The following is a 72089-nucleotide window of genomic DNA, read 5'->3' as shown; positions in this document are numbered from 1 at the left end:
AAAAACAAGGCTTTCCCCCAAAGCATCATATCTTTAAATAATTAACTACACTCATGTTTGATCTTGATACCTAATTCAAATTCAGAATAGACTCCAGACCCAAACTGAAAGAAAATGCTGATATTTTTCCTCCCTCATTTGCAAGATCTCTGCTCAATGCCATATTGCTTGTTTACTTCTCTATGATGCTCCATTTATCTAGTTATGTTCCATAACACATATGCGTTAATATTTGATCATGGAAGCTGGGCTCCTGGGCAAAGAAGAGGCTTGATCTCTTGCGACTGCCTAGATCATAGGCCAAAAAACTAAGCCATAGATGTGCTTTCCTCTGACCTGAATGGGAATTAATACTTCAGATTTAATTTCGCTATCAAATACACACTCCACACTAGCTGCATGCTTTTTCTCTTACATTTTAGTTTGATCTACAATCTTGTTTCAACCTTCCCTCAAGAAATCATTCACCTAACTTATTCTTTAGCAAACCGTGCCCTCTGTCTCCACCGCTCCATTCCCTCGTTGCAGCCATCACATTGTCTTCTCTAGCGCTGCTCATCAGGTACATCTCCCTTGCTCGCTCTCTGACTGTTGGTCTATCAGTGTTGATTTCAGGTGTTGGATTTTCCCTCACATCCTCACTTTCACTTCCTCAAGAACACTGGAAGTCATATCTGTTATTGTTTTTGCTTTTCTTTTCCAATTCTGCGCTGGGCCATTTTCTATTCTGTTTCTTTCCCTTGTGCTCCCTGCAAGCAACTCTCACGAGCTCCTGATGATTTCTTTCTAGTTCTTGGCAGTGATAATACTGGCTTTGGCTACATGTCATTTGGAAATCCAGTCTGGTTTTAGCTTTTATTCCTCTGTTCCTTCTCTTTCTTTCTCTCTCTCTTTTTTTTTTTTTTAAATGAGTGGTGTCTTAGTTGAATTGTATTTGTCAGAGATTACTATTATTTATGCACTTGCAAACTTACTGTCTGTTGTCAAACTACCTTCTCCTCCCCACTCAAACCACCCCATCATTCCATCTTTGCCATGTCTCTTCATGAATGTCCAATCATTAACTCAAGTCCCCAAAGGGTCTATATTTATAGCCTTTATATTTGTATACATAAAAACATGTTTTATTTTATACCTACACACACACATATATATAAAGCATACATATAACATATAAAAAGAAGACAAACTTGCCTTTCTGTTATATATTCACACATCCACTTCCCATTTTTATCTCTGAAGGCAACTTTGCTTTCTTACTTCATTCAGACCTATAAAGGAAGGCATATTTTTGGGTATCATCTTTGCCTCTCTTGCATATTGCAGCTGATGCAGATTTTTCTGGTATTTCTGAGAGAGATGGTCTTTTCAATCCAATTACACAGGTAAAATTTTTCTAATTTTCTGTGTCAGTTGTTATAACATCTACCTGGGCATGGGAATTGCAGCCTTACTCTATTCAAATGTGCAGGACACATCTGAAAATATATATTTTTTTTTTGTCAGGCCATTGCTTAGACTTTATCACTTCTTTAGCGCATCACACACAAGCTTCATTTCACAGTTCCTTCCCAGCCTACCCACCTTCTTTCTTCCACTATGAATATGCCAAATTCTTCCTCTGAAATAGCCGAAGATGCCAATTTCTTTCTGTCCTTTAATTTTTCATATAAATACCATCATTCTTTTTCATGCTACCAACTTATCTCTGTACCCTCCTTCAAAATCTTCATCTTCTCTGTGCCTTTATAAGGGATTGTTAGGTGACATGACCAGAAAGGCTGACGCTGACCAGCAGCATCTCTTCTCCTTGTACTTTCCCCACCATGAGCTGAGGTTCATCTGGCTTTTATACAACTGCCTAGTTTAAAGTAGTTATCTGTACGTAGTGTCTGCTGTCCATGGCAAGGCATGAGCATGACTTGCTGCGTTCTGTGATGTGAACCCAAAGCAGCTCAGAGAAACTTCTTGCCATTGCTACCGGGATGATTCACTGGCCAACTGACAGATGGAATCCACCATTTGTGACTTCATTGTATTTCTTCTTCTGTTACCTTAGAAACCCTGCATGGTAAGGCAAGGATGCTTTTTTTTTTTTTTTTTCCCCTCTCCTTCTCTGTATGTTTCTATATTGTCCTACTGCTAAAAGGAGTCCTGGTCCATGACCAAGTCTCCTAGATTCTGTCATAATATAAATAATGTAGATGTGTCAATTTATAGATTAAAGCTTTGGGGTTGTTGTTTGTTTCCTAAGGCACGATCTTGTTCTATTGAAAAATCCTGAAGACTTACTAAAATTGCAAAATCTACATTCTTTCCCAAAAGAGAGTCCCAGAGTTGGCCTTAAATTGTTTAATAATTATTATTTTTCTATCCTATCTAAAAGTTCATTTTTTTTTAATTGAAAAATTTTAACCATTTCTAGAGCTGTGAAGGATGCTCTGATTTTGGGGCTGATAACTGGGTTTTCAGAACTGAATGTTTTTCTGTCTTGTGAGTTAATCCCAAAGAAATGTACGGAAAAGCTCACTGCTGGTGGTCCAATCTGTATTGATCAGCTGACCCACCCTTTGGCCAGGGCAAATCATAAAGCACTTGGACAGTAAATGTTTTGTATAAGTTCTGTAGCACTCAAAAAGCTACCAGGAAAGTCTGTTGAGGTCGCTGTCATGTATGACTGTGCCTGTTACCAGCAGAGACTCTGCATTGCATGATGAACCTGAATTGAATAGCAAGAAGAAGAAAATGTTCTGGTGTATTGACTTTGCATTGAACTTTGTCTTTTTGTGTCTTCTTTTGATTACATATCTTAACAGTTAAAAAAAAAATATTATCCAACAGGTCAGTGTTTTTTAAATATCACTTGTAGCTCCTGTAATAGTCAATAGGAGCTTTGTCATTGTCTTTGATGAAGGAACATTTAAGACTTGATTTTTCTTGTGGGAAGGAGAATACTTTTAAAGAGGGAGCAGTAATATTTCTCAGCGCTGCTGATGCCGCTGGCAGAAGGTGATGTGCTTTTCAAGCTTGGGGTGTCTCCAGTGGAGTGGTGAAGGCAGGTGCCATGCTGCAGCCCTGGACCATGCAATGCCTTACTTCCAGCCATGCTTCCTTTTCCAGACCTATGATATCAGGGTTAAACACTACTGATTTTTTTATTACCTTTTTAAAAGCAAAAACTTGTATTTTCTGTTTGCCAGCAGATGGCAGTGGTGTAGGAGTGTTTGAACATAACCATCAAAAAAAAAAAAAGGGGGGGGGGGATTGCTATAACTGTTTGCAGACTACTGTGTACTCAGCCTCTTCTAGCTGGAGGGGTTTATGAACATATTTCTCCTTGGTCTGCATAAGTTGATTTGTCTCATTAGCACTTTCTGATCAATTGATATGTTTTTGAAAGCGTGATTTTGGCAATTATTTTTTTAGTGTGTAAAATACCATCTTGGGTACTAATGAAAATGGATGCTAATTCAGTAAACACAAGTACTTTTACACAGCCTTTCCCTAGTGACATAGGAGCATTGAGCATCTCCAAGCATTTTTTCTTTTAGAAATGGCCAGGTGAACATTTTCTGATTTGTAAATTTATCTTTTAAAAAATCATTTGTATCATGATGCAGGATTTGAAATCGACTTGTTTTGGTAACTTTTTATTTCTCAGGATGCATCACTCTGCGTTTATCGGGAGTGGCTTTATTGGATGGGACATAATGATCTTTAACCCCATGTTTGCATGAGCAGATATGCGCCTTGCTTCTGTCCTGACTCCACAGCCTCCTCCCACTCAGGTCAGGGCTGGAGGGGGGTGTCTCTTTCTATAACATGCTCTGCTGATGAGTCACGCCTGTCAACATACAGATGCCAGAAAGTATTTGAGCCTCACATGGGAACCCCCTACTCAGCTGCGCTCTAAACCTGAATATACCTGCATTCTAAAAATTTATTGATTTTTGGATAGTAATTAAAAATGATAAAATTGCATTCAGTGGAAGGACAGAATTTATTTAATTTTGGAAGTGCCAAGCATCCCAGTACCTTATTTGTGCTTGAGCCTTTTCAGGATTTAGAAAACCGAGTGTTTCTCTGCTTACGCTCCCAACACAGTAGGCGAGATGCGAGACTGACTAACATAGACTGACAGAATAGGGTGCCTCATAAATTCAGTTGTTGCTTCTGCTCTTCTTTTTAGTGCAACTGAAGTCTGATATCATGATGACTCTCTTTTATATAACACCTTATTTCTTAAGTGTACCAAGCATTTCTCAAAAGCTCTTGAAGTCACCTTTGTCAGGATCTTGCTTCCTAGTTGATGGAGGGAAAGAGGCAGGTTGTCTCCAGTCATGACTCAGGTCTTATGAATATGGAAGCAACTCCCAGAAGCTCTTTCATTTTTGTTATGTAAAGAAGTTTTAAACTACTAAGCTCTAGCCTACTGCATCTAGACTTTCAATGTAGGCTTTTTGGTCAGTTGGCTAAACTTAGGTGACATGATTCTCTATCGCAGCTAGGAGTTTGAGGGAAGGAAACCGACGTGTGTAGCTAATTTGGAATAAAAAACTTATTTGAGAAGGAATTTGAAAGACAGGCAGTAGCGTAAGCAATTGGCTCAAGTGGGAGGTCTTGCACAGAATTATCAGTAGGGATGAAAACATGAAAATAGCTGAGAAATTGCCACATGTAGATCAACTTTGGAATTTATTACCAGGATTGCAGGAGGAGGCAAAAGAAAAGAATAAATCAACAGGAGAGGGGAAAGTCGGGAAGGCATTTAAATGAGGGGACAAGAGGTTCAGCAGAGGGCCAGTGAGGTAAGGGGTGAATGAGTGTGGTCAAAAAAGTTTGCAAGAAAATTTTAGGAACTGGAAGAACGGTTGGCTGTATAGGGAAGAAAGCAGTGAGGGATGTTATCAAGGAAGTCAAGTAGGAGGTGGGTGAGATGGCTAGTATTCTTTTTCCCTTCTGTAGAAGATGACATAGGTGATATCTTCTTCCTTCACATGCCAAAAAAGCACCTTGACTATCTGCAAGGAAAAGTTGCTTGAAAATTTCATGCCACATATTGCAAGTGCATGTTTCTCCATAATAAATCCTACCCTACCCCTGTTTTCTGACCAAATTCCAGTAAGTATATAAATATAATATACTTTTAAGTGTAATTACCTACGAGACAAAATACTTCTGTGAGACTCCACATTAGACACGATAGCCTTCATTTTACTGTCTTTTCTTTATTTCCCGGGTTTGCTTCTCGTGGCAATACAAATTATGGCCCCGCTGTGTGGCCACAAGATTTAAGCTGAGGGCAACCCACAGAAGGGACATAATGAATCACTGGTCCTACTGCTTACTGGCATCTGAAACTTAAGAAGCTGTGGTTACTTCTGTTGTTTTTAAGCTTCTGTCATGTTTAGAGAGGCAGTGATAAGTACCAGCTGCTACAAAAAAATACTTTGGTCTTAAATTCAGAATCTTTTTTGGGGAAAAGATTTTTCCGTTACATTTTCATACTCATTTTCCTGGGGATCAAGAAGCAGTCCTGTTGCCAAGTATCTCTTATCTGCTAAAGAGAAGCATGTAATTGTGAAATTTATGTAGGATACTGGCCTTTCTGAAATATGTAATAGTTAGGTTCTTCAACTTATTTCAGTGTTTCACGCAGGAAACATTCCTCCTGTGTGGAGGAATTCTGACTTCCACTTGGTAGCCTGTAGGTTATTTTCTGCTTCAAAATAATTGAAAACATGTAGAAAAATGAGGAGTTGTCAAAGATGAAATCAGTTCTTAAAGGAAAAAAAAAGAAATTATGCTCAAATGCAGATCATGATTTGATGGTTGTTTGTACAGCACTGAGCACACCAGGGTTCTGGGCTGGGGATACAGAATATTATTGCAATACAAATAAAGACTGCTCACACTTAAATGATTTAACATAGTGCTCACGGGGCCAGCGAACTGTATCAGTCAATGCTTTCTGTAAATACTGAAAACTGTTCATGTGAATTATCAGCATGATTATGTAGCTCCAATATTGTTTGCTTTGTACTACGCCTTTTAATTTTTGATGGTACTGCCATTTTGAGAGAAAATTTATGTAGTGTATTATAGAGAAGGAGGTATATTGTATTTAAGGTCAAAATGGGTTCACTGCATCCAAGGTGAAATGAGAATTTGAGCATCATTTCTCTAGTCACCATTAAAACCTCTCTATGAATAAGAAAGGATGTACAAGTTTGCCCATAAGAAGCATATGTGTGTCTCACAAATATGCAGGTATCCGTAGCCCCCGCTCCAATTAACAGAATGATGGGGGGGAGAGGGGGAAATGTGCTTTTTAATCCTTGTTGGATGAAAATAATACACAAGGTTCAAATCTAAAGGAAGACAAGGGGTAACAGGTAGGAGAGGAGGAGTAACAAAGTGTCTGTCCGGGTTTGTGATGATTTCACCTCCTGCCTGCGAGGAGTGGTGAGGTCTTGCACCATCCAACGCGGCGAAGGGACTTACAGGGCCGGAGGGGCTGCGACAGGGAAGCGGGGAGAGGGAAAAATCTTCGCAGTTGATGGAAGCATTAGCAGCCAGCCTGTCAAAAACACTGTAAAAAGAAATGAGTGACATTGCAAATGAAGACAGATGTGCTTATAATGGCAGGCAACGATTTCAGTGATAAGAAATGCCCTTGCACCAGCAGGATAGGGGTAACATGCTCTGTGATCTGCACAGGGACAGGGCAGGGTGCAGTGACCATCACAGAGAGATGCTGATTTCCTCTCAAGGTATTGTGTAAACACACACTGTCTGCAGATACCTGTTGAAATTGTGCTCACAATTCTGTTACAGTCGCATCGGTCACCTACCCTTTCGCTCGTGATTTGTGAAGGAGAGGGAAGTTACGCAGACAAGTAATGTTGCTGTGTACTTTGTGTCCTGTTGATGGAAACCAGATTTTTATGAATCCAGTGATGCAGTAAACTCTACTAGAATATGCTTTTTATGATTACCAGAAATGCCATAACATTTCAAGGTACTAGCTTCTGAGGATAGATTTATATGATTGAAAAATCTTTGAGGAGAACAGATGTGAACACTGGAACCAAATGAGAGCATGTATTTCTCACATCTGTCCCTTTAATTTGCTGCATCTTTGTGACTCTGTCTGGAATTGTGGGATGCTATATCTGTCATATGCCAACAGATGGCAACATTATAAGTCCATTTTTAAAGATAGTTAGAAATAACCAACCTCTCAGCTGCTCCAAATTTAGTCAGAAAAAAATGAGGAAAATTAATTACGTCTTTCCTTGGATGTAAAATGATTTTGTTTGCCAGTTAAAAAACCAACAAGCTATCCAAACCCCCCCAATCACAGACACAGTTATTTGTTCCTTCTCTTTTAATAACTCTTCCAACACCTCCTGTATTTCTTTCTTTTACATACTTTACATTAAATTTAATATTCCATGTTGTTTGACCTGGTTTTATTATGTTACCCTTTCATGAGTATGTATGAAACAACGTTCAGTCATGTTTCCTAAGCCTTTTGAGATCCCAGAAGTAATAAAACTTTAACATAGATAGACATCTCAGGTGTTTTCTATTGGTTTCCTTGATATGTTTGTATAATATTTTATCAGGAGCAGCGACAGCAACACAGAAGTCACAGGGTGAATTCCCATTGTTTCACATTATACAGAAATCAGATGAGATGAGCCGTTGATCCTGCTAGCTTAAACTATGACGCTTTATAATAATACTGAATGAAATTCAGACCGAGTCTTTACAATTTATGAATAAAGCAATTTGCTTGGCTTGCTGCAGCCAGCTCACCCGTATCCCTGGGCCATGCGTGGTGCGTCAATGGGTTGGGAGGCTCATGGCAGCTTCTCCAGCCTGCTCAGCAATTCAGCGAGTGACTCCAGGGGGTAGCACAGCAGTGCCGGGTGAGGAAATGGGGTGGAAAGTGAAGATATCACCGGAGGGAGACCTACAAGTATTGTGGTAGAGGTGCAACCTAATTGGGCAAAATCTCTAGGGGATCACGATCTTGCTTGAAATCGCGTCTCTGCTTCAGAGTTTACTGATATTTTTTTTGTTCCCCTGTGTGTGTATAGTTTTAAAATGTATATTGTACACTTGACAGATCTGCTTTTTAGTTTAGATAACATACTTTAAATTAGAATTTTCATTGAAACAAAATATTTGTCACATATGCAGCCTTCACCTGTCTTTAGGGATAATCTGCACAAAATCAGAGGAAAGGACATTCAGAGATGGGGACAATACTGAGAGCAGGAATAGGCTGGGGGAGGTTAGGCGTAGGAGCGTTGCAGGTGGATAGGCAGCTTCCAGGCTAAACTTTATGTATTAGCTTAGGTGAGGTCCCTTCGTCTTCAGGTGGGTAGATGCACAGTAGAGGCTTGTTGGTTTGAGGTCACATTTTTACAAAGGGATTCTGAATATTTTAAGATGAAAAATCCTCTACAAATATGGGATGATTATTGCTATCATTGTGCCTACTATTATGATGTGCATCTAAGTGTCAGCACCTACTTGGGAGTCCTGCAGCACAGTACCATTGAACTGAAGAGTTCAGAGAATGTAATCCAGGCAGAAGTCTTGATTTTGTTACAAAGCAGAGACTAATGACACCACTGTAATTTGGCTTTAGGCCAAAGCCTGTTGCCTTTCATAATTAATTGGCTTGTTAGCTTGCAAAGAAGAATGTGCATAGGTTGTACTAAATGGTGTCAAGCCAATCTTAGAAGCGGGCAATACAGCGTACCTCAAGGGTCTGTTCTTAAACTTTTTATTCATCACTAGCAGGCAGGTTAGCAGAAAAAGTGGATAGGGCATCTGTGAGAGCAGCTGCTTTTCTTCCCACTGAATCTTAAATCCAGTTTGCTTCAAATATGAACCATTGACAGAGATACTGCCCAAACCGTGTAGCTGGCTTTGTAACTTTACTGCACTTAGTAAATAGCTGTTTCACCCGCAATACCTGAGTATGAGCTATGGGAAGAAGCTCTCTGTGGTGTGTCCCAGACTACTTCTGGGATCTACATTTCTACCACATCCCAGCGATGAAGGCTGAAGTGATCCTTTCCCGTTTCCCTCCTGCAGTCCAGGTCATCCCCATTATGGGACCAACTTGATCACACTGTACTTCCCTTCCTGCAGCTGGATTATTATTATTATTAAAAAAACAATTAATACCTGGAAGTGAGAAGAGATGGTGTCTTGTCTGATCTATTCTGACTGCATATTTGAGGACCAAGATGAGGAGAACACCCAGGTTCCCCAACTACATAAAAATTGTCCTGCAAGTGCCCATTTCTGGGCATTGGCTTATGTTTCTAGCAGCTGGAGAAAAGTCGCTGAGTTTCACCAAAGCATTCTCTTCTTCCATTGTGTTTCTGATGAGCTAAGTCCTGGTTTTTGTTTGAAAGTGTCAAATCAGAAGACAGGCTGTGCTATTACCAAGGCTTAATGCTGCTATGCTCCATGAGGGATCTATCCATGGCTATTGAGCATCAACAGAGCAACTTCTGCTGAGCAGCCTGAGAACTGTCGGCCTTGGGGAAACAGCCAGCCCCTTGAAAAGCCCTTAGAAGCTGCAGCTGCTCACACACGTATTGACCTCAACCTTGTGGAAGTCGTTGTACAGCTTCATAAAAAGCTTGCTTCTGAATTATTTCAGGTGCAGTGCGTGATTATTTTTGTCTATGAAACCCCATACAGTGTGGGATTTGGCCTTTTTAGAAAATATCTTGAGCTACTTGCTCTCATATGGGATTGAACTTGGGTAAGTTTGCAATCTGTGACATAGGACAGAAGGGCATTGGTTTATGCTGACAGGTGTCAACTATGAGATCTGATATCTGTGCTGCCCTTCAAAAGACAGAGACTCGCTGGGAGACTGTGGGGAAAAGTTGCCTGGGAGGGAGCAAATTGGGGCTGAGAGCTGAGCTCTGTGGCATTTCATTTAGAAATCGCAATGCCTAGTAATCCACTCTGCTCTGCGTATTAGAGGGTGTTTTACTAATATATTTTGCCTGGTCGTTTTGGTGGCTTTCTGGGGCCAAGTGCTGCGTGAGCTGGAAGAGAGAGGGATGCAGCCCAATGCCTGCTGCTGTGACACGGTACTTGTACATGTGCCGTGCTATGGAGGAGCTGCTGGTAAATCCTTGATGAAACTGCACCTGGATATCTGAGTTGTACCAAACAGACTTTTTGAGTCTGTATCTGGAACAGCCCAAGTCAATTAGCTGACCTTTGATCAAGGCCCTTTTTCTCACTAGCTTTCTCAGTTGCTACTGCCTAACCCTTCACCCTTGACAGAAGGAAGGTGTGTTATCTCACCAAGGTATCCTGATGAAATATATAAATAATACTGAAGAGCACCAATAGTCACATGAAAAGACCTGTAAGCCATGATAGCAATGTCACCTCAACTTGCAGGATACAGACTGTAGATTTATGCAAGTATTTAATAGTGGCTTGCCAAGAGAATCGGTACTCTTTTCAAAAGGAATCTTTCTTTGTGTCTTTTGATATTTAAAGAGCTGTAATTACAATGGCAAAGCTTTGAATTCTTTTTTTTTTCTGTCCTCTTTTACACATTAATTTATGGACCAATCCAACATTACAGACAAGCTAATGAAAGAACCACACACTCCCTTTATAATTTTTTCTTCTTTTTACAGTTTCACTTGTGTGGATGAATGCAAAGTAGTTAATGCTATAAATAAGTTTAATGATGTATCTCTTCTCTCAATTGCTGGTTGTTGATGCTGCAGTCCTGCATAATAGGAAAAGAATTGAATTTAAATCTTTGTCTCTCGCTTTCTCTCTCATGCTCCGAAAGGTTCCTCTAGCTACTAAATACAAGTATTGCTCTCGTAGTTCTATTCTATATATTTAAAACTCTCAACATGATTCCCTCATCACCTCCCTTCCACTCCCTTTTTTTGTATTTTTAGCTTTGTGAAAAGAACAAAATTACATAAGCCAATTCAGCAAAATCAGCAAAATTTGGCAACCTCCAATGAAACGATCTCTTTTCAGCTGGTCAGGGTTGGTGGTGAACAGCAGCAGGTATAAAGAAGAAGGAAATTCCCACTGAGAGATTTTTACTACTGCCTCATGCAGCATCCACAGGTTGTCAGACATATTGCTGGGGAAACCTGGGACTTGCACTCTTCAGGACTGAGAGTGACATTCAGCCCCAAACAGCAGATTGTGCTACATCCAGGTCAAGGAGCTTAATAACAATCTGGTTGTAACCTAAATTGGGGAGTACCTGGGTTGTCTTTTGCAGGTTGTTACAGAGCTTATTAGTCTGAGTGCAATCCCCTGCTGACAGGTCTATACAGCTTCCAGGTTTTTGATTTGGTTAGTCTGGAGCACAGGCAGAACAAACCTAAATTTGCCTTGAAACAAGACAAGGAGGGCTTCTACAGTTCCAAAGTGGTAATGTGGAAAGCTCTGAATAACTTCCATAAAACTTGTTAGCAACATTAACTGTAATGGCATTGATGGGACATGTTGTTCTCTCTACACAGGGAAAGAAGTACCTCGATCAGAAAGCCTACAAGGCTAACAAAGCAGTTGATCTCATCCATCTCACATTTTTGCAGCAGGTTTGGGAATGATCTGCCTCTGATGGCCACAACTATCTTGAGAGCTGGAGGGTATTTTCCACGTAAGGGATGTCTGCAGAATGAAAGGTCTAATTGTGCCCTTTTATCTAAGGAGGCAACAATACTGTAAAATATATTCCAGGATATCCTTGAAAGCAACAAGCTCTTTTCACAAAGGACTGTAAAAGATACAGATTGCCCAGGGACTCATCTGTCTGTCTGTCATGCTGATGCAATGGCGTGACAATCTCTATCTTGAAGGATTCAGGAAGAATATGAGCTTTAGGACTGGGGTTGCAAGATGCTATGGGACCAGTGCTTTGCATCATGGCAAGTGCAATGCAACACAGTCCTTCACCATTGCATCAAGGACCTGGGCCTGACAGAAATGATCTGTGTCCCTTTAGACAGGGATCGCAAACAGTTTCTTGAGATGGAAGCAGAGAGTTTGTGCTAATCTCAGAAGAGAGACTGAAAAACCCGAGGGTGCTTTGATTAAATAAGATTTTCCTTCAGAAGACTGAATAAAATGCTTAAAAGGGACCAGTCAGTGAAACTTAAAATTCTGTCCCTTGGAGAGGTGCAGGTGTGTCCTGGAGACTATTCCATGTCGTTGTTTCCACTCCCTCTTTCCCTAGTCCCATTGTTAATTAATTCTTCTTTTGTAGTGTAGGATAGCTTCCATGGCAAGGGTGGAAGGTGCCTCGGCCCCTGTTGGCTGGGAGGTTGACTCTCTGAATTTAACACCTAAACCTGAGAAATGAATACAAGTAAGCATTGTTAAGCTGTGAACAGTGTATTTAACCACTGAGCTGTTCCACAGAAGATGGAATATCTTCTTTCCTGCTTTTTCACACTACGATGCTTTAGAAATAGAGGAGAGGTCTCCTCTGTAAGGAAAGAAAGCAGATGTCTGCTCCCAGAAGTGTATCCTGGACTGTTGATCTTAAGTGAAGCATGGTATCAAAGGCCAAACAATGGGTGGAGTTAAGGAAGACCTAGTGGGATACCCTTCTGGGACCTTGCGTATGCATGTAAGGATATTTAATTCAGGGTTCATGAACAAAGCAGCTAAATACTGCTCGCCTTTTATGGGTCTGCCTGGAAAGGATGATGCATGAAACAGAAAAATGAGAAGCCTGCCAAAAAAGCTGCTTGGATTTTGAACCAATGCCAGAAGAAATCCCAGAGTTCCTGACTTTCTTTGCATTTTGCTCAGGCCCGGGATACTAAATGTCCTTGGCCAAAAAAATCCAACTATGTTGTCTAAGTCCTTCTGACATTGATGAAACTCTAACAGAAAAGAGTTAGAAAGATTTCAAGAAGGGCAAGAAGGAAGACCCAGGGAATTACAGGCTAGACAGCCTCACCTTGGTCTCTGGGAAGGTGATGGAGCAGCTAATCCTGGAAACCATTTCCAGGCACATTAAGGATAAGAAAATTGTCAGGAGTAGTCAGCATCACTGATTTCCAACTTGACCAACTTGGTAAATTTTTATGATGTGGTGACTGGCCTGGTAGATGAAGAGAGGACAGTGGATATTGTCTGCCTGGGCTTCAGTAAGGCCTCTGACTCTGTCTGCTGTAAGATCCTCATAGAGAAGCTGTTGATGTATGGGCTGGGTAAGCAGACAGTGAGGTGGATTGAAAACTGGCTGAATGGCTGTGCCTAGAGGGTGGTGATCAGCGGTGCAAAGTCTAGTTGGAGGCCAGTGACTAGTGGTGTACCCCTGGGACCAGTACTGGGTCCAGTCCTGTGTAACATTTTCATTAATGACCTGGATGATGGGGCAGAGTGCACCTTCAGCAAGTGTGCTGATAACACCAAACTGGCTGATATGCCAGAGGGTCATGCTGCCGTCCAGAGGAACCTTGACAGGCTGGAGAAATGAGCTGACAGGAGCCTTGTGGAGTTCAACAAGGGAAAGTGCAAAGTCTTGCACCTGGGGAGGAACACCCCCAGGCACCAGTACAGGCTGGGGCCACCCAGCTGGAAAGCAGCGTGGCAGAGAAGTACCTGAAGGTCCTGGTGGATACCAGGCTGAAGATGAGTCAGCAACGTGCCCTTGCTGCAAAGACAGCGAATGGTACCCTGGGCTGCATTAGGCAAAGGACTGCCAGTGTGTCAAGGGAGGTGATCCTGCCCCTCTGCTCAGTGCTGGTAAGACCACACCTGGAGTGGTGGGTCGAGTTCTGGTACAAGACAGACATGGACATACTGGAGAGAGTCCAGAAAAGGGCCACAAGGATGATTAAGGGATTGGAGCATCTGTCTCATGAGGAAAGGCTGAGAGCTGGGACTGTTCAACCTGGAGAAGAGAAAGCTCACGTGGGATGTCACCTGAAGGAAAGATGCAAAGAGGACAGAGCCAGGGTCTCTGCAGTGGTGCCCAAAGACAGGACCAGACAACAGGCACGCACTGAAGCACAGGAGGTTCCCTCTGAACATCCGGAAACACTTTTTCCCTGTGAGGGTGATCGAGCACTGGCACAAGTTGCCCAGAGAGGTTGTGGAGTCTCCCTTCTTGCAGGTGTTCAAAAGCCATCTGGACACGGTCCTGGGCAACCGGCTCTGGGTAGCTCAGCTTGAGCAGAGGGTTGGACCAGATGCCCTCCAGAGGTCATTTCCGACTTCAACCATGCTTTGATTCTGTGAAAATTTGAATAACCTCCTGAAATAAGACTTTATTGAACAGTCTCCTTCTTTTTGGGAAAAAGAGCATGTATTTAAACTGTTTTCATGAGATGTAATGTTTCTTAGTATTTTTCCAGATATTTTATGGTCTTATGTTGATTATTGCAATAGCGATACTTAACTCTTTTTATAAGTCAGAAATGTTTTGAAATGAATGAAAATATTTAAACAACTCTTTCTGGTGAAAAGCAACTTATGGTTTATTTGTGTGAGACTTTTCATACAAAATAGAAACTAGGGAAAGTTTTAATTTCATCTACATAACCGTTATGTTAAATTGCACATTAATTTTTACACGGTAGTGTTCAAACTACTCCTGCTGCAGCCAGGGAACAATGGGAGAGCAGGTAATTAAACACCTGCAGATTTTCATAGATCTTAATGGAAAAGTGTGTAGTCTGGCAGATAATGTGTCTCTTAAGTTGCGTAAGTAGAATATTTGAAGTACTGTTAAAGCAGCACTTTTATTGACATTTTGAACACTTTTTCCATCAATGCCATTACAGATTAATTATTTTCAATTTTCTTAAGTGCCAAAAAACTCCACATTAATCTGCATCAGCTCACATGGTAGAAAAGGAAAGCTCTGAAACATCTACAGACCTGGAAAGGTATATTATGATAATAATTAAATATTTAATCTTACCTTTAAATTCATTTAAGACAAGGTATCTGTTAATTTTTCATTAGCAGGTCAGAATTTTTAATCAAAAAATGTGAAAATTGACAGCCTATATATATTCCGCTAAACAAATCTTTCATGAATCATATTCAATAAAAACTTTCTCTGGTTCCTTAGGATTTTCTTTTTTTAATTTCATCTTTTTTATGTGATGAAAAATGATGTAAATTTGAGAGAACTCTCTGAAGTGAAATGGAGAGTAGTTTGGAAATGTTTTGTAGCAATCTTTTTTTTTTTAAGCAGCTTTAATATTTACTGTTAAGGTCTGGAATCTTCTACATATTGAAAGGAACTAAGTGCCACAATTCTATTGAAATTCAATTACATTCAGGAGCCTAGTCCCTCAATAATCACTTTAACATATCAGTCAAAATTAAATTGATCAGTTGCGATAGCTGGTATGATAATTCAGGAGAATTTACTACCAGCATATGCTATTTCAGGAACTGTCATCAAGTTTAATAGAAAAGAAAGGAATATTCAGTAACTGAAGAAAATCTAGAGGATGTGAAAATGCGTCCATTTAGCCCAGATCTTGTTGCATATCAAGAGCTAAATTTGAACATTTTGTCCTGAATGGCATTTCATTTGTGATATTTAAGAGCTCTTATTAGAATAAACTTTTCTGTGCTATTTTTCTCTGTAGCAGTGGCAAACCAAGTGGTTAGTAAGGCAAAGCTGCTTGGGCTGGAGAGTGGAATAATGCTATTAAACTTTGCATATTTAGTGGCCAAGCTGAAATGTGAAACTTGAAATATCTACCTACTTTTAAAACCCCAGCCAAGCCTAAAGCAATGCTTTGAAGACAGAAGTGCTTCCTGTGAAGCCACAAGGCTTCCTACTCTCCCTCGCTTATCATTCTGTGCTTCTGTGCTTGCACTGGTAATGTCAGCTGGGAGGTTTCACCAGCCCTGCAGAGGGTTTTGTGTTGAACAGTGCCAGACTACTGCAAGTGGTGTTGCAGTGAGCAATGCATGATGCAGTGAACTGCTCCCAGCCAGCTGGACAGACTTGCTGCCTTTGGATGATGTCCTGAGAATGGGCAGCTCTTGGGCCCTTTGCTGACTCAAGTCAGACATGAACCATTTCTTGTGTCTCATGAATGTCCACATGACAAACTTCCCACCGCTCATCAACATCCCTTTCTGTACCCACCCAAGTTTTAAGGAGAGTCGAGCTTGGCTGTAGCTTTGAATGCTCATCTTGTACCTCCACTCCCCCACCTCTAATCCTCTCGCCACCAGCTTGTGGCAAGCTGCGGGATAGCTATCACCTTTCTGAGCCTGGCGTGAAAGTGCTCTGGTTTGAGGTTATGCAAAACCTACATGCTGCTGCTCAAGCTCCGCAGGGTCTGCAGAGAGATGGGAAAACTTTCCAGCTCCAGGCTTTGGGATGGCACATTGCACTAAAAATAAACCTGAGGTAGTCTGTGCCTGCTTGAGGTCTTAGAAATGCAAGAGATTTGATCAGAACAAAATGCTTTTTTTTGTGAAGAGAAATGCCAGAAGTTGGGAAGAGAGTCAACAAATGTTGCTGTAGTGCTGGTTTTCTTCTCTCTCTTTCAGATGTGATATGCCACTGGAGCCTGAACCTGTCAGCATGGGAAGCATGGGTAGCGACTCACAAACTGGTGTCAGCTGCTGGCTTCAAGAGGCCCTGGGACCCCGCAGCCTCTGCCACATTTATAGCTGCTTGCTCTGTGCGGTGGGCATATGGCACCGCTACCCACCCGCTCTCCTCCGGGCTCCCCTCTCCATCCTGCCAGTGCTTGGCAATGTCCAGACTAGCGAGAACTCATCTCTGCTGCTCAGCTCTCTTTACGTTTCTTCTTGAACTCTGTGCATTTGGGTTTTTCTGTCCCTGTTTCATTAGTAAAAGTGCTGAGAAAGAGTTAAAAAAAAAATTGGGCAGCGCGCGTGTGGTGTGTGACCGCGGAATTACGAAAAGCCCTGGCTCCTCCAGCTCGGCAGCTGACAGGGGATTCGGGGGGTGTGGGGCTGCAGATGGCAGCGCGTTATTACAGCCGCAGGATTGACGAACGTTTGCTGCGGAAATCTCTTGCCCTTGCCACGGAGACTGACCTTGAAATGCTGCAGAATTTCTGAGGTGGATTTCTGTGCGCCTGTACCAAAAGCCTGAGTTGGTTGGAGGTGTTTGCTTGCTCTGCCCGGTAGCTGTAGGGATGATGCTGTGAAAGGGACTGAGCGCTCCCTGTGTTCCTGAGTTGTCTAAGGGAACGTATTTGATCGCGTGAGTCCATTTTTAGCTGAGGCTGTTCATGTGATATCTTTTCCTTGCTATGGTTAAAGATGCTTTTATGCCTCTCAGTATCTGTTCCTTAGTCTTCTAAAAATGCAGGATGTCTGGGAAGGTGGGCAAAGAAAGAGAGTGAGCGAGTGTATTTGTTTCTGCCTACCAAAACGATCCCTTATTCTGCTGTTTCCCTGCTCATAACCATTTCTGTAACACAATGATTGAAAACATTAAACTTAGTTTTTATACAGCATAAAAACGAGCCTTTTTAAAAAAAAAAAAAAACAAAAAACAGGAAGCACTTATTTTTTTTGTCCATTGGTAATGTTCCAAACAAAAAAAGCCACATTTATCACTGGCAAAACATTATAACAAAGCCTTAAAAAAATCCTAAGTCAATACTTCTTGGTGATTTATGATGCACTCCTGTACAAACAACCTGAAGCAACTTACAGAGGTAAGGCAAGGAGAACATTGTCACCTCAGAAAACTGACTGATAAGATTTCATAGAAAATAAGTCTCAGGAAAATGTTGCTCAGTAGAGACAGCAGACCTTTAAAGATGTTACTCTGAGGCCACAAGTGAAAACTGCCCAGTGTAGGGGGGGACTAGGCGTAGAGTGAAAAAGCAAGCGTGGCCAGCTCATGACTACTCCTATGACCTCAAGCAAAAGAAGAACCTATGCAGAAATGGAAAACAGATCAAGTTGCTAGACATAAGTATAAAACAATAAGATTTGTCTGTAAGGAAAAAGTCAAAAGGGCAAGGCTAATAAATCAAGATGCATATTACATAAGATGTAAAGGATAACAAGGAATTATCTTATGTTGTTAGTAACAAGACAATCAAGGAAAAATTTTCCCACGGCTCAAAACAGAGGGAAAGCATCAAATGTGATGGAGTCTGAAAATCTGGAGTTTCTCGGTTTAGTTCTCACCGAAAAAAGACCATGCTCAAATTATTAATACAATTGACAAAAAAGGATGATAAACCAGAAGCACTTCTCAGACATAAAGAAAGTACAGGTTAGAGAGAATTCAGAAGACTTAGATCCATCCAATTTGAAAATATCTAACATCTATCCAAAGCTCCTTAAAAATCAAGATGAAACAATTTCCAAAATGTGAAAGGCTACCTTTGAAATCTCATGAACAGTAGTTGAGGTTTTAGTAGAAGTGATGAAAAGGACAAATAAGATTTCTGTTTTCAAAAGGGGTAAAGGAGCAGCTTGTGAATTACAAACCAATGTAATTTTAATTCCTAGTAAAACAAACAAACAAATGAACAGAAAATTATTATAATAGCTGTTCGCAAGTACCTCAAAATTAATGAGATGCAATGCAGTCATCATGGAGGGTCGTTGGGAACAAAGCACATCAAATCAATCTAATATCTTTCTATTAAAGTGACAAACATTCTGGGGAGAGAGAAAACAACAGATATTCTAAGTTTTAACTTTCAGATCTCGGGCTTCTGATGTTGCCTTGCATGATATTTAAAAGTAAGCTATGGATTCACATTCTGGACAAAACTACTATAATGCAGTTGTAAACACTGAAAAATTGTGCTGAGAGTAGTTTGTTTTCAAGTTAGAACATTGTGTTTTGCATTGGTTTGGGAGGTTGTTTTGTTCTTGTCCTCGGTTTCAACTTGCTGAATGTTTTGATTCGTTATGTGGTTAATGGAATGAAAAGTATGTTTATTAAATCTATGGATGACATCGAGGTGGGAAGACCTGGAAATGTCCTGGAGGAGACAATTAGAATTTGAAATGAGCTAGGGGAAAAAGTAAGATACAATTCAATTCTTCAAATTCTACTTTTAGGCATGTATAATCAGGCGCATAAATACAAGGGGAAGAACAAGCTGATCTATAGAAAAGGATCCACGGGATATAGCGGATGCAAATTGCATGAGTCAACAAGATACCTGCCATTGCAAAAAAATGCAAATGTGTTGGGATGTATAAATCTTGTCTGCTGGATGTGGTCTTGCAAGATGAATAGTGTGTTGTTAGTTTTGGTCACTGTGTTTGAAAACAGTGTTGACTGACAAGATACAGTTTAAAGGAGAGTGGGGAAAGTGTTGTCTAGAAAATGCCCATACTGATGTCAAGAAAATATGCTCTCCAGAGAATAATTTGGGTTTCATTTGTGTCTTCAAATGAAAAAAAAAAAAAAAAAAAAAGCTTCGTGAGCGGGTTTAGGGTTCCGATTGGCTTTTCCTGTATGGGTAAAGCAAGAAGTAATGATTGTAAGTTACAACAAGGGAGACTTCACTTAGGACTCAAGGAAAAAAAGTGAGGATAGCCAAGCCTGGGAAGCAGCTTTCCTGAAAACCTGTAAGAACTTGTCATAAGAAGTCTGTAGGAGATTGGGAAGCCATCTGTCAGAAGCAGTGCAGGCGTAGTAGGCTAAGGGATGAACCAGATGAAGCCTGGAGGCCTCTTCCAGGCTTTCCTTTCGCTAAGTTTTCACATTTGCTGTTTGAAGGATGATGTGTTTAGAGACAAATGGCAGTCTTAGGGGCAGGTCTTTCCTCCCACAATGTAGTGCTGCATCCAGGCTGTTTCCAGGAACTGTCTTATAGTCCTCTTATTTGGTCAGACTCCAAGGAATTGGCTCACTTTCTTCCTGTTAATAAAAATTAAGTTTTGATAAACCCTCTTAACCTTGGGTATTTATTGAGCAGGATATGTTAGAATGGGCCTAAACTTAGGCTAATATCAATGACAAAACCCTTTAGGATCGTGTCTTTGGTGCTGATAAGAATTATAGCTTTCTACTTTTTTTTTTTTTTCTTCCTATAAAGCAGGAATGAAGTTCCCCTCTCCTCACTATGAGGCACATATTGATTGTTGCCTCTTGTATATGTATTATATTGTAGCAGGAGTCAATAAATACCAGACCTTCTCCTCTGTCATGCTACAGTAAGAATTTGGGAGAGGGAGGCAATGAACTACGCCTTAATCCCACACCAGACATTTTGGTGGGGCTTACGAGTAGGGGAATTTTCACTTACACGTCTAACATTTTCTCATGAACAGTTTGGATTTGTGATTTTATTAAAACAGTTTAACATCTACCATTGTTGTTTCTGTGCTATCTTTACATATTTTTTTATAGAATGAGCCCATTAACTTGCCTCTGTTTACAGCCTAACAGTTAAGCTGTAAGATTTTCTAAAGATGTTGTGCGTTAGATGTTTCTTTGCCTTTTAGTTATAAATAATAGATGATTTCTTTGAGAAGTACATTGCTTCTAATTTAATAGAAAATACTTCAGTAATTGAACTGGCTCTTTGAATGTTATATTGGCAGGCTTGAGGAAACCGTAGTAGGCTATTCAGATGAAATAAAGGTACACATATCCTGTATGATGACTGCCATTATTATTCTTATTAATAATGCCACTGCTCCCAGGAAATAGTACAAGAAAGGCATTTTTTGCCACAGTCTGATATGACTCCTTTCCACAGCCTTTTTCATATCTGGAAGAAATGTCATACAGAATAGCAGCCACACACCTTAAATTAGAGTCCAGTGAAAGCGATTACGTTGAAGAGTTCTGAGAGACAGAAGTAGTAATTTGTAGAAAGATAATTAAAGAAAATCTGCATGCTGCATGTCATCACATATGTTTGGCTTTTGTGGTAGGGCATACACCTGGGTATAGGAGCCCAGGCTCTGCTTTTGTGACTAATTTGGGGTTTTAGATACCTGTAAGAATAGGTATCTCACCTAGGTGAGAAATAGGTATCTTCCCTTAAGAATAGGGAAAGATTGTGCCAATTGTTATTTTTAGGGATGATACTAAAAGTCAGTATTCTCCCTTCAATCCATTCCTATGTAGATAGGCTTTTTTCCAGCACACAAAAAAGTTTGGGCTGGCGATGTTAAATGTGCTCTGCTTTCACTTTTGTAAATATTTAGTAAGCATTTGGCTTTTGCATGTGCCTCTCCTGTCCTCATCTGCATTTGATCGCCTCAGAGACTGGGAAGGGAAGGTGGGATGAGAATGATTTCTTGTTTCTGCTTTTGCAAAATGCCAAACTTGCTGCAGCAGTACTGAGATGGTCACTAGAAGTGTCCCCCATAGTCACTGCTCAGCAAATCAAATAATCATTTGTTTCTCAGTACCAGTAGGAAGTATTAATATATATTTAAATTGTGCATTTCTTGCCTTCACATTCATCTGCTGCTATGACAGAGATCTTCTGCTTAACTTCTATGGTAAGCAATTTGGAGAAAATAGGAAGAGGCATATACATCTGGAATGGTTATTGCCTTTCCTCTATTTAATAGTATGGCCAGGAAATGCTGCAGAGAGATACTTTGATACTCAGGTTTTAAATCACGATCAGAAAGCAAGTTACTGAGAGGTCAGATACCGCATGGTCTCCCTGTAGGTCAGCTCCTGTGTGGTTAACACCTGTCTGTGAGCTGTTAGTGCCTCTTTCACTGTTACCCCACATGGACCACGTAGTAAAAGACACACATTCTCAGTCAGTGACTGAGAAATAATTGGCAAAGGGTGAAGTTACATAGTACTACTAACTTGTTCATAGTGTAGCGATACGCACAAGGTAGGCATTTTTTATCAGCAGAGCAACCACTGCATATTAAAGGCTCAATAAAGTCAGAAATAAAGTCTGCATGCCATAGAAACACTTAGGGTATGTTCATTGTCTTTCATTTTATTTGCAGTCCTAATAAGATGTTAGAACCGGAGATGGTTTTACTGTATTTCTCTGTCTATTGGCACCAAAAAGGCAAATATTAATTTCTTTACTGAACCTAGTCCAACACTGCTGACCTTCTCCACTATTTAAGCAGGACAGATACAAAATGCGAGGCCATAGGCTCCTCATATTTAGTGCTTGAACAAGAGCCAGGCGATGTCACTTAATTTCTCTAAGTGGTTGGATCCTTTACGGCCTTTTAAGAACAATGTCACCCACTGCATGTGCTGTGTTAATACAGCTGAAGTATGAGAACCTACTTCTTCAAGAGCATCTTTGTTGCCATATACTTAAGTCAGCAATTCAGATAACTCAAGGAAAAGCATATGCAAAGTTGTTGTGAGCCTTTCCTCATAACCTGTTGATTACTAAAATCAGGATTGCCTTCGCTGCGTGTGGGGATGGTCATAAGGCATATACAGTAGCCTCCTGGTCAAAGTAGGAGGCATGTGTACAAGTTGCTCCATGGTTTAAGGCAGAGTTTTTCCAAGGAAATACCTTAAACTGAACTATTGACTGGTCTAGGTTGGGATATTTCTCCACTCTTTTTATTGACAGCAGGCCACTGCACAACCAAGGAAGCCAAAACTATGGGACTGACAGATGAAGGAGGTATCTCCACACATCAACAGGCAAGAGGCAGCCTGACTTGTCAGCCTGAGGCCTCAGATGCAGGTCATCTTTATGGAGATGGTTTCTCAGGGCACGTTGACATGGAGAGCATCCTCCACCAGATGCAATACCTGCAGACAGGAGCTGTGGGCTGGGCATCCATGCCTCACACAAGTGCTTATCTCAGGGCTGCAGGAAAGCTCCTGGGTGGGAAGGAGGCAGGATTCACCCCTTCCCCGCCCCGCGGCATTTTCTATTGCCTGTTCAGGTGTTCCTCTGCTCTGCATGCCGACTTTGGTCAATGCCAATCCTAGAGTTGTGGCCATAATTTCTAGGCAATGTAGCTGTTAACCATGTTGATGCTTACGTCCATGTGTGACTATGAATTTTGTACACAAGAGTATATAGACTCCTTGAAAAAAATTAGCATTTTTTGTTACTGTGTAGTAATAACATGTATTTGAAAGCATTAATTTTAAACCCCTATGTAATTCTGAAAAAGGAAAAATAATGTCCCCATGATGATTTTAATTTCACTACCATTGTCACAAACTCCTCATTTAAAAATGAGTTATCAAGTAAGAAATATAAAAAATATCAAAATGAAGCACAACTCAATCCTTTCTCTCCTCCATCCTTAGAATCTGAAATAAAAAAGTGTTTTAAGGAAAGCTGTCAAGGTAAAAAAGCAGTGTCATTTACTTTCTTCTGGGAAAATAGGAATTTCTATAATAAACCTGCAAGGATCAGAGAAAATAATTGATTTTTCTTCTTTTCTTGCAGCATTTTTAGTTGCACACATCTGTCTTCATTATGTATATAATGTGATTTCATGTTTTATATCCATATAGGCAGTTTGGCCCTGGTCCTGCAAAGTCATATCTTTTATATCTTTCATGACTTTCTTGAAACAATAGGATCTCAGCATTACTGACACAAGGACATTTAGTTAGGAGCAGAACATTGCATATCTCCTGAAAATCTTGGTATTGATTCAAAGTGGAAAAGGAATGTGTCTGCATTAAGAAGATTTAGTGGACTGGGATTGCATTCTGTGACCTGTTTTCCTACACAGAATTTGGCTTGTATATTTTACTTCAGCGTTTTGAAGTAGCTAGCTTTTTCGTTTGGTTAAGGTAACTGAATACTAGAGAGTGGGAAGTGAAATGTCAGGAAGACTGAGAATAAGCACTGTATATCATTCATTCTTCCCGTATGGAATTTAATAATAAAGTATTATTTTATTTACATTTGGATTTTTTCCTAATTTTTTTCATTACACTGTTATCAGGACATGAATGATAATACAGCTTTTGAAATTTAATATCAAATCTAATATCCTAGTAAGACAACTGCTGAATCTAGTAATTTTCCATTTAGCTTTGAACAAACCTTACTTGCTGCTGTTGTGGGGTTTGTTTTTTTTTTCCTTTTCATTTTCCTCAGGCTTTCTGATGTTTTGAATGGTTGTTACTGAAACTCTTTTGTGCTCAAGCAATTCAATGTTATGCCTCTCTTTTGGGGATCCAATTATTGACAGTCCTTTCTCGCTGGGCTATCAGGCAACTTGACACCAGCTATATGGTGGGACTGTCCCAAGGCGTCACCTTAGGATGTAAATCTCTAGTGACACTTTAGTGACTCAAAGGAGAGAGAGGATTAATCTGGCTGCAGTCTGGCCTGAGGTTTTGCAATTACTGCAGACCTGCCTTAGGTAAAACATACAGGCTATGTCACTGCAATGCTTAAAACAATTCAATCCTTTCTACAGAAAGTGGATTTCTTTTCTATTTCCAGTTTTGGTGGGTTTTTTCCCAAAATTAATTATTGTTCTTTTACATCTTTTATAAATATTGTTAATGTTAATGGTAATGTTAATGTTAATGTTAACAGGACTTGACTCTGTTTTAATATTGCTTTCCTGCCATTAAAGAACTACAGTAAACAGCCGGACTCTCTCTCATACTGGCATGGTTTATATTTATCAGAAGACAACCCTTTGTGGTAAATCCTCGACCAGTTAATCACTGATTAACTTGAATGGAATTAGTCTTCACCCATTTATCACTCTTTATATTAATTAGTACCTCGAGGCCTTCTCTGAGATGGCACCGCTTGAACTAACCAACCTACGAACCGCTTGCGAGGAGGGTCCTTGCCTCTGGGAACGTCCAGGCTGGAGACACCAGCCAGACGGTGGGAGAGGCAGCAGAGGGGTGACCTGACGTACCCCCAGAAGCTCATTGCTGCCAATAGGGACAGACCCCCATCTCCTCCTCTTTACCCCAAACTCCACTCTCTTTGCTGTGCTAGTGCAGTAGTTTTCCAAACTGCAGGAGGGCCGTAAGCAGGGAACTGGGTGTCCGAACGACTCTGGAGAGCTTCAGCGTGCCTACAGTCTTCACTTTTGCCAAAACCACGAGTTAAAATTACTTCTTCAGAGGATTTCTAAAGATCTCTGGTTATAATCAACATCTTTAATATTAAGTCATCTCTCCTTTATGCCTTCTAGATGCTGCCTACAGTCCTGGAACCCCCATTTTTGATCTTAAACTTTTCCCTTGAAAAAATATTTCCTTGTGCTATTCTTTACCAGGTCTTAGATCTGGGGGCTTTAAATACTATTCAGCATTGGAGCAGAGCGGAAGTTATCAATATCTACGTCCAAACATGACTGTGCTACTTTTGTTACTCTTTGTCATTATTTTGCCTAGTAAAGAAGGCAACTTCAGAATTTCAAGGGCAAAGAGGTAAAATTAGGCCATGAAACGTAGAGCAGAGATTGTGCTGCATGAAAGACAAAAGGAGAAAAAAAATAAATCACAAAGCCCTGGTTTTGTGAAAACTGCTCTCAATATATGTGGAAACAGTAACAAAATCTGTGATAAAATAGAGCTGACAGAAATGTGATTTTCTTTTTCCAGGTGGCCACGTGAATTTTTCTGTGCAGCTTTGTCATGTATTTTATCTGGTACCACCAGACTTCTTAACACTCTCAGTTCACTTGTGAGACTAAACAGTTCCTTCAGTAGACAATGCTGTACTTTTCGTAAGAATCACATCATTCTCATTAATTTTAATGAGCATTTAATGCATCTCAAGTGTGTTATTTTTACATCCTGAAATTTGTGACTGTTGAAGGATTAGAAGCGTGAATTTTTATTATTATTATTATTTGGCCTGCACTGCACTGTAGGACTGGCTGTTCCCGGCAAAGTGATGGAGCAGCACTGCGTAAGGTATATCTTTATTCCTTCTGAGTGAAGAATTAAAGGTCTGGCACATCTGTGCCCTAACACAGATTAATGAAACAGACAGTTTTAAGGCAGTCACAAGGCTTTTACAGTGGTGTCTTCTCTGGTTTAACTGAACATTAGAAATTCACAGGGAAACTTAGAAACAAGAAACTGAGATTGTCAGAAGAGTATCATTGTCCTGTCAAAGCATCCAGTTCCACTGACATTTGTCTTTCCATTATGCAATATTTGCCTGTGTTTAGTTATTGTTATTTATTTACATTTCAGAAAGATGGGCATCTTCCTCTTATCTCATGTCAAAGAGTCTTACTGACAATGTCAGTCTTTTTCCAGGTAGTTGACCACTTAATCAGAGAAAGCCACTTCCTTGAATTATACAGTTGGACCTGGGACCTGTATATTAGATTATATCAACTTTATTAAATTTTGCTTTTATGTATTTTCATTGGCAGAACTTTCTGCAAATAGAATAAAGACCTTTTGAATTTTCCTCTTGCTTGATCAGAACGTGCTGTTCTCCCTTTGCATTCCCCATCCTTCCTATTCTTGATCAAACTCTAGTCGACCAAATTAGGAGTAGTAACAAGCCAGCCAAAACCTAAATCCAATCAGCAATGCAGATATTAAAAGTAGTGACTAATATCTGGGAGGGGGAGGTGGAAATCTTCCCTTATTGCCATTTACAGCTTAGGTCTGAGGCTGAGTAATTACTACTGCAGGGTAATTTAATCCTGTTTTATTAACACTGACTTACATCTCAGAGAGGAGTTCAGGGATCCAGGAGGACATCCATTTTCTGTGAAATACTGTCCCATTTAAAGAAATTAAATAGTAATCTGCAGTTTAATTGCAACAACATAAAAGAATAAAGAAGGACTAGCATTTGAGCATGGATTAATTATTGGGTTTGCGGTTTTTTTGGTCTTGTGACCACGCTAATTAAGTTGTCCAGCACTTTGGTTGCACATATCCTTGCTTTTCTGGCATTCTTCATTAGCCTACGTACTTTGCAGTTTCAAGGTTAGTGACACAGGTGGAGAAGAAAGTTTCTTTAATGCTTTGTTGCCACCAGGGTCCCTCTCTACCGGCGGAACTGACTATGGAAGGCCTCGGTAACAAAAGCCCAACACTGCAGCCTGTGACTACAGCATCCAGCAAGGTCAGAGTTCTCTTAATGTGTATGTTGAGTCTTGTATCCAGGCAGCTATGCTGCTGGCAAAGCAGAGCATATTAAATGGTTCCAAAGCAGTGAAACATACGGAATTTTTTGTACGTGAATTTTCATTTTCCCCTAACAATAATGCAACGCTGGCATGACGGTTATCTCAAGGTGGTAATGTTTCCCAGCTACTACACCCTGCATAACTCTGTCATTGCCAAGGTTCAAGGCTGGGTTTAAATAGTTGTTTGGATAAAATTAGTGGTCACAGGTGATTTCAAGGATATGTTTTTTTAGGTAATTGAAAAGTATGGATTTGTCTCTCTAACATTTTTCTGTGCATGTTCCAATAACCAATACACCCTTGTTTGCAAGGCTGACACTCAGATGCAAATGAGTACAGGAAAAAAGAATTCTCCCTGTACTGAAAGCATCAGTCACAAGCAAAGATTATAAACAATCAATTGGCTGAATTACAGCTGCAGAAAACATTTGTTGAATAGTTTCAATTAACGAGCATCTCGTGAGAATCAACATCGCTCAGCATTTGATCAGTGGCTATATTAATTCAGCTAGGTCCAAGTGGCTACCCCCAAGTCCAGAGTATTTTTCCGTACGTCTGAAACTTGTTGTCTCCCCTGACCCCAGCTGTGATGTGTTTTATGGGTCTGAAGGAAGTTTCTAGGGCTCACGTGAGCTCTGTTACTGCAGGGAAAGAGGAACATCTCCATGGCACAGCGACAAGCTCTAGGGCCCGTGCTGGTGCTGCAGAAAACAGGGAGTTGCACTTTGCAAAGGAGTGACCTGTGCTTACCAGGGCAGGACTGCTGCTGGGAGCGGGGTTCACGTGTGCCCCCACCAGCAGACCTGCCCCGATGCTGCTGGTGAGAGTGCAGGGCCAGAGGTGGAAGGGTCTGTTGGGGAACAGGGGGACTTGCAATACCTTCATTTCCCAGCATGGACCAGCATAAATTAGCTGCAAATTCTGGTAGGAAAACTGTACTGTGAATTTAAACTGTGATTAAAATCACAAGATGGAGGTGGAGCTATGGGTCTTTCTAGCCTAATATTCTGTCTCTAGCAGTGGGTCAGAGCAGATGCTTAGGGAAGTGTGTAGGAACATAAAGAGTGATCCTTCCCCTGCTAAACCTGCTCAGCAGTCAGCAATTTAGGGATTACGCAGTTCAGCGCTCTACTCAGCAAAAGGATAAAATATCGAGGAAGATCACATGTTCTGGATATCTGTATAGTCTTTGTGGAAACAGAGTGATTAATTTTGTTCCATCAGAGGTCAGTTCAGGCAAAGCAGTACAGTTTGTCATGTTCAGGAGCGAGAGGACTTGACTGGGCAATAATAACTCACTGCTGGTTAATATTCGCAATACAGCAATGCGTAAGTACTTCAAGGGAAAAGGGGCTGCTCTTTTGGGCTGTATGTACACAGCTAATAGAAAAATCTGTCCCCATTTCTGGTGTGACATAGTTTAACATTCACAGTGCGTATGTATCAACAACTGATCGGTTTTCAGTCAATCGCAACAGAAGATGCAGAAAATCAGAGGATGATCATTCAAGTAAGGACCCATCATAAAACTGCCTTCTCTAGTGAAATGGCAGGAGAAAGATGAAGGGGAGAGATGCTTCTATCATTTGTAATAGTCATAGCCATTTGCAATTGCTTTAATGCTGCGTGCTATAGCTTCAAACGTATGGAGAAAGCTCGGTGCAAACATGCTTGCAGCCGTCATTTTGCAAGGCGCAATTGACGCATGATGTTATAGGAGACAAGTGGATATGTAGTTTTTGTGCTTTTGTTCTGTTTGTGTGCACACGTGTGGGAAGTTAAGTATTTTTCAGGCTTAGGGAGAAATGGCTGCATCGCAGTCAATGAGAGTTAAATCCTGGCTTTATTGAAATCAGTGGTTAAATCCAGCATGTAGGAAGTTGGTTTTTTAAAAACAGAGCAGAAATCCAATGTGAGATTTCTTATTACTAACCTTGTGCAAATATAATTCTTCTATACGAATTATCTTCATATCATGTCAAAAGCGAGAGAGTGCTGGGATAGTTTTCCCCCAGAGCTCTGTCAGAGTTTTTCATAGCTGAATTTTATCATTGTCACTGATATATTTTTCATCTAGGATTTTTCTTCACTGGAGTCTGATAATTATGCTGACTGGTTTGGTGACTATTTCCATGGGGAACTAATCTAAGAGCACTGTTATTCTTCTCACTTGCAACTGCAGTAAGTTTTGAACCTGTAATGGAAATGGTGGTGCATTAAACTAATACCTCTGTGGAGGGGCTAGGAGGGGGAAGCTGGACCAAGGCATTTACTTTTTCCAGAGTGTTTGGAGTTCAGATTCATGAGTAAATTGGAACAGCGCTTTGGGGCTTGAGATGCAGGATAGCATATTGGAAATGACCTCATAACACATAACACCCTGCCTTGCTGAGCTCAGATAATGTTAAAGCAATATGGACTTGAAGGAGAAAAGGCAGTTACTTCACTGCCTGCAATGGGAGTTACCAAATGTTTGCCAGCTTTGACTTCTGGAGGAAAGATACTGCCGTCCCGACTGACCTTCTAATGACATTGTACAGTTTGGGAAGCAGAAGAATTGTGAACTTTATTAGGAAATAACACTACTGTGCTTGAAGAAAATAAGAGATGATTTCAATATGAAGTTTTCCTTGAAGCTTCTCCCCCTTCTGAGGTTACTGCCCTTATCATCCCTGCTTAGTGATTTTGTTCTTCAATATTTTGAGCTCCTTTATGACTCTGCTTTTTCACCCAGTCATCTTATTTCTAAATAGCTGAGTATTAAGGACCACTAATTATTAGAGGCAGGCAGTACCATAAACAATAGGAAATTAATTGTAAGAGAACATGAAGTAATTCAGTTAAGCATAATAGCCTTAGGGTGGGTGAGCACTAAAGTGTTAGTGGACGTGCAGTGATTCATCTCCCTACTTTTAACAGCTACCATTCAAATTGATTTTAAATACTGTAAACAAAAATCTTTTCGTGATGTGCTTGGAACTGTAATACAGCTGCAAAGTTCCAGAGGAAAATGCTGCATTGCAGCTCTCCTTCTGTTTCATAGCAAATCTCTGCTGGCATGTAACATGCAGAGGAGGAGCTTCAACACAAGCAGGCTGTTTTCAGCTTCATTATGCAGATCAGCCGTCTCTATCATCCACATTATAAAAACATCTTTAACTTCCTTTGGGGATGGAGGAGAGAGAGAGCAAGGGAGGACTGGGCAGGGGGGGTGGAAAAAAAAAAAGAGGTCAGACAGCTTACACACTGATTTCCCCTGGTATTACTGTACCAGTGTCTCTCAAAGTGCCGTGGTTTTACCTTTGTACAGATCCAACAGATTTTGACATCCACGTTGTTTAATTTCAACTATTGCTTATCACTGGGATTTAGTATTAGACTTTGTGGCGGTGTTTTGGGTGAGTCTGAAAGGAGTATTCAATAATGCTTTAGCCAACAGGCAGCCCTTACTTTACTGAAGGCTGTGATTCGTGGCTGGTTGCTAACACTAGGGAAAGTGAAGACCTTCCAAATAACCTTGGAACAGAGCTGACCGACAGCCTCTCACGTGCTTTTAAATATGGGGGAAGGGGCAGGTAAAGGAAAGAGGAGGGATTTGGGAGTCCCATATTTACAGCGTTCATGTTTAGTAGCTTGCTTCCCAAAGAAAACTCCCCAATTTTCTGTAGTTTCTTACAATCCTTTAAGAAAGGAGGGAAAAGCAAACTCTGCAGATAGCGCCAGACTGAGAGGAGGGCAGTCCTTGAATGGTCCCAGAGAACAGATTTGCGTAAATGAGATGATTTAGTGCTCTGTCATACCAGGTGAAAAATGGGATTTAGGGGAGAGTTCTGTGACCCTCTCAGTGGGACCTGGCAAAATGTCAGGGAGGAGAACACCAGGAACCCGCAGGACAAGAAGTAATATGGGAACTCCCAAGATCCCATCCTACCCAGCAGAGACTAAGTAGATTATCCCTTCCAGCAACAGCAGATTGAAAATGAAAACAGGAGGGCTACAATAAGGCTTTTTGCCTCTGACACACTGTAGGTTAATAGGGAATATTCTGTTACCTTCCAGAAAGCTTAGATATCCTAAAAAAAGATATACAGAGGTCCTACTCCCTGGATTTCAGCAAAGCACGGAGTGCAAAATGGAAACCTTTTTTGGGAAAAAAGGAAATGGGAATGGAAAGCGTTAGAAAAAGCAACCAAAACCCACAACAAACCCGCAAAAACAACAACCCAAAACCAAAATACAAGAGCAGTAATGTGTTACCACTATTTCCTAGCTACATTTTCAACCTTGTCATATGTTTTCCCTTCCCCCTAAAAAATTTCCTACTTTTAAATAGAATTAGGAAGATAATGTATCCTGTAAAAGGGTGGTTTTCTTGCAAAAAGAAAAAAAAAAAAAACCAAAAACCACCAAGCCAGCAGAAAATGGTTTCTAAAGGTAGGGGAAGGAGTCTGCACAGAGCTTTTGTTCCTGTCTGTTTTGCAACCCAGGCCTTTTGTGGGCCCATGCGAGTTCAACTCTTGCATTTGAAGCCTAATGCTGAATCCATTACAGGGCTCTGGTGAGCATGCAATGAATTCTAGTCATTCCTAGGAGGATGCTCATGGCTCAGTTAACAAGGTTGAAGTTGCCTGGCCCCAGGCTACATCTCCTATTTTTGGGGGGGAATAGTACAAAGGTTGAAATCACTTTTTTTTTTCCTTTGCCTGTCTCTTAACTTTTCATCAGGGATGCATCATTTTTGCTACACTATTAAAATATTTACAGAATTGTTGGGAAACAGAAGAACCATTCAGACAAAATATTCATAATCTTCCCCCATAGATTCTGCATCCAAAACTGCTTCTAACAGTGCATTAATTAATTAAAGTACCTTTCCTATTGTTTTTTAAAGTATCTGTCATTGCTGGAGTACATCTGCTGTTGAAACGATAGCTCTGAAAAAAAAAAGAGAACAATTATACAATATGGGTATTGTTTTAAAATTAAAAATAGAGAAAGAAACTGCACTTCAGCACTCTTGAGAATCAGTCTGAGTGCTATAATTTGGATATCCAGACTAGACAATGCCTCTTCCCATCTAAGATAAATGAAGATCTTGGGTCCTTCAAGCTTTCTGCATTTAGTAGAAACACTGTTTTAGAAACGGTGTTTCTCCTGCTTGATCATGGAACCCACTCCTTGTTTAGATAAAAGCAAAACTAATTCTTGGAACAGGAAAAGAATTGCAAAAAATATACGTATGTTGAATACTTTCATGTGGAAAATCTGGTCTGGCAAGCACACCGTGTTTGGTAATTGAATGCAGGAAGCAGCAAATATGGTTAATGGCTTACTAGTGTTCAGGAAAGCCGCATGGAAAAAAAAAAGGTGTGCATTGTTCCCAGAGGTGATGAATGTCTTTTGCTTGAGTGATTTGTTCACTGCAAATGGAAGTGCAGGTCAGCTGAAACTATTTGTAAGTTTGTGATAAGCTTGTTGAATTTGTTTGACCAAAAAAGAGAGAGAGAAATTAAAAAAAAAAAGGGGGGGGGGGCGCGGGGGAGTTTTTCACCTTTTTCAATGGTTTTCTATATTCCAAGAAATAGTTGACCATTTTGGCATCATCCAAACCAACTAATTTTTCCATTTTAAATTTAGCCAGGAAGCCAAATTATCAGCTTTTTCACATTGCTTTAATTGATCCCCATCTGGTAGCCCCTGATCTTTGCCAGGAAAGAAGACTGAGAAGATTGTAAATTCTCCAGTCTTCATTTTGCAGTAGAGGTCACTTGTTACTTGAGACTCAATTGTTTTCATGCTCAAAAACATTGGATTCCTGAATTGTCAATGGTAAGAACAAAGTCATTCTCATTAATTTGAATGGGAATTTTAAATGTACTAAGGTTTTCAAATAGATCCCCTTAAGACATCTTTAACTGTTCTCTGTTGAGAAAGGTTACTTCTTGCCAAGCAAATATCTCTTCAGTATTTTTCAGATGGACAGATAAATCCAGTTCACAATGATTAGTTTCCTAATGTTTTGCAAAGACTCTCTGTATTGTCTACCACTGAAGGTGCAGCAGGAAGGACAGAAGGGTGGTATGACTGGGAATAACATCAGAGCTTGGAACAGAACTGCTCTTCACGAAGCGCTTTGCACCTTGAAGCATTATTTTCTGAGGAAGTGTGGGTCTTAAAGTGTCACAACTTAAAGCCGTGGAAGTGACAGAAGCAAAACTTAAAAGAGAAGAAATAGGTATGATGACTAGACTGAAGGCTTTTGTAAGCTGCTATAGAAAAAATGCCAAGATCTTCTTACCTGGTAAGTGGATGTGATAGACAAATAATGCCAGTTTGATATGCTTTTTAGAAGATCTAGAGTTGGGAAATCTTAACTCGCTAAATCTGTTCTGATGAAAAAACTCTTAGCTGGTGGTTCTCAGTTGCTATGAAAAGGTTAAGAAAACCAGGTACTGTATTTTCTAGTGAATTGACAATTTGCCTTAGAATAGGTTTTCACGTTCACATTTGTATTTAAACATACCGAAGCGGCATTTTCCTACTTCCTACAGTCTATTCCATATTGCAGTTTTTGTTGTCAATTATCTAATTACTACCAGTGCTGGAGTCTTTGATCAAACAAACAGTTGTTACAGGTCTTGTACCCACAGCTTGGCTCCTTCTGGGCACAGGTACCCAGTATTGGAGTTGAAGGACTCAACTTTCACTAGAAGCTGCTTGCACGGAAGTCAACGGCAGAATTCCCAGGAAAAGTCGGTGTCTGTGAGACCAACCCAAATTAAGTGCTCTTTAAAAATCTGCCTTCCTGAAGTCCAATCCCATAATAATAAACCTTGAAAACAAGAGCACAGGGGAGATCCGAGGAATGTGTAGCTAGAAGCAGTGCACAACACTCCCTTCCTTAGCAAACTCTTTCCAGAAACACACGCAGCTGAAAGGTCAAGTGGTTTAGAGGTTCACCGGTTATACACCTTTGAGAAAGAAAATGAATTAAACTTAGCAGAAACATATTCATGGAGTGAGCAAAAGAAAAAGGGAAGAAATGCCAACCTATCACACTTCTGTTGCGGAAAGGCGATCACAACGACGTTGTCTCAGCATGGCACAACCGCACAATGAGACTGACCAGTCTGCAAGCAGGTGATAGTCCAAAACCCCTAAATATATAAGACAGTTGCAAAATACTTTTTTTAAATAAAAATATTTCAAAAGTAATGCTTCAATAAAGTAAACAAGTAATGTTTAAAAAGAGATTACTTTTTGCATCATATACTGCAAAGTATTGTGGTCTTTGAAAGTAACTTCTCACTCAGACAAATTTATTAGGGATAGAGCTTTTCCTCAGTATTACATAAATAAAAATAAATGTCTCAAATGTTGGCTAAGGGACTGAGAGTAATATACTTGTATTTTCATTAGTGTAGCTAGCTCTGTGCTGGTCACTGTGGAATATTAAATATTGGAAATCAATAGAGTAGCTGTATATGTATAGTACGTTTTAAGAGTAATTACTAATACCTAACTCCTCTGCATGTCTACATTCACTTCAGCAAATAATGCTGGTTTTAGTGTTGATAAATGTATAGCATGAACTGGCTGGATTAATTAAAACTGTTTGGATGGAAAAGCTTAATGCTGTATGATGTTTTATTCAGGCTTACAGCAGGTTCCATGAAAGTTTGTGCCCGGTCATTGTAAAGAACTAAAACATACGCCATCACTCAAGGCAAGGAGTACGTCAATGTTTCAAGGACCCACACAACCCACCGTGAGGCCAAACCCTCCCACAGCCATAGAGGAAAGCAAGGACTGCAGGGGACTGTGGGGATCAGGCCAGGGTGGGGCCTCCTGTCCCCCAAATATCTGGGGAGGTGGCAGGTCACCCCTCCACTTGCCACTGTCCCCCAGGAAGGCTGCCCGGTCTTTCCCTGGGCCAACATCCACCCTAGGTCATTTAGGAAGGATGCTACATGGAGAAGTTGCGTCAGTCCTACCTATGAGGATGATGTAAGTTGAAGAATGAAAAATTCAATTCGGCCTGCCCTGCTGAGGAGCCTTGGGCCACTCCTGATTTGCCCTTGTTGTCCTCGTGTCTGTTCCCTGTTGTCACAGCATGAGGATTCTTCACAAGAACTAATAAATTTTCCCTTCCAGGAAGATATTTTTAGGGAGCTGAGGCACATCAGGATGTAGTGAAATGGAGCACAGTGGAATTTCACTGGTTTCAAACTTAGACACACTCAAGCAGATTCAGAGTCACTGTTGCAAGTCCTCGCCTTCAGCTAAAGCACTCACAAAAGCTATGACAGAGCCAGGAACCAAACCTTGAGCTCCCTAAATATATAGAGATATGGGAAGAACCACACTGCTGAAGTTTCTATTGTCAAAAAATGTATGGCCAATATTCATGCTGTGATTTTTGTTGGGCATGACAGTTTTGGTTGGGGAAGAATAATGTTATCTAGCTGATTTTACTGTTGCATTTCCAAAATAAAATATTTCAATGTTTCCCTGAAAAGTGTCTCTGATTTTTCACCTGAAAATGTATCTTAGTTTCTACAGAGCTATGTAGCACAAACTTAGTGAGCTATTTCCCTTATGCATTAAATGAAATACATTGAAAATAATAATGGTCAGCATTTTGGGCAACTTTTACAGGTGAAAAAAAATCAAGGAAAGCACAACCAATTTTCTTTCTGTTTATAAACTAATGTTTTTCCAGATTATATTTTTAAATTATTCCCTGCTTAGGGTGTTTTAGACTAATGTAAGCCTTTATTAAATTATGCAGTTCAATCATTTTCTTTGGCATTAGAACAGACACAGTTCCTGTAAGTTTTGGTATGAAGTACTTTTGTAGCTGATCTGTGTAGTCTTTCAGTGTGCCAGAATACAATGTACAATAAAATGGACTTCTACCAGGTTCCCTCAGGCTACTGTTTTAGGTGCTATATGCCCACTGACTCTCAATATAACTGTAAATAAAAAAATTAAGTATATTAAAAAAAAAAAAAAAGACCAGAAACTGGTAGCCATAGTTATGCTGAAAGAAAATAGTTCACTTAAATTAGATTGAAAATTTATTAAAAAGATTTTTCTGAAACAATAGTAGAAGAAAGAGGAAGTATGTGGGATTTAGGAAGAGGGGAATACCAGCAAAATGAGGTATCACAGACCTGAAAGGTGTCCAAAGGTTTTTGTGCTGAAGTCCTGCAGAGCATCTTGTTCTGAGTAGTCTCCAAACCAAGTAATGATCCAATCTGACGGATTTAACTCTCATTCTGGCATTATCCTTTTGACAGGGACTTGAGGTGTGGTGCCATTTCTGCAAACAGGTCCTCAACATCTGTTTTCCCAAAGTCAAGGTGCTGATTTCCTTCCACAGGAAGGCAGCACCAGAGATTTGTGGCATTGACCAAAATTTCTGCCATAATTTGCATCACTATTTTTAAAGCACTTTGGAATTAAGCAACGATTTTCACAGCAAACCACAATCACCTCTCTCCTTATCCTGGTCTCCCCTTACAATGGGACATATGTTACAATGTCAACTCATTCTTTCAGTCACATTTAAACTTTACCAGAGGATCAATTATTTGTTTTCTATTTAGGAAAAGAGGGAGTTTTGCCTTACAGGCAGCTTTTGTCCAAAACTGCTTGGATTTGAATAGATTCATCAGCATTTGTGAAAGCTTCTTCATTGCTCACTATCTGCTAAAAGTATTCTCTGGACCTGTTCATTTTGTTTCAGCTCTACCTGAAGCCTACAAAGCTTTAAAATGGTTTTCAGAAAACAAAGTGAAATAGCCAGTGGGTCCATCCCTACAGAACCTTTTGGGCAACTGCTTTGTCCTGGACCTCTGCAGAGACATCCAGCTCAAACCCCGTGTACTACTTCTTAAAAACTTAAGAAAAAAATTTAACTCCTTTGCCAGAGATTTTCAAGGAAGAATACGAAGCATCAGGATGTGCTCTACCGCAAAACAAGGGCTCCCACATCTCCTTCCTTCCTGAACAATCACCGCAGTCTTTAAACAAAAGATTACAGTAAAATGCGGTATTTTATGGCGTTTTTCCCCACAGCCACAAGAGGGGGTTTGAAGAACACGATCTGCTTCGCACTTTCAGCCCAAGTCTTTTCTTTAGCGCATGATATGTTAGTTGTATCATGAAACCAGTCATTTCCTGAAATGACTGAAATTTTCAGTCATTTTGCAAAATGACTCCTTCACTCACTCATTTCGTAAAATGACTAAAAGTTTCACACGTTCTACGAAATGACTGACGTGCTGGATATTCTGCTAGACTGTTTGTTTGTTTCACTCGGTAACAGGCATATTGTGAAAAGGGGGGTTACTGGATAAGGATCCTTTGCTTGTTCTGCAGTGACTGCCAGAGGTGGCTCTGGATTTCAAAAGTAGCTTCAGAAAAGAACTTTACAAAAAGTATGAGAAGTGCCCAAAGTGCATGTTACCAGGGGAAGAATATTGTTCAACTATTGCTGAGATCAAAAAGGCAAGCCAATATCCCAAATCAAAGTCAAGAATTGATACTACCTGCTTGCAGGGTAAGTTTTAAAGAACACTTTTTGTTTGTTTGTGGGTTGTTTTGGGGTTTGGGGGTTTTTTTCTTTGCTTTCTGTTCTCATCATCATTTGTCTTTTCTTTGGTTATGGAACTGCCAGTTAATTCTTTTCTATTTCCTCCAGTGCTCATAGGTATGAAATTGTATAGTGTGGTGACAATAAGAAACTAATCAAGAAATGCCTGATTAAAGGAGCATCTCCCATATACAATGTGAGCATGGAAAACAGGTATGCTATTACCAGGAAAGCACATGTTGCTACAGGTTGTGGTGGTTATGATCAAGTTACAAAGCATTTATTGCCTAAATATGCAAACATCACAAGAGAGATTGTTGAGCTCTTCAAATCTTTCTGTCTTGGATGCCAGAAGAAGAGAAAGAGACCCTTGACTAATAGCATTGGTGTAAAACCGACCATAAGCAAAGAATACTCATCATAAGGGCAAGTTGATGTCATTGATATGCAGGCTTGGTCTCAAGGCAATTTCAAGGGTATAATTATGTACCAAGACCACCTCGCCAAATTTTGTGTTCAATGAGCCCTTACCTCAGAGGGAGCACTATAAGTGGCCTTTCAGCTTTTCGATATTTTGCTCCTACTTGATACCCCTGTTGTGTTGCGGAGTAACAAAGGAACTGAATTTACTGCTGAAGTCAGCTAAGAACTGAGGCTTCTGTGGCCTCTGCTTAGCATAGTGCATGGAAAAGCAAGATATCCACAAGGCCAAGGCTCTCCCAAAGAGGATATTAAGCAAAAGCTCTTAGCATGGATGGCAGACAATAATTCATGGGACTAGACTGTGGGGATTCACTTTTTCCAGTTCTCAAAAGCACCACCCGTCAATCTGGAATAAACTGTACACCGTATGCAGCTTGGTTCTGTACCAATCCCAAAAGTGGGTTTAGCTCAACTTCTCTTCCATCAGGGATCATCAACCACCTCCGCAGTCAGCACAATCTGCTTTCAGTGCTCAGCACTCTTTCTAATGACTCTGCTGCGTCAACATATCCAGAAGAAACAGTCCCCCTCATCCGACACAGTGGTAGGCAGCCAAACTGGAACTACTGCTAAACTAAAGGTGAGACCTGTTCCTATATCTCAAGCTCTGTCAGAAAGGATTCATCCAGACCCACCAAGTTCTCCACTCACCGATACCCTTGAGCTAACTGGCCCTTCACTTCTAGGGCACCATCCCAACCACCCCCTGCAAAATCCAGCCCCACATGCTGCCCCCACCGGCACAGCCTCCCTGGGCAGCAGGAAGGACCCTGGGCAGCACGGGCTTTGCAGGCAGAGCTCTTGGTAAAGCACAGGCTTCAGATGGATGAAAACACTGAAAAGCTGAACAGATATGATACTGATGTTGCAGTCACCTCAGTTATGAAGATAAGTTCGGTTCTGGCAGGTGGTGTATATGACTGGATGATTTCAGGAGTCTGTATGGCTTTAGAAGTTAATAAATTACAAAAATAATCTTACATGTCTTTTTAAGTTAATTCAAGTAACAAAGTATCAGACATTTTACATGGTGCCTTCCTACTAGTTTCGCTAACTTCATTAAAGGCATGAAACTTTCTCTTATTTCACAGAATGACTGAATGAAACAGCCATTTTGTGAAATGGCTGAAAATGTTAATCATTTCCCGAAATGACTGGTTTCAAAATATGACTGTAACATATACAACTCTGGAGTCACCCATTACGTTTTCAGCAACATACACTTCCCAGGAAAGCATGTGGAACAGAAGTATTACCCATAGCTTCATTTTATTCTGTGCCGAGAGAGGAGAAGAAAAAAGGAAGAGAGGCATGTGTTTTAAACCCATTAAGACATTTTGTGCTGTACCAAGTGAAAATTATTCTCTAATGATACAATATAACATATCCTAAATTGGATTATCATATACAGCCTCCTTTGCAGTATATATTTAAGCATAAGTTGCCTTTCTGGAAGGCACTGCGTGATTTCACTGCAGTGACATAGTTTAGAATAAAATAAATCATCCAAGTTGGGGAGAGGTTTTTCATGCAGTCCTATGTCTTCCGAAAGAATAGCTTTGATGCATGCTTTTTCTGTGCACTCCATCATAGGAGTGTAAATAACAGTTCCTTCACCTCTATCTTTTCCCCCCACACTCCCACCTTGTTGTTTTCTTGAAGCGTCTTATGGGTCAGATGTGAATCTCATAGCTGCAGCCTATTCAACCTTTACATTAACATCCCTGTTCCGTGCCATTTACCTTTCTTCTGCACATTTTGTTTCGTTCTTTTGCTTTTGTATTAAATAACAATTCTGTAATTAAGAATGCTGGCAGCTTGTAGCCCCATTTTTTCTGGTTTTCTTGCTCCTTTTTAGAAAACTTAATTGCTGCCTTTTTAACTTCCAGGTTAGAGCAGCAGGGCACAGGAGTGCAGTTCATCAAAGCCATTGTATTGATGCTGATGCATAAGTTGCCTGGCATGGGATACCACAGAGTAACAAAGGTTCATTATTTCATTTGTATTTGACACATGACCTTGAAAAATGTAAATGTTATATCTATGGCAATTTGACAGTTCGCCCCTTTCTCCTTTTCTTTTTCTTCTACTGTAAATTTTCCATCCCCAAGGAAAAAAAAAAAAACAAAACCAGACACAAGTTATCTGAATTTAATTACAACTGAAAGATGATACTCCAAAATCTTCTGTTATAAAAATCTTATAAGCCAAGAAAACAGGTCTGAGGGAAAAGCACTCAAATTCTGTTAGGGAAAAAAACCCCACGGTGAACCAGAATTTTAAAAAATACCTAAGGATGTCAACCACCTTAATTTTTGGCTGTCCACCTGGAGACCTTGTCAAAGGGCCTGATCCAGAGTTACTGTGTATTTCCTTCACTCTGTACACAGATCCCTTGCAGATGTCTGCCTGGAAAGGACTGAAATTGTGGTACCTAAGATAAATAGTCACTTTTGAAATTTTTGGCCTTAGGCAAATGCTTCAAAAACAACTCTCCTGTCTCCATTAATATTTTCTGAGTGGATCTGTGTTCAGAAGAGTGTTAGTGGGAAGCAAACATGGTATGTGGCTTTGCATGGGTATTTGAATTAAAATGTTTGGTGGCCTTTTGAAGCTCTTTAGGAGTCATTCTATAGGAAAGCAGTTATAGTGATAACAGATACCAGGCAATAGGAGCAATAAACAGATTGTGAGCCACCCATTGGCTGCAGGATGCTTCCATGAACCATTTGCAGATTAATGTTTATTGACAAGTAAATCTGCAAAGCTTTGAGTCTTTCAGTGAGTTATTTTCAAACAAAAGAAGCAGCTAAATATGTCCAACTATTTGGAAGAAATTTAACACTGTTAGTTGCTTAGTTGAGCATAAATTTCAAGTATGAGAATATATGACTGGCTTACACCGGTTCCATTCTGAATTTCCTGTCTTGCTGAGGATCTGTCAGGAAAGCATAATGTTTTTGCTAAGTGCATCTGAAAGATAGGTAAGTCAGCTTATTCAAAAAACTGTAGGAAGGAGAGTCGTAGCTGAAAAATCAGTTTGTATATTCAACATGATGAGTCATAAAATACCTATAAATGTCATAAAATACAAAATATTTTCAAAAAAAGCATACAACATGTGAACCCAGAGTTGTTTCCTTTTCCAGGCAGATGACTGAGCAATGAGAGATAGAAAAGAATAATTAAAGAATAATTGACAGATTGTTTTGACTGAGGCTTATCCATATTGTAAAGTGGGCACTGAAGGAAAAAAACAGCAACACTTTGCTCCCCATTCCTTGTAGTACGTGAACGGTGCCACAAAGGAGCCATAGCCCCGGCTGTGTACCTTGCTGATTTCCTGCCACCACACTCCCCTGTCATCTGCGAATCTTCTTTTCCAGGCTGAATCGGACCTGATGTCACACCAGTTAATGCACACGTTCCTGGGCTGGCCTTTCTCTTTTTTACAGATATTTAGCACCTTAACACCCCAACTGTTGCTTCTGCATTATATCCATCCTTAGAAAATACTTTGATTCATTTCAACAGACGGCCTTAAAGGACTTGATGAAGAGAACATGCCAGATTAGGGATACATTTGAAAGGATGGTAGCCAAGAGTAAAGTAATTATTGTTGACTGAGTCCAAGCAATCTAGACAACTTACGTATGACCTTGTCGTAAGGAGCTAAATGGAACAGGGCTAAGGAAGTGTATGCGTGTGACTGATTGATTTAATCCTGCTGAACTCTTAATTTTTGAATGGAGTCTGAGAGGTTAGCGAGCAATCCTTTAATTTCATTAGCCAGGCACTTTGAACACTGGATAAAGCCAGTTTATTTACTGCTTACATCTAAAACATTTTTGTCTTCAGATACCTGGAGATTTTACTCTGCAATAGCAATGCATTTTTCATTACAACTTGCTATTTCATGCTAGTCATTACTTCTCTGCCTAAGGTTAGGCTGCAGTGCAATTTCAATGTACAACCCATAGACTGGTTTCATGTGATGCTTGACCTTGTGACATTTTTACTGGATGGTGAGGGAATTTGCAAACTAATGTTGTTTGTATATGAAGAGATAGGGCCTTCAGTTAATGCCATTTGTTTCTCAGGTTTTTTGTTGGGGTTTTTTTGGGTGTGTGTCCAAAGGCTCTAAACATTTGCAATAGCGTGGATTTAAATGCATACTGCTTGCTGTTATTACTTGTAACACAGGAATGACCAGAAGTCAGATGTTGCATTTTGTTGTTGTTGCTGTAGAAACATCTACATGAGCATGGGAAATATCCTAAAGACATTATTAAGAGATCCAGACTGAAAATGGTGTTTTGTTCTCTGGGAAATTTTGTTTCATCAGGTAAAAAAGATTTTGGTCAGCAAGCTTTAATTAATGTAATAAGAGCTAACATCTCATGGAGAAAATAGGAATTTTTCACACATGAAAATAGTCAGAACTTAACAATTTGACTGATCCCATAAAATTTTTAATCAGTGGTTCTCAGGTTTGTGGGGACTCTTTGCAAACTGTGATCTCCCTATAAAATAATGTGCATGTCTTTTCATGTCATTTTGTGTCTCTTCTCTCTCTCTCTTTTTTTTTTTTTTTTGTTGGGATTCCTTAATTTTCTGTTTCAAATTACCTTCATTTCACTCTATCTACCTCCTACAAGCGTTATTACAGCAACTGACTCTATGGCTGTGACTCACAGGTCTACGTCTGTTCTCCATGCCTTGGTTATCCTTTTCTTGTTAGTGTCTTCCCAAAGTTATTGCTCCTGCTTAGCTTCACACAGGTACCTTCCTTCCTTCTCTAGTCACTGTGGAAAATATCAAAGTCCTTCCTATTTCGTAGGCCTGGTTTTGAGCTGGGCCTGTCTACAGATTCATCTAGTCCAACCTTATAGCTGCATAGATTTCTTCTGCAGAATATCTTCACGCTACATCCTTTCTTGTCCATAACAAACGGGCACATATGGTACTCTCGGCCAGACCCTTATGTAGTAACTGCTGCAAAATCTTTTCTCTTCAGTACTGGCAGCTGCCAGCTTGGCTCTCCCATGTCCTTTTAGAGTCCTGCTGCAAATGTAATTTTCCTGTCACACCAATTTGCTGTTCCCGCCCCTCTCCACCCTTCATGGATGATCTATTTTTCATATTAAGTATTAGCTTTTTCTTTCACTTTCACATTCTCTCATTCACTGCCAGCACAGTTCAGGAAGAGTGAGCCCTAAAACACCAATGAAGGGATGTCTGGGTGGCACCTATGGCTTTGGTCTTGAGATCCTCTTTAGACTTTTTGCATGGTTTTATGATACTGAGATGTAAAATCCACCTCTGACTTCTCCATGGTGCATCTATCATCTATATAGTTCATGTTCGTGCATCCTTTTGGGTTTTGCCATGTTGTCTCATAACTGGGAGGGAATTCTGACTTCTGGAAACCTTCCTTTTTCACATAACCTCCTCTGAGCTATGAGGCATAAAACCCAACTACTGCCCACAAGGAGCAATGCCACTGAGACCATCCCCTACCACACTGTGCTGCCTCCACTTGCCTGAACATCGGCAGCCTGCCCACAGCCTCTGCTGTTTCAGGTAGGGTGGGAGGCCTTCAAGGAGAAACATTTCGCTCTGTGTTCTCCAAGCCATGGGGATCTCATCTGTGATTTGGAGTCCTAGACGCTGCTGTAAAACAAGCACTGCTGAGAGTCAAAGAGCTACCCTGACTCCGGTGGTGTGTTAAGGATGGATTGTCACCCTTGACACAATACCCTTCGGCAAAGTATGTGAATTTCTGCTCACCTGGCTCTGCTTGGCCAGCTATTGGTGCCTCTATGTTTGGAGTTCCCCTGCTGAAGATAATTAATTTTCTCTCTTCACACATGAAGGTAGCACAAACTGTGGGTAACTTGTGCAGACTTCAAAGGAGAGCAAAGAAGAATAGCTCAAGGCCATTTTTCAATAGGGGGGAACCCACACACATATCTTTTCAGACAAGTGGTATGTTTTCTGAAAATTCAACTAAAAAAAAAAAAAGCAAAAAAAAGTCCTGGATTAAATGGAGACCCCACTGTTTCTGGAACATAATGCCTTGCCATGGTTCACAGATTCACAGACTGGTAGGGGTTGGAAGGGACCTCTGGAGATCATCTAGTCCAATCCCCCTGCTAAAGCAGGATCACCTAGAGCAGGTTGCACAGGATTGTGTCCAGGTGGGTTTTGAATATCTCCAGAGAAGGAGACTCCACAAGCTCTCTGGGCACCCTGTCCCAGTGCTTGGCCACCCTCAAAGTGAAGAAGTTTTTCCTCATCTTGAAATGGAACTTCCTGTGTTCCAGTTTGTGCCCATTGCCCCAGTCCATGGTTAAACATGTCAAGTACAGTCAGACAGTAAGCTGATTTCCATGGTACATGTGGAGATGGCACATGACATGTTCATTCTCACCCAACAACAACCCCAAGCTGAAATATGCTATAAAAAGAGCCTGTGGCAGCCTTCCTGCCCAAGGACCCTTCAACTGCAGAGGGAACACTGCACTTCTCTTTCTTGGAAGGCTTTGTGCTCCTCTGTCAGAGAGCCAGAGTGGAGCAGGTATTATGTGAAGATGAGGTTATTGATTGTGCCTGTCTGGAGTAGGGGAATGAAGCCATGAAACTCCCCTGTATGGCCCATGGGAATCAGCACACAGGAGCTGGAGGGCTCCGTAGGGAGCACAGCCCTCTTACGCTGCCTCCATGGCACGAGCAATGACTGTACATTTTAAATGCCTTTCAGGCATTTACATTTTCAGAGCTTTGGATTATGATTTATTATATTTACATGTGAGACAAAGTAAAGAACAAAACAGAAAAGCTAAGGAGTGGGGGAGGGCTGTTGTCTGCGAAGAGAGTTTTTATAAAAGCTACCCCCATTCTTGCTTGGAGACTGAAATAATCCTCATAGCTGCTGCGTTATGGATGATTTTAGGCTCAGGTCATAGAGCATGTGTAATACCCTGGAGCTTGAATCTGCCTGTGTGCTCCTCAGTACTGAGTTTTGTAATCTTGCCCCATAGGTACAGCTGTTTTAAAAACAAGCATGATTGTTAAAAACAAGCCCCAACTCCTTTACCCTCCCACCCCCCCCAGCCCACCACAGTGCTAGGCTGCAGTTACACAAAGACCTGTACCAGCACAGCAAAGAGCTGGAAACCTCTGGTGGTAACGGGGGCAGCAATGACTAGCTGGGGACAGAAATTAGAAATGTCCTACAGCAGATCTGTCACAACAGAGAAAGTTTCTGGTCTGTCTGGTTTCCAGCTTCACAGTCTCTCCCCCCTTCAGCTGTTTGTTCCTCCCCCAGGTCCCTTGTTGGGTACCAAAAGAGGACTGTGTGCCATCAGCTGCCTGCTCCCTTCGAACTCTAGAGGCAGTTCCCTCCTGCAGAAGCTCTCTGCAAAATTACTTGCCTCCTGAGAATCTACTTGCTATAAATTACATTACACCCTCGGAGTAGTCTAAATTATTTTAGACATGTCCAGTATGGTTCTGGATTTTTAAAGCCATGGTAGCAGTTTGAGAGGTGAATAATTTCCTTTCTCCTTGGAGTACACATTCAGCTCTGTGCCTTTTAACATCTGTACTGCTAAGCTGACTGGGTCCAGCCTGACTTCTCAGACCAAACTAGTTTAATTCCCATATTATTTACATGCAAGTTGTATGTTTCGGAAAAGCTGCAGAGCTGTCCACAGTGGAATATGCCAGCAGTGTCAGCCCCTCACTGTGCCTCTTAATTCTCATTTATGCAATCTGGAGTGATAACACCGGGCGTATAACTGCATAAAACACCAGTTGATACATATCCGGAGCTTAGACCTCCCCCAGATCAGTGTAAGTACCTTGAACATGATCTGACTGCACTCTAAGAGGGGCTGGAATAGGCTAGAAACCACACAGGTCATGAAAGTCAGCATTCAAATCCTCCAAGAAACCTGCTCTGAGCTCAGACTATGGGTGCGTCCTTGGAGCATGAGACAAGATTTAAGCTCATTTAACAGCTTTGAATTCCATCACAATCCTTCTTTGTGGAAAAGACACAATGTATCTGTTTCATTACATGAGTTGAATTTGTAATTTGTAATCCTACACTTTCTTCTACTTTTCTGGAATTGTAGAGGCATATAATGGAGTGATTTCAAATGACAGATCTAAGAAATGTACAGTTTGTTGGAATCATATCTATTTATTTCTTTACTTAGGCAGTTTAGACTAACTTAAATTAGTGTTTACTTCTTTTCTCCTCTCTTGACAGGTAACGAGCTTGTGTTCAGGCTATTCATACTAGAACACTTCCATATCTATCATGTTTTTCTTTTCCATCTCATGGCAAAATACGTAACATGAAGAAATGCCAGTGATCGATTATTTGTTTTTTAATAGTAAATCCAGTCCAGTGCTTGTAGATGGAAATTTTACATGAATAACTGTCCAGTCAAGCAGTAATTTGTCACTGAGCTGAAATTTATGCAGAGCTCTCTTGGACACTGTGGTCAGTTTTTGATCTGGGGAGCTCTTGGGTGTGCCTTCATGATAATCCAGCACATCATTTCATGTCATGTTTACATACATTTACAATTTTTAAAATTATTTTGACATTAGTGTTTATGTTATTGCTTTCCCCTACCACCATGTTTATAGAAATGATTTATGGTGGTAGTATTTAAGGTGTATTCTCCTGGATCTTGTTGGCCTTGTAAAAACAGCAGGAGTTTTATAGGAAATCTTCAACCTCCTGCCCGCGGAAACTCTGTGTAACCAGAGTCTTCTATGTTCCTTGTCTCTTTCTGATCTATGAAAAAGTAGTGTTTGGGCTACCTGGTCTAGTGGAGGGTGTCCCTGCCCATGGCAGGGGGGTTGGAACTAGATGATCTTTGAGGTCCCTTCCAACCCAAACCATTCTGTGATTCTATGATTCTAAAGCCAGTGCAGCTATCCGTGATTCATAAACTTGCTAAAATGTTTAGTTCATTTTGAAGTATCCTAAGCTGTGACATGAAAAAGAAAATCTCAGGCTAGTGCCCTGGCATGCGATATATCTGCTTACCTTGGCTGTTCTGTGAGCTGGAGCTTTTCTGGGTGAAGCTGACTGTGATGGTTTTCCATTAAGTCAAAATGTCAGGCAGAGTCCCCCCCTCCTTCTCCCTTCTGAATTTGATAACAGTGCCTTTTTTTCCTCTTTTGTTTGTCTGTTTAGGAGATAATCATAGGAAACCATGTGATAGCCTATGACACAACAGCTGTTTGCAGTTCCACTTTTCGTATTTATGCAAGTCCCCTGAGACTCTGGTGAGGGAGTATTTTGCAGCCAAAAAGAATTTCCCTGTGTGCATTTAGTTTACAAACCAGCTTTTTGTATATCTTTTCACAAGCTCTTTATTCTTGGAGGAGTGGGGAGAAGAGTGGGAAAATTACATATTTTGGGGGTAATTTATAGGGTTTTTTTGACTAATATTCCATGAAAAACACAAAAGTCTTCACATGCTTGGAGTGAAGCCAAAATTCTCCATTACTGTTTGAACATAAGTGACATGCTCTTTCATTAACACTTATGGTGTCTAAGGCACTGGTCTTCAGCTGCTTTACCTCACTGCTAAAAGATATTTACATATCGAAAACTTGAATCAAACGTAATTTCTCAGATTAGTTTCTCTTAGGAAAAGAGTAGTTGAAGAGAAGAACAACAACTGATGGGAGGGAGAAAGTATTACAAGAAATGAAATGCAAATTTCAGGTAACTTTGGAAGAGAAATGCTGACACAGTCCATGCCCTTCTTATAAGTTGCTGTTGGGTTTGGTTTTGTTTCATTTTGTTGGGGTTTTTTTAAGGATGAGCTGTAATGGAAATATGTGCCTTTCCATTCTGCCTTCATTTGAATCTTTCCTAAGTTAAAAAATAATTCCTAGAGCTTAGAATCACAAAATGCCTTTTCCTCCCAAATCCTTCACAAGGGCAATAAGCACAGCCCTGTTCACAGGGACTATTTTCTGCGCCTAATGATTTTTATACCACAGGTATCGAGATGTAGCTGAACTATAAATGACTCTAGCTAGCTGGAAAAAAGACGACAGTAGTCTGTTGTCTTCTTTTTTTTTTTTTAACAAATGGTAGTATCTCTAATGTAATCTATTCTAACCCCCACATGCATTTTAACTGAGGAATGGAGATATGCAACCATTTATTTTTAATATTCTGTAGGAAATAAGAGCCTTGGCCAGTTACCATGCATCACCTAAGTACCTGCAACAGGTCTATAGCTCTTCTCTGGCACTGTGGGCTCATACTGCTGAAGAGCAGAAACAGAGAACATTAGAGGAGATATCTATCCTTGGATGAAGAAAATAACTCAATTTACTTGTTAGGAATGAAATTAGGATGACAGTTCAGGAGCTGAAAGCTGTCTTCCATGAGGAAGATGAATGAATATCTTGTAGTACTTTTGTAGGAGGAGAATCAGTTAAATTAATTAGACAAAATATCTGATAACTAGACTGGGAAGGCAGTATGTGATAGAGTTTTCTGTCCAACTTCTGATCTTATGCTTCCAAAAACATTGATTTTTTTTCCCATTGAATTTAAAAAAATGGTGCAAGAATTCAAGCTTAAAAATAGGATAGCTTAAAAATAGGGTAGTATAATTAATTTTCTGACTGGGTCTCTGTTGTGACCTGGTGAGAGTTTATATTTATTTTTTGCTCTGGGAAGGAAATGGGTTCGAACAGACAACCATATGTCAATTGTGCTCATATAAAATAATAAATGCAAGGCAAGATCTGTGGGAGAAGTAAAATCTTTTATTAGAGCAAGTCATATAGTTGGAAAAAACAGACAAACTTTCAGGTCCACAAGCACTTTTTCAGGTCTGAAATAAAAGCTGTTATCTTCAAAGCTAAATACAGGTGGAGTACAGTTATTCTGAGTTTAATTAGATTGTTAATCATTTGGACCTTCTTAGGAAAAATGGGTAGCTGGAACTGCATTTCTTCATGTGAAATTTCTGATCATTATTTCTCATTTAACTGCCAATTGTCCAACAGAAAAAAACCCCATAAAATATGATGAATTTCTGTATCATTGTTAGGAAAGATGTGCCTGGCTAATTTCTGTGCCTGTTTGTTTCTGTACTTCGATCACAGTTAGGGGACCTTGGCCATCTAATCTTAATTCCTTCTGGAGACCAGGCAAACACATCATAAATATTGAATACAAAAGGATATGTTAGTGTAAATGAGCCATCAAGCTGTCAATGTATAAATGGAATTACACCAGTGATACGAAAAGAAGCAATGGCTGGGTATTACATTCCAACAGCTAAGAGGCAGAAGAAGAGTAAATAGTGCTGAAGGCCTTGAGTCTATCAGAAATTTGGAATTCTCCTTAGTAGAAAGTGAAAATCTTGAGGCTTGCATGGTCAGTGAAAGACTGAAGAGAGGCTGTGGACAAGTCTGACCTGAAGACACAATGGAAGTACCTGCTGATCTCTACTAACTCACTGTTTTATAAATTGAATCTAATGTGTGTCTTCTCACTTGTGTGAGGTCAGTATTGTTCCCATTTTATGGACAAATAAAGACCAAGATGATGCTCTTCCCTGAGGCAAGACATTCCACTCTGTGATGTCTGAAAATGTAGAAATAACAAAATATCTGTCCTTATCTTTTTGTGTTTCAATTTACAACTCCCTACACATGTGTTGTGGATACACGCTGTGCTTCTCTTTCCTTCACTGTTGCTCCTGTGACACTTACTGCGGCCCCAATGAGGCAAGAGCTGTGCTGTGCCTTCTGAAATCCATGCTGGATTTTGCTTGGATGCTAGATCATGTTCCCGCCCCACAGTACATGCTCTCTGCTCTTTTTTGCCCATGGCCTCTGGGCTCTCAGCAATGCTTAGGAAAGGGAACATGACTTTCTTCTCCTTCTGCTACCTCAGCATGTGTGATCTGTACTGAAGAAATTATGCTGGTATTCCAATGGCTTATTTTTAATGTCAGTAACATAACAATAATCATTTTGGCTATTTCATAATGATCAACAAGAAATACGTTTGTGTATGGGGCAGCAAGCAGACTTACTCTTATCTCTCTCTGGCAACACAACCTAAACTCAGTTAACTGGAGATAACCATGAAGTGCTAATAAACCCGTATGCTGAGTTTGTTATTGTGTATATAAATTTAAAAGAAGAAAAGGGACCCACTCTTAGACTCAAATCTTATTTGCCAAATTTCTGATCAGATCAATACTTATTATAATTCTGCAAAGCATATCACTATAATTAGTAAAGATAAAATTAAACAATGTGCTAAATAGTGGACAAACATCTTTAAATATTATTTTAAAGATGGAGAAATAAAACTAATATTTTAATTGGGATTAGCACTTTGAACAATGAAGTCACAGAAGAAAATTGGTAGCCTTTGATAAAATTGGGAAAGTTTATTGTAATTTCAGTAGACCAATGATTTTACAAGCAGGCTCTGTGCATCACGGCAAGAAAAAATACTCTGTAAGGAACTTGTTTTGATTTGAGACATTTTCAGAGGGCTATTTTAATTTAATTAATGAAAAATCATAGGTTAATTGCCTTCTGCTTTAATGTGAGGGTATTATGCATGCAGGCATATTTTATTTATATCTTGACTGTTTGATGTACACAATCAATTCAAAAAGGGATAATGAAGAAGTGTTCCGCCCTGTGTAGAATAGTAATTAGGGACTCTAGTGCAGGTTTTTTTTATTAATTGTGCAGTTCTGTAAACATGTTTGACATAATGCTGAGAAAAGCATTTGTCAAATTTTGCTATTCTCCTCTTTTCTTCTTACTTCTTCCCATCCCTTCTACCCCCTGCCCTTTCTCCCATTTAGTCAACATACATGGTATGGCATTAACCCTCCCTGTCTCAGCATCAGTCTGACTTCATATGACAGATGGATCGCGGTGAACAAGACATTGAGGAAAAGTTGCCCCTTGAAGAGCCTACGTTATGAGATGTACGTATGTCAATAACAGAAATGTTAAGGTTTGTGGGCTTTGGAAGAGTCTACGAAAGATGCTGAGCTATAATAAGGTGGTGTATCTTAAAACAGCAACTGGGGTGTATTGGGCAGAGCGGTCACTGTGGCAACAGGAATACCAGTTCTTCTGAACTGAGTCCGTGCTGAGTATAAGCCACAAGGGTGAGAGAGATCATGCAAATGAAAACTCTTTGTTTCTATTTTATCAATTTCCAGTTAAGTCAGTAAGAGCAGAAGATGATACCACACTGTAGACAGGAGCGTCTTCTGATGTATGACATTTCCTTGATCCAATTACTGACTTTTTTTAGAAATACAAGATACCTACATTTCATTCGGGCAGTTGTGCCATTGTGTCTCCTTTTCTGTTCTTTCCTTCTCCTTCTGTTCCCATTTTGACTACATGCATTTTGAATGTTCAGCAATATCTCACTTTGTAGGTAATTAAAAATTAGCATGTCATAGAAAAAACTTTCTGTGTGTACAAGGTACTTAGACCAGCACCTCACAGAGAGGATAATAGTCTTCAAGAACCTCCTTTTGAAGCACATCCTTAATTATTTTACCCTGGGTCACTTCATGACATAGGTAGATGGTTTTGTTGCCTTCGGCTGACGCATAGGTTGTAATCATACACCATAACAATCTCCCATGTTCTGCTGTAGTCAAAGGTTATCTTTTTTTGAGGTTACTTGCCTCAGAATTAGTTTGGAAAGGGTATTCAGGAGCTAAACTTATTTTATCTGCTCCCCAAACTACTCCTAGAGTAATTTTTCACTATGAAAGAGTTCAAAGTAACACTATTAATTTGCTTTCTTAGGTGAAATTCCTCAACTCCTGCTGTGATGACACTCACACTAATGGTCATTACTTGTGCAGTCTGTAAATACTACCCAATGCCGTCTGTGCACACGGCAGGAACAACTCCAAGTGGTAGAAGTAACTCCTTAGGATAACAGTGGCAGTAGACATCATGACGTAAGGAAACCTGACTGAGCATGTGCAGCCAAATAGAAATCATCTACTTCTAGAGTATTACAAGCCTGAGATTGTTTTCAAGTTAAATGACAGCCAATATTTGGTCCACAAGAAACTACCACACCCTTTCATGGCAAACCGTCTGTAGGGTACTACTAAAGGTGTGTTTGTCTTGCTGAAGGTAAAATTAGTAAAAAAAATTAGTAAAAAGATGGTCACCTAATCCTGAGAGGTATGAGCTCTCACTAAGGGTCTCTTTTTATGACATATCTTTACAAGATGGAATGTAGAGACAAAACAAGTAAATGAGGGCAAAGAAAACACTCTCCAAGTCTCCAATTCTCTTGAATCATGTGGGGAAGAGGGGAGCTGCTGAATTCATTGCTCCCAGTGCATGCTGGAGAGTGCGAGGTAGCAGGGCAAAAAGGTGTTTGAGCTCATGCGCACATATGCATGTCTACACTCTCCCTTGTCTAGGTAGTTGGAAATTGCAAGACCAGGAAACGGTGCCTGGTCTCAGCAACTCTTCAGTTGTCTTCTTCATCTGAAAGCATGCAATGGAAGTATTACTTCAAATATCAAAGGTGTACTATAGCAGGCTACGTGGAGAACTGAGGAATCCTAGCAAAAGTCGTCTTCACTCGGAGCCTTCTGTGCCTCCCTGATATCCTCACTGTTTGAAGGCTGAATTAATTGACATCACCTTTGGTGTGGTGGGTGAAAGGTTACCATGAAACAGAGGTCTTTGGTGGCTTTGTGGTAACTGTGTTGTGTAATAACATGATGGCAAACAGATGCCCATGATCTGATTCTATAGTTATATTTATACACATTCATGTAGACATGGTCTCCCTTATCTTATCTGTTAGAAGAGGGAACATAAATAATCTTAGGTTGTATCAGTTCTGCTGCTCAATAGACCCTCTCCAGTGGGAGCAGGCAGTCAAAGTATCTTATATAGAGAGGACATGGATGCTGAGATCACGGGCAACTTACAAACGGCTGTTCTTTTTCCCAACAGAAAAAATATGCATTGTTTGATTCTTTCATTTTGTTTCAACACAATATAATCAATTCCACATACGTGATGAGCTTCTTTTAAATACTCAGATCCCAGAGGAAGATCCTCTAGTTTCATTTGGCTTTTCTTGGAATAATCTTAGTCCTCACAATAAGATAATAAAGTCTTGTTAATTCATACTTACTAGGCTATTGTATTTGAAGATTACAGATGTCATAAATAAAGGCTTATCTTGTGTTTCTAGCTTACCTTTATAAGGAAATATCTAAAGCTTTTTACAAACAGAGCTGAAGCTTGAAAATCACTTAAAATAGTGTCATTCAAGGGCAAGACCACTCTTTTGTCCCATGGATAAACAAAATAAGACCTATTAAATAAACATTAATGGTGAGAAAACCTTATAATCTATCAACATTAAGTTACCAGCAATGATTATTTGGGAGAGAGGTTTAGATGGAATGTGGTCATCTGTTATTTTCTGACTATAGTTCAATGATATCTCCTAGAGAAGGCAACAAACCATGACTATGCGACTAAATCAACATACTAATCACAAGAGTTCATGAGGACTAGATCTCATGTCTTCCTTCAGATGAAAAGAGCCAAAAGTTCATGTCAATACATAGATAATAAAGTCACTGAACAGAATTTCTCTGTATTTATAGCTCTGTAATTAGAACCATGGATTTCTTTAAATCTGCTATCAGGTAAATTAAAGGAGGCTGCATATCCAATGAACAATTATTTCAATAATCCACATTTGATTTTCTTAATTCTTGACTGTGTATGGTTTATATGATCCTTGCAACCAGTACCTACTGACCTATATTCTAGTGATGTGAATATGAATTTCTAAGCCGTCACCTCCCGGGCCTAATAATTTCCTTTAATAGCTTAGGCAAGCCCCTAAAATTTTAATTATCCATTTTGCCATCAGTAAAATTTTCAGAGTTCAAGTGAGGCCCATTAGTGGACATGAAGATAGATCACTGTTCAGTATGAAAAGGCTACTCCCAAAGGACCTGAGTTATTACCTACTTGGATGTAAGATATCTAATCTTCTAAAATTGTACCAAATGATTTCTCTATCAAAACCAATAACTTTTGGTTGAAATATGGCATCTATTTTTGGAGGATTTGCTATTTTGGCTTAAATAAGTGACAGAGAAACCAATGCAAATCTAAGTAACGTGTCTCAGTGGTTCCTTTCCTTTCCTTTTAAAATCATCTTAGATCTTCTTCCAATACTGCACTTATTCAGCATAAGCAACCCAGCTCAGGCTCTTGCTATATTTTCATCTACTTAGCTAAATAAGTTTACTAACATCTGAAATGTACATCCCCTTTGAGTAATTACTTGATCACGTTTCCTCCTGAAGAGTATATAATAAACTGAGTGTCTTTAGCTTCTCACAGTAATCAGGTTTCTAGTTACTGAAATAATTTTTGGAGTGCTCTCTCTTGATTTTCTCACATATTGTAAGCTTAGAGGCCATTACTGGTTGGAGGATTTTGCTAATTATCTCACTGTGGTGTAAATAGCTCCCACTTTCTATCTGGTGTTCCCTTGATCACTCAGTCAAGGGCCATATTTACCTCCTTTGCTGCCACGAGGCACCATGTCAATTCTCCTGACCCCAAAGTCCTTTTCTTCACTGCTTTTCTCTCTCATAAATACCATCTATAATCCTGATTCTTAGATTCAGTTTTAATAAAATGCATATTGCTAAAATAAGTCAGTTTTCTCTTTGGAACTGATCTGCCCTTTTTAACTACTCCATAGATTTTTTATGTCATTGGCAAAATCTACCTTCAAGATTTTCCTCTTGACTGTTGAATATCGTACTGAAGTAAGAAAAGATTACTGCCTGGAAATATCCCCAGAAAATGATGCTTCCTTATTTTAAGATTTGTAGATTTACCACTTTTTAATCCATCTAATGTGTTCTAGATGCAGCTGATCAAAATTTCAGAAAATTTCAGAAAGTGTTTAACTGAGACTCAGAAGGAGAACTACTAATTTCATCAGAATGAAGCAAGACTGAGTCAGAAGCTTTTTAGAAGCTAAAGTATATCTATCCATAGAGCTATCTTGGGCAGCCAAATCTGTAATCTCATCAAGAAACGATACAAACTTTGTCTGACAGCACCTTTTTTCCATTGTAGATATGCTTACCTCAACTAACTGCTTTTCACACAAAGTTTATCAAATACTTTTGCTGTTTATGCATCATCACTGAAAATATTACCATACTGAAGTAGTATTATGCTCTATCTAGTATTGTAATACGAATTAATAAAATTGCAAGTGTGATAGACTCCAACCCCAATAACATGAAGGCTGATTGATTTTGGTAATTAGTGGATACTAGGGGGGAAAATTGTTAAGGAGGGTAGACAGACACAGATATGCATGGGAACAGATTATGTTGGAAGTAATTCTGCCTGATAAATAGAATGAGAAAGCGGAAAACAGAGATAGAGAGAAAAGAAAAGGAAAAGGAAAAGAGGAAAGAAAATTGCTTCCAAGTGGGTTTGTTGTTGTTGCTGTAGAAGAAAAGAGAGGTACCAAGAACAAGTCCAGGAAAACTTTTTAAATGCTGATTTCTGGGGACAGTCTAGCAAGAGGAGAGCTGAAAAAGTCCCTGAGCCTGCTGGGCTCTGTTTAGAGGGCCGTGGATTGATGGGGTTGTGAACCCCTCTGAGGGGTAGGTGTCACGAGCTGTCCCAGCTCTGGTAATTAGATAGGTTCGGCAGTCTTTATGAGTGGCTTACGTTCACTGATTAATGTTCCACTTGTGCACAGATGTGATTTAGCTTTCTGCTGAATAAACACAACATAGGGATGGAAAGGTGATAACTGCCATACTCAGCAAAAAAGAAGGAGCCTATAAATATGCCAGTGGGTCAATAGAAGTGATTTCATTCTGCCTTCACAAGACTGCTGATGAAGTCTGACAGGGAGCTCTACTTCATTAATGCATCACAATGGTGAAGAAAGCCTGAAGGGCAAAAAGAGCCACCTGCAGCAGATTGGAGCCTGGGCTGCAGCTGTCAGAGAACAGCCAGGGAGAAATGAAAAGGGCTGCAACAAGGAAATAAAGAGGATATCATAGGCGGATAGGGTGTGTTTTTGCTCCTGCCTGAAACGGCTGATAGGGGAGGCACAGTGCTCAGGGCAGCAACTGCAGATGAAGCTGTACTGCCGATCAGAAACTATTCTGGGAGGAAGGCCTGGCAGTATGAAAAATGTTTTGGTTAAGGCACTGAACAGAAAGTGCTAAGTCTAAAGATGGGTAAATACAGATGAGTTTAATGATTCATTAAGAAAATAGGAGCATCTACTGATGGAAAATTGCTCACAGCACAATAAGAAAAATAAAAATACACTTGGGAGGAAGCAGTGAGAGATGTATCAGATAGTTGGTATATAGTTGAGAAGTGCTGTTATGCTTGCTCTGTTTCTAAAGGTCTTTCCATAAGGATCTGCTAAAGGCTGCTATCTCTACTGGCTTCTCAGCCTCCTGGAACTAAAGTCCCTGCCCAGTTTGCGAGAGGCATGCTGCTGAATAACCAAACTAGTGCAGAGGATGAATACAGGAAAAAAAAATAGAAGGATATGACCGCCATATACTAAAAATAAGCTCCCTGGAAGCCAGCCATGGACCTGCTTGAAATTGCGCAGTGCTGATCTGTCCTAGCTCACAAGAAGGTAGGGAACAGAAGATAGCCCCCCACGGTCACCAGGAGCCATTGGGCTTCCTCAGCCTAGAGCTGTAGGTCAGCAGCCAGAGGGAAGCCAATGAAAAGGCTCCCGACCCTTTGTGGTGCCCTGGGTGGGAAGCACATAAATGAACAAATAAGGACAGAAGTTCAGCTAGGACGTAGGCAGAAGCAGCTGATCCATATATCTGAACCTTTGGTCCGACTCATGCACATCTACTCTTACGTTTTCACGTGGGCACAAAGTCTGATCCCTGCATAATCCCAGAGAAGTCCTGAAAGAATATGGCTCTTCTGAGATCAGGATTAAACCCACATTGTCTCTGTCTCCTTACCCATCTCCCATTCCTTGCAGCTGGATCCTGTCTCTAACCACTGGCCTTACCTGGATCACAAGAGAGTCATCTGTGCACTGCTTGTTAGGTACCTGCTTTATTTCACTGAATTTTTTATTTATTTCCCTATTGTGTTCTCATCCCGTGTGCACAGTGGCAGGAAGGAAATGCAGACAGATTGCTTACTGATCCTTTCGAATGCTTTCAGAAAATCCCAGGATTTCTCATTCTCCTTTTACCCCGCTGGGCTGTCTTTCTCCATCACTATGGTTTCTGTACAGATAATTATTACTTACAGGCAGAAGTAAATTACTTACTTTCACTAACTGAAAAGATCTGAACTTTCAGCAATGTGTTTCAAAGTGATTTTTTCCATCTCCAACACTTGTAACCAGACAGAGGCAAAAGCTGAATCTATCACCTGTGGTACTTCCAGCTTTCCACAGAAAAATGCCACTGTTGTTATACTAGATTTTAAATGAGATGGTCTGCCACAAAGCTGACTTCCTGAGGTGAAATAGAAAATCCTTAATATAAAGATATTACACTAGAGAGGAGGCCATTGAATATATTTTTGTACAAGCCACAGCTTGGGAGATTAAAATTAGAGGCACTTAGAAAAATGTTCATAATCTACAGAGGGCAGAGATCAGTATTATATAGTCCTGAATCCTCCCCAGCTGACTGTTCCTCTCTCGGCTATTCAGTGACTAATGACATATTCAGATGACACAGCTTGAGCTGCAAACACTTATGAGGATGGTGAAGTCAAGAAAACGAACTTAGAAAAGCTAAAAACAGACCGAGAGCAGTCACCAGGCATGAGGATCTGCCATTTCCTTTGTGGGAGGGATGAATTAAATTTCTTTACAGGAGCATCACTCCCTGCTGCGCTGTTGGGTTGGAACTTTATAAGGGAGAGAGCTGAAATGTCCACCTGAGCATGGACTGTCAGGCATTGCATGTAAATGAGGCTAATTGGCCACCCTGGGTCACTGTGGGAGGAAGTTACCAACAGTGTTATGCGCACCAGAGCAAATCACAATGACTCCAGCAATGCCACTACCTTTCCTTAAAGCCTCTGTGTTCAGGAGAGGGACTGGGTCCATCCTTTCAATGGTTCCCATGCCTGATCTCTCTTTCCTTTGGAATCTCACAAGGGCATGCTGGCCCAGGCATGGGACAGCACCTGCAGATCTAGAAAGTATATGACAGGGAGAACCAGTGATACGATGAGTGTACACAGAATCATAGAACCATAGAGTGGTTTGGGTTGGAAAGGACCTCAAAGATCATCTAGTTCCAACCCCCCTGCCATGGGCAGGGACACCCTCCACTAGACCACGTTGCCCAAACCCCCATCTAACCTGGTCTTAAACACTTCCAGGGATGGGGCCTCCACAACCTCTCTGGGCAACCTGTTCCAGTGCCTCACCACTCTCACAGTAAAGAATTTCTTCCTAACATCTAACCTAAATCGACCCTCCTTCAGCTTAAACCCATTACCCCTTGTCCTGTCACTACACTCCCTCATAAACAGTCCCTCACCATCTTTCCTGTAGGCCCCTTCAGGTACTGGTAAGCCGCAATTAGATCTCCCCAGAGCCTTCTTTTGTCCAGGCTGAACAACCCCAAATCTCTCAGCCTGTCTTCATAGGAGAGGTGCTCCAGCCCTCTGATCAGCTTCATGGCCCTCCTCTGGACTCGCTCCAACAGCTTGATGTCTCTCCTGTACTGGGGGCCCAGAGCTGGATGCAGTACTCCAGGTGGGGCCTCACAAGAGCGGAGCAGAGGGGCAGGATCACCTCCCTCGACCTGCTGGTCACACCTCTTTTGATGCAGCCCAGGACACGGTTGGCTTTCTGGGCTGCAAGCACTCACTGCCAGCTCATGTTGAGCTTCTCATCAATCAATACCCCCAAGTCTTTCTCCTCAGGGCTGCTCTCAATCCATTCTCTGCCCAGCCTGTAGTTGTGCTTGGGATTGCACCATCCCCTTGTATGATAAGGTAGTGATGTGGCAAACAACATGAGTGGTGCTGTTATGGGCTCTCCTAGGTTCCTCCATATCGGTCAGCAGATGAGTGCTCAAGGGAAAGCGTCTTCCCTTAAAGGCCATTTTGAGGAGCATTTCTCTCAAAGGAACGTCCTGAGGCTGGGGTAAATACAGCAATCCTTGGCAGGGTAGATCAGCATAATTAAGATTCATATTGACATTAATGGACTTCAATGTCTGGCTGGCAGCTTCAGTCATTTTTAGCAGTCTTCAAAATAAATAATTTGCACAGCACAACAACTAGATCAAAAAGCAGTAAACTCAGTTAAGTTACAGAAACCGTCAATAGTCACGTAATCTCACAAGCCTGAAGTCTGACTTGAACACATGCTCTACAAGAGCTACTGTCATGGAGTTGCAATTGATCAGTCATTCTGCTTTCAGCTTATACCCAGAAACAATAACCCAAACCCTAGATCCCACCAGTTCTCAAAGAAATCAGGCTTTCCAGCCAGGGAAATACATTGTGCATAGTGCAAGAAGCAGCATTCCTGTTACCTCTGCAGATGAGGTATTACTCCAGCTCGTAGCTTTGTGAGAGGGTTGTGCATGCCTGTGTTTATAGAGCTGCATATCACGGACCTTGAAATGCTGCATCTTCCCAGGTCTCTCTCCCATTGAAGCAAGAGACTTCTATGGCCTTGCCTGGAATAGGCATAAGACACACGTGTTGCATCTGGAAACTGATGTCTCAAAACACAAATTGCACCCACTGACAAAAATTGGCCCCTTATGAGAAGAGAAAAACCCCAAGACACTGTTCTGGAGACTCAGTGCAGTGTATCTGCATTCCCAGCTGGGATTTGAGCTCATGGGTCCCAGGAGCACCAAGTCAATACTCTAAAGTAGGTACATTAGAGCTAAGTGCCATGTTGGCAGCTGCTGCAAAGCCTCGTATAAATATTACACCTCACTCTGCAAGGTACAAAATGTTTGGTTTCTGAGTCTATTAATATATAATGAGGATATGGTATAATTAATATAGTTTTGATTTTCCTATAAATCCACATTACTAATAAGAATGCAAAGTAATTACTCAAAAAACCTTTTCAACAAATGGCAGTTTTCACTGATTAAAAATAGGGTTTGTGTTTTAAGTGTTATTTAGGGGTTTGCTGAAATGAATAATTATTAGGTTATTGAGCTACAAGATAATTAAGAAAAGTGTTTTTACTTAAACACACCCATCAGAAGCTACATCAGCAAGTTTAGATGCATGTGATGTCCTCTGATTTTTTTAATGTCTTCTAGAAGTCTTGTATGTATCCACTTGCAGACTGGAAAATGAAAGATTTTTTGTTTCATTTAAAAAGCTTCGAACATTCTGAATGATGAGTTCAGGTCATGAAGTGGATACCTCTCTATTGTAAATTCTTTTGTAATCTGAAACAGCATTGCAAAAGTATTTTCATTCCCTAACTGAAGAATTAAAAGTTGATGTATCCATATAAAATGAAGCTAAATGTCTTGGCCAAATTTTAGATATGAATATTGATGCTAACCCACTCTGTGTTGATTTAGAACTGTCTTAAAATTTTTAATTTTAGCCTTCACAAGTGTATGTGTAAATTGGTACATGACAAAGCTGCATGCAATTTGGATGCATTCTTCATATTGCTGTATTTGTAGAGAACTCAGTTCAGTTTCTCATACCTGATTATTTTATTTTTTTTAAACTGCTTAATTAAAGCTATTTTGGTCCTAAATCTGAAGGGGAAATTCTTCTTTAAGACTCTATCTTGCACAAGCTTTTTTTCAAACTTCAGAGCAGCAGGAGAAGCTGTCCCAGAGTGATCAAGCACCAATTTTGACCTTTAAGCCCTTGAAGTGCATTTTGTGATTGGTGTGTGAAACGGTAGGAATATTGGAATACTATTAATTTAGGGTATGTGGCTCTTATTATTCTACCCCAGTTTGTGATAGCTTTGAGTCCAGAACTATGTGCATTAAGAAGTGTTTTGGTTTTGTGTCCCACATGTAACAACCATGCAGTATCCAAAACTTACAGAACCTTCTCTGTAGGGCAACGTCATCACATTGTTTAGATGAGATTTTCTGCCATAAAAATCTAGTAGATGATAAAACTTTGATCATGTGTTCCTGGAAAATTGGGAGTCTTTCAGTGGCATGCCTCAGCTGGAGAGGATTAATTGAGTGCCATGAAAATAACTTTTTTTTCCAGTGTATTTCAATGGGAGGGAAGAGAGTCCCAGTGAAGAACGCTGGAAGTACAAGAAGAAGTCTTATGGGAGCATGTCTTAACAGGATTGCTTGTCTCTCTCTTATGTCAGTCCTGTGGCACTTAAAGTCTAACAATCAAGCTTACAGGTAAGGCAGTTTCTCCTCCATAACCCTGGGCTCGGTGACTGCATGGTGGTGGTACCGGTAGGCTTGTGGCCATGGTTTGTCTCTTGAATCTCTCTCTTTACTTGAAATTGATGCAATGAAGCATCTGGCTCTGAATAGAGTTAATAAATGTGTCAGTGAGAAGTTGAGGACATCTCAAGTGAAATTGTTATTTATTTATATCTTATCTCAGAATGTAGTCAATATGACATGATCACGTTTTCCTCATTAAGTGCTTCCTCATTTACAGTGTATCGGTTTCCTATCCAATCTTGGAGCCAACCAGTATCAAATACCAAATCATCTTGAAGTTTACAATTAGGTAGAGTGAAAATGCTGGAAATGGGAAGACCCTCAATAATTCTATGGCATCAGAAAATTAAATTTCTGCAATAACAAATTACGATATAATGAGGTCACATTAGAGGAATAAGAGGCCCAGATGCCTCAATGATTAAATCTGTCTCTTCCTGTAGGCCTGCACCTAATTTTAATGAATATTTTGATAGATAACATATTTGGTTCAAAATAGGTCTTTAAAGACAGTTGTGAGAGTATTATATTTTAAAGATGCTATGATAGAAATTCATTTCATTAACTGCCTGATAAGAAAAAATGACTCTACAAACGTACTGGTATCAGCCATACTATTATGACCCATCTGCTCTTATTGAGTAAAGTGACAGTAATATATCTTTATTGGTCTGTTCCTTGAATGCTGTAGAGGCTCATTTTCCTTATCTAATGAAAAGCCAAGTGACACTAATGAAACAGGTACTGTATATGCCTCAACTTCAGGAGAGGAAACAGAACATCAAATAAAAATGTCTGTAAAGAGAACAGTTATGTGTAAATATATATGTGAGTCTACAAAGGAGAAAAATAACCCCCAAACCAATAATTATTTTTTGTTGGTGGTGGTGTTTTGCCCCTCTCATTCTTGTCAGATCTCTTCAGTCCTGGTGTATTGAGACTGTGCCCATCACACTGATACTGTTTGTTGCTGTGTAGTGATCATGCCATTTCCAAAGTTCACAATTTTTCTCATGGTACAGTTTAGCTACATACTTTCAAATACACTTGCTTCTAACAAAAATGGTAATGATGCAGCAGTTTTGCAGACACACCAAGTCCAGGTAGTTGTATAAAAAAAGAAGTCTGCATGCCTTCTGAAGGCCTGTGTCTGCTGAGACACTTGCTGAGTCTCTGTTCCTATGCATATGAACATGCCATTCCCTGCAAGAAAATTCAGAAGTGGCCAAGGGCTTCCAAAAACGAAGACTTCTTTTTAAGAATAAATTTTGGTTCAGTCTATTGAAGGCTTTGAAAATAAGCATTCAGACTTGGCCTGACTTCAAGGAGGAGCAAATAGAGCAGAGCAAATGGATGTTATATTATCTGGATGCCTTCTCTTCTTGGGAACATGTTGTCCTTAACTATACAATGGTTGTGCTTACACCTTCAAGCCTGTGTATCATGACTAGCATTTATTCAGCCTATAGGATATGGAAGACCAGATAAGAGTACCATGAAGAAAGAAGATCATAATCTGCTAGAAAACTGTGAGTGCCCAGTGCACATCTTCTGTAGCTGACATTTGAGAAACTAAAAGAATTTCTCCTCTGAATGTCCCCTTAACCTGTATAATCTGGGAATTATATTTACTGAAAAAGAATTTTAGAATTTTCCGAATTCTTTAGAACTTTTTTCTCTATCTAGATTCATATGGCTTAGATTCGATTCCTTATCCATATAATGGGGATTGATATAGCTGGCTTCTAGCTGTATATGTAGAAATTTCAGAAATTTTTGGGTATATACATATTTCTAAACAAAAGAGAAAATCGAAACTGAAAAGACTGGTGAAGCTTGACAGCCAGGAAGTACCAGAGTTAAAATACCTTATAGTCTCATATCTGCAAACTGTGTACATGCGTTATGATAAAGTCTTTAATCCACATGATTCACAACAGTTTTTCTTCATCCTTTTCTGGCGAGTGGTCCAATATGTCATTTAATGCTTAACATCCAAAAGCTGCACTGAGCACAAATGTATTCATTTTTCATGGTCTTTTCTCTGATTCTGATCTCTCTGTCTTCTTTGTAGATATTAATGAATTTATTTATACAACACACCAGCAAGGTAACAGGATGGTGTCTCAGTTTTACAAAGTGGGAACAGAGGCATTGAGACTAAAGCCAAAATTGCCCTATATCAGCTCATTTTTGGAGGCTAATTTTCAAGACTGGAGCCTAGTTTTCTGGGCATTCTGCTGCTTTTTATGTGTTCAGAGCACAGTTCATATCAAACTTTTGCAATTACAAGAGTTCAATACACCAGCTGTTTCAGATTGGGCACTCAGAAAATGAAACAGGAGATATCACAGAGAAAGAATTTGCACAAATGCTATGATCAGTATCACACAGAAACTCTATGATCTAGACAAAGAAAAAATTCAGAGCTCAAGATGATAGTCAAGGGACTTACTCAGGAAGACAGCCTCTCTTCTGGAAATGCTCATCCTGTTTCACCTTGTATGAACCTTTCTCAGCAACCAGCCAGACATGGGAGTCCTTCACATAACTGTCCACTTCACTTTGATTCATCCTTGGGACATTGTCTGTCCAGTAAATTGCATGAGGCAGGAGTACTGCAGATGAACATGATACACTGTGGTTATCATATAAAGTCATACAATTAAATATACTCTGATAATGTATATGTGCCTGTGCAGGTTGTAAGTTATCTATAGACATGGTTTGAGGCATTTCAGAATTTTGAGTTCTTCGCCGTGTAAACTTAATATCCCAGTAGTGGGGTGTTTTTTTGGGGGGGTGTTTTAGTGTTTGGGATTTTTTTGTGGGATTTTTTTAAAATAACATTTTTCCACGTAAAAAAAAAAAACCAAAACCCAAACAAACAAAAAAAGCCCTCTTCTGCAATCACATCAGGCCAATTATTCCTTTCCCTCTCTCAGAATCAGAAGGAGCTTTAGATAGCAAAACACAATTGTCTTCATGCATTGAGTTATCAGTGTCACTTAGTAGCCCTAGACCAAGAATTTAAATGCAGACCTTGTTTCTTCCTCTTCCCCCATTCTCATCTGTACTGGATAGACCTTTTATTCTGATTCAGAGTCCACTAGCAAACTCCAAAATGTGCCAGCTGGCAGAATCAGATGTGAAATATAGTTGAAATAAAGGAAACATTAGGAGGAACACCCTCAAGGAGCTGATTTTAAAAGTCACTTCTGACAAGAAAGTTGCACCCACTTTGATCCTTTCAGCACCTTGAACAGGCACATGATTCTGCAATTTGTTGTGTCAGCAGAAGTATGGCAGCTTATATCAAAGACTACAAGCCTAATTCTGTCATTATTAGCTTACAAAAGCTAATAAAAAATTCAATATCTGAACACTAATGGCAACATTGAAAACAAGTTTATGATCACATTCTTGTCTGCCTTTGCTGCCAGTGCCTTGAATAATTTTTCTAGATGGAGGCTGAAGACATGCTTGCAGTGTTGTGGGCATTGCCACTCAGCATGTGAGTGTCTTGGACCCTCAAAGTGAAGGAAAAAAAGTAACTTTCCTCAATTTGCTATTCTGATATTTTCATACCTCTTTGATACTGATTCCAGTGTGTTCATACATAATGTCTCAGACACTCTTTTCATCAAGGTTGTTTCTGATAGCAATTTTTCCTTCATATTTCATTGTATTCCATATTAGAAACTTAATTTACTTTGAACATATCATCTTTGATGCTTGTGAGACTTGTCATTCATATGTTAATGCTGTAAAGTGAAGTTGACAGAAGAATTACGTACATGCTTGGATATCTGCCTGAGTGTGCTGTTTATTTGCCCTGATAGCATGTTCTTGTTTAGTGAATCTGCCTTATTTAGTTAGCTGTCTGGTACCTGTTCTTCAATTCATGCCTTTGAGTTGTCTTGAAGGAAGAATATTTCTGCCTATACACCCCCTCGATGAAATCTAATCTGTTCTGGAGCTCCCAATACTTGTGGTCCCTATCCCCTCCACTTTCTGCTTCATTGCTTGAGTACACAGAAGAGACTTATCTGATCTGTTCAACAGCTCGTCTGCATTTTGGTGCATATATGACTTCGTCTCCAGACTTTTGTGCAGACAGTGTGAGTACATCCCACTACCTTGAACCTCAGGCAGAACATATCCACCTCTTTAAATTCAGCCTGGAACTGTACTACTTGAGGTAGAAGAGCCATCCTTTAATTTGATCCCTGAGCATTAGCTTTTTAACTGTATTGTTCAGAAGAGGAAGAGACAGCAACGATATGAACAGCCAAAATAATCAGTATCAGTCCAGTAACGTGTGACAGCTCCTCTCTGTGATCTCTCACTGCATTATGGGAATAGAAGCACATATTCATCCAGTGCACATATTGTATATTAACTGAGGACATACTTTTTGAACAAAACCAGCATTCCCAGTGTGCGTTTGCAACTCATTATATCTAGGAATGAAGCCACATACCCTGTTAGAGCTGCATCTGCTACAAAATGCAACAGCTTGTCAGCTTTCTGGTTGCTGTATGTACTTCAGTCTGGTGCTCTTCTGTCTGTGTTGGACTCATCTTAGACTCTCAGCCTTGTCAATTCCTCTGCGGGATGAACCAGAGCTGCATAGGAATTTTCTCTTTCTGCCCCTCCAGCTGGAACTTTTGAGGAAATTATATTGGACTGGGAAAGAAAACCAAGATCCCCTCTTCCTGATTTAGAAGGATAATGAGATCATTAGTGCACAAGGGAGAATTTTCTTCAGAGAACCCTGGCTGTGCTGCAGTGTGGCTCCCTTCCAGCAGAAATCAAGGCAGAGGGTGCAGGAGCATTCCATGACTCAAGGCCATTGCCAGAGTGTGCACCCAGAACTGGGATACTGGGAGAGTTCCTGGGTCTGTCAGTTTAGATGGACTACATTACAGCTCCAGTTCCTGTGACAATTCCTCCCAGAAGACAAAAAGTTATTACTGACTCCTTCAGTAATGAATCACAGAATCCTCTGGAGACTTTCTAGTCCAGCCCCCCTGCTCAAAGCAGGGTCAGCTAGACCAGGTTACTTATGACATTGTCCACTTGGGTTTTTGATATCTCCAAGGATGCAGACTCCGTAACTTGTCTGGGCAATGGGCAACCTATGCTACCATTTGACCACTCTTGTAGTAAAAAAAAAAAAAAACAACCAAACCAAAACAAAAAAATTTGTGGATTTTTATTTTTTTTTAAATTTGTGCTTGTTGCCTCTTATTTTTTCACTGAGTACCGAGAAGAGCCTGGCTTCAACTTCTTTGCTCCTCCCACCAGGCATTTACACATTACTAGGATCCTCCCACTGGGTCTTCCCTTCTTCAGCCTCTCTTTGTATGTCAGATGCTGCAGTCTCTTGTTCATTTTTGTGGCCCTTCTCTGGACTCTCTTCAGTATGTCCATGTCTCTTTTGTACTGGGGAGCCCAGAACTGGACCCAGCATGCCAGATGTGTCTCACCAGTGCTGAGCAGAAGGGATCACTTCCCTTGCCCTGCTGGCAATGCTCTTCCTATTGCAGCCTCAGATGCTGTTGACTGCCTTTGCTTCATGGGTGCCCTGCTGGCTCGTGGTCAGCTTGCCGTCCACCAGGATCACAAAGCCTTTCTGCTTTCCAGATGGTTGGCCCCCAGTGTGTTCTGGTACATGGGATTGTTCTCGCAGTATCCTGAAATCCACAATCCCATAGTCACTGCAACCAGGGCTGTCCCTGACCTTCACATCCCCAACCAGTTATTCCTTGTTTCTAATTATGAGGTACAGCAGAGCACACCTCATCATGGCCTTCTTGATCAACTGTGTTAAGAAGTTATTATCAATGCACTCCAGAAACTTCCTGGATTGCTTATCCTTCTGTGTTGTCCCTCTAGCAGATACTGAGTTGGTTAGCCTCCCCTGAGGATCAGGGCCTGCAAACTTGAAGCTTCCACTTTTCTGAAGACAGCCCCATATACTACTTATTCCTGATCATGGTTTTGTAGCAAACAGCCATGAGAACGTTTCCCATGTTGTTTTGCCCACTAATCCAGATCCATAAGCTCTCAGCTGGCTTCTCACCCATCCCAAGGCAGAGTTTCTTGCATCCTTGTTCCTCTCTCATGTACAGGGCAATTCCATTCCTCACCATCTTGGTGTGTCCTTCCCAAAGAATCTGTATCCAATCTCTGCATTGTTCCAGTCATGTAAGCTGTCCCACCACATGTCCATGATACCAATGAGATCTATATAGCGCTTAGAGTCCTGCAGCTGCATACAGACATCTAATTCTTCCTGTTTGCTCCCCATGCTGCATGTGTTAGTGTACAGGCACTTCAGAGAAGAACTCAGTCATGCCCATTTCCAAAAAAAGTTATGGAAGCTTCCTCCATATGCTGTCCTGTAGGTCTTCCTTATCTGTGTGCATGTACTTGGGGTGGACCCTCTTCTGTCCTGTTTTGATGATTAAAAGTATCTCTTTTCCACATCACTCTGCACCCTTAGCTTACCAAACCAGTCCACCTCTTCCCAAGGAGGTCGTCATCATGACCCCCATGACTCCCAGTTTAAGGCTCTCCTCAGCAGAATGGCCAGCTTTTTGGCAAAGATGCCTTACTTGGTTGGGAGGATCCTATCTTTTCCTGGCAGTTCTTGATCTTCAGAGAAGATCACAGGGTTCTAAAAGCCAAATCCCTATTTTCAACACCAGCTGTGCAAACATTTGTTGGTGCACAGGATTGCAGAATCCATCCATTCCTCCCTCAGCCCTTCTCCTTCAGCAGCAGAACCAAGGAGAAACCAATGGCCACCCATATCCTTGGCCTTCACTCCAGAGACATAATCACTCTTGACATGATCCAGACCTCCCTGGCTGTGCCATAGGTGCCCATGTAAAAGAGCAGGCCCTGTCATGAGGGCCAGATGAGTCTCAGCAGCGCCTCCACAGTGTCCCAGATCCAAGCCCCCAGTAAGTGGCAAAACTCCCTGGGCAGCAGATCAGGCCAGCGAAGGGACCTCTGTGCCCCTGGCACTTCACCCTCCGCTGCTGTGTGGTGCCGGGCGCCACCAGCTCTAGCCACACCATGGAGGTAGGGTTGGGGCTTTGTCTCAATGGGGACTCAGATGAGATCCAGGGGACATCTTTCCTTATCTCTGATGCCACACAGACCCTCTCCAGTGCCCACCACCTGTGGGCAGGTAGTCCATCTCCCATCTCAGCCTCTACAAGAGCCCCAGGCATCCCTGCAGCCCAGCTTACCCTCAGGAGCTTGAGCTGAGCCCAGAAGACTGGAGTTTGTGTCTTCATACATACTTACATTATTACAGACCCCAGTCATCTCATCTATACACACACGCTCTGGAGGATGTCATTTAAACAAATAAAGCCCTTTCTTCTACAGACAAATAAGGAGGAAACGTGGGTGGTTTTTTGTCCGTTATGTGTATAGTACCAGAGGAGCTCAAACAATTGGAAATATGCAATTTATCTAAAAAGGTAAATTTGTTTTATCTTTAGAGAATTACTCTATCAGGTAGCTTCAACTCCTGGTATGTAAAACTGCAGATAATACTGTGGATCACTGGTGTTTTCTGACAGATGTGTGTTTTTATTCAGTCATGTTTACTAAAATGCTTAACTGTTTTGATTAGCCTAATAGAAATACAACATTGAAACAAACTTTTCAAAACATTTCCACAAAGCAGGATGCTATATAAAACTGTCGGAAAGTGAGTTGGCATTGTACTGATTTTTGCAGGAAGGCAAGCACAAGTATTTATTTTGAAAGGGATAGAATACAGAAGGATCAGAGATATGATTTCATTCTCCTCTGCAAACCTCCTTCCAGATTCTTAAGTCTCTCACAAAGCAGATGTCATTTTGAAGATTCAAAATAGAAAAACACTAAAAATCAGCATTCTTCAAGAATGCAGCTATGCTTTATTCCCATTTGCCAGTAGAAAGCGTGTGTCTTGAATACTAATTACATATTATTTTAGGAAGGCAGAGGACTTCATGAGGCAGCTATGAAGTAAACTCCAAAATGGCACCATGGGATAACCTCATTGGTTCCAGTGGCTGGTGCTTTTCTGTAATCTCTTCATATTACTGCAACTGTTATTTGACCCTCAGAAGCTTAAATGACACACAAAAGCCTTAGGAATAAGGCTCAGTTCAACAAAATTCTATATTTAGTCTTATTGGTAAAACTGCGCATAAGCATTAGGAGCACTGAGATCCTCAGTTTCTGAGTCTTTGATTTTGCAGGATGAAGGCAAAGAAACCCTCTCTACTTGATAAAAGGAGATGCCTCTCATCTGGGTTATAGCCAATGTCCACTGAAGAAGTGTTTTCCTTGACCTTGTAAGGCTTTGATAGGACCCTTCAATGAAAGTGCAGGAGAACAGCTGTATGCCTTCCCACGGGTTACTCTAGAACAATGGCTCTCTGGAGTCCCTTTTTTTTGAAAGCAACTACTTTGCATAATCACTCTGAAAAAAGTGACATGATAGCCAAATTTCACCAACAGACCATACTAATCCCTTGATACTAAAGACTGAATTAACATCTCTGTGCCTACAAGTAAGCAAAGAACTGCCTATCCTTTCTGGGTTTAGGCTCTTTTCTATAAACTATGAAAGAAACGAGAAGTACAGATTCTTTAAAAATCCTGGGTATGTTCCTCTCAAAGTTGGTACTTGTCTGATTATATCACTGAGTTGGTTGGAATTGTGAAGGGGAAATATCCTTCCAGCTGCAAAATCAATTCACAAGAAAGTGGCGGGGTCTCTTGAGGCTAGATGATAGTTAGGGTAAGCTCAATGAGCTTTGTTTTCCTGCCTGTAGTGCCAGATGAGTTGTGTGGATGCAGAGCTCTTCTAGAAACTGAAGAAGAGCAAAACCCAGCCCTGTGAGAACCAGCACGTCAGCTGCTATTTCAATACTGCCATTTTTAAGCAATACCCAACATACCTGCAGCACAGGTGCCATTTTACAAAAGATGTCATTTAACACTAGACTTCTCCCTATCCATCAAATGACACACAGACATCCCCAGAGTCCATTTGCTGCTAAAAATTCTCTTAGTAAGGAGAAGTATGGGTTAGTACAGCTCTAGATCTCATCAGTGAAATAGACTTTGCTGAATTTCTTTTAATACATACCAAGTACGCACACGGGGAAGAGACGCACAGACCCCTGGCCTGTGGAGCAGAGTTTGTTTGACCTTATTCTCAATCACTGCTCTGCCAAGCTTATCTGTCTGGCCCCACTTACCATACTGAATGCAACTGGAATAAAAACTGATCATTCCCAGGGGCTATTGCCCACAGCACACTGTTAAGGTTAAACAGCTTGCATCTTAATTTGGGTTTCAAAGGCTTTATATTTCTCAAAGTCAGCACTGTGCTAGAGCAAGATACATCACCAGGTAAACGTAATACTGGATTCATTAAGACTTCGTGTTGAATCCTGTGATAACACCTAGTATCTATGGACTGGGTGGTACAGATCTTAGGTTCTTATTCTTAATTTTGGTCTTTTCTTTTTGCAAAACAATATGTGTAGGCTGAAAAGATGTGCATGTAGAATTGTTTCAGCTCAGAGGAGTGACATGTGAGACACAAGTACAGGTTCTCAAGCCACCTGTAGGTGTACTGTAAAGCTTGGTGTGGATTTCTTATTTGGTTTAGTGCAGAAGCAAACCAAGAGTATGTTGAAACTTTTGTCATTATGTGGCTGCGTTACAACATGTCAGGAAGATGAATAATGTTTGTTTGGAAGGAGATGTTCCTAAAGACAGTATGGTGGCAAACATTATTAAAACTGGCATTTTTGATTGTATAAATCATGTCAAATATATCCCAAAATATGTTTAATTACCAGTGGCAGAAAAACTTCACGTGCTCCTGCTTTGCTGGTTGACCCAACATAGACTCTTGTTAAAAAATTATAAGCCTTGGAGTCAATTCCCTGGTGGGTCCCCAAAGCGTTTCCTGGATAATAATGATGCAATAGTTTCCTATCCTATTGATGGTTGTCCCAGAGCACCTCAGAACAAATGCTCCCATTCCCTGAAAGCTGCTCATGTACCAGGATGCTGCTATAAATGGTTGAAATGTGATGCAGTTTCCCCTTCAACTTCCTCCAGCTCAGCCTAATGGGGATTAAGAGCCATTAAAGGCTCTTTGCAGCATATGCAGTTGCTATTGATCAGTTGTTTTAGCCAATGATCTGATTACAACTGTCTTATCTTTCCAGTGCTTTACTGGCAGAAAGAAACATACAAACATACAATACAAGGTAAGGAATGAAAGTACCAGACCTTTCTGTTTATGCTAAGAATTTCTTTAGTTGTTAAAATGGAAGAGC

General features: G+C 40.4%; 1 long non-coding RNA gene across 9 annotated transcripts; it reads left to right on the top strand.

Moving 5' to 3' along the window:
* Nucleotides 1–28375: 28375 nt before the first annotated feature.
* LOC129203259 (uncharacterized) lies at nt 28376–61656 on the top strand. 9 transcript variants are annotated; one of them, XR_008575964.1, is made up of 6 exons: nt 28376–28609; nt 29177–29280; nt 33065–37666; nt 37808–38762; nt 40072–40168; nt 61517–61656. It is a non-coding gene; the product is annotated as an uncharacterized LOC129203259 (long non-coding RNA). The 9 variants fall into 9 exon arrangements; XR_008575961.1 differs by lacking the exons at nt 40072–40168; nt 61517–61656 and having other exon boundaries at nt 33065–33400; nt 33750–37666; nt 37808–39584; XR_008575960.1 differs by lacking the exons at nt 40072–40168; nt 61517–61656 and having other exon boundaries at nt 33065–33400; nt 33735–37666; nt 37808–39584.
* The last annotated feature ends 10433 nt before the right edge of the window (nt 61657–72089 follow it).

This window comes from Grus americana, chromosome 2 (genome assembly GCF_028858705.1).
Source record: "Grus americana isolate bGruAme1 chromosome 2, bGruAme1.mat, whole genome shotgun sequence".
Classification (NCBI taxonomy): domain Eukaryota; kingdom Metazoa; phylum Chordata; class Aves; order Gruiformes; family Gruidae; genus Grus; species Grus americana.
Note: the sequence above shows the minus strand (reverse complement) of the source record. Positions and strands in the feature narration are given on the sequence as shown.